Source organism: Camellia sinensis, chromosome 1 (assembly GCF_055761805.1).
Source record: "Camellia sinensis isolate YWXY chromosome 1, ASM5576180v1, whole genome shotgun sequence".
NCBI lineage: Eukaryota > Viridiplantae > Streptophyta > Magnoliopsida > Ericales > Theaceae > Camellia > Camellia sinensis.
The window spans coordinates 42187445-42259533 of NC_138961.1; the positions used below are offsets into that span (position 1 = coordinate 42187445).

The 72089-nt window shown below is 39.9% G+C and overlaps 2 protein-coding genes and 1 long non-coding RNA gene across 4 annotated transcripts; 1 reads left to right on the forward strand and 2 right to left on the reverse strand.

Annotated features, from left to right (window-relative positions):
* Positions 1-8157: 8157 nt before the first annotated feature.
* Positions 8158-27487, reverse strand: LOC114314817 (uncharacterized). Its single transcript, XM_082875020.1, has 6 exons — positions 27445-27487; positions 26581-26946; positions 12939-13021; positions 9937-10413; positions 9265-9811; positions 8158-8411 (listed from the first exon to the last, which is right to left on the reverse strand). The coding sequence occupies exons 1-6, from the start codon at positions 27485-27487 to the stop codon at positions 8158-8160; spliced, it is 1770 nt and encodes a 589-aa protein (XP_082731146.1).
* A 4595-nt stretch (positions 27488-32082) lies between these two features.
* Positions 32083-35620, forward strand: LOC145793611 (uncharacterized). 2 transcript variants are annotated; one of them, XR_014333899.1, is made up of 4 exons: positions 32083-34672; positions 34786-34840; positions 35229-35403; positions 35503-35620. It is a non-coding gene; the product is annotated as an uncharacterized LOC145793611 (long non-coding RNA). The 2 variants fall into 2 exon arrangements; XR_014333898.1 differs by lacking the exon at positions 35503-35620 and having other exon boundaries at positions 32084-34672; positions 35229-35475.
* Positions 35621-36696: 1076 nt separating this feature from the next.
* LOC114285049 (uncharacterized) lies at positions 36697-40367 on the reverse strand. Its single transcript, XM_028228043.2, is given in 2 exon segments — positions 36697-37180; positions 37372-40367. Coding segments are annotated over 2 exon segments (3093 nt in total). The 5' UTR covers positions 40094-40367; the 3' UTR covers positions 36697-36809.
* Positions 40368-72089: the final 31722 nt, after the last annotated feature.

Sequence of the window (72089 nt, forward strand, 5' to 3'; positions counted from 1 at the left end):
TGTGTTTTCTTTGGAATGAATGGAAGTTTCAATTTTGCTCTTGGTGTTGTAATTTTAATGTTTTAGCCAAGGGTGGAGTGGACATGTGCCTAATGGCCTGCTAAGCTCACTCGAGTCTGCCCATGATTTATAGGACTTTGGATTATGATTTAGGCTCATGAGGTCAGGTTGGGAAAAATATTCTGGCCCAATTATGATATAGGCCTGGGTTGGGAAGAGTGTTTCAAGCCAGCCCTATCCTGCCAACAAATTATATATTATACGATATATTTTTAATGCCAAAGTATACAGATATAATGAGAAAAAAAAAAAAAAAAAAAAATTACTAATTGTTCACATCGGACTTATTAAGGCTAAATGAACGGAAGAATTTCATTGTAATTTAACCTAAAGTATAAAAGGTGATTGTCACAATTAAAATTGAAAGGATCAAATCAAAATAAGATTTTGATTAAAAAATCGCTAAACATAATTAACCTGATTTTTTTCATTAGATTTCGAGCAAAGATTTTATTTTAATTTTTAAATCTTTTTTTTTTTTTTTTTTTTTGAGTGTTTATACAATTAACTAAAAAGTTCAAGATGGAGCCTGTGAGAGAAAAGGCACAGTAACCCATAACACACCCAAAAATCAATTAATTAATTAAAAAGAATTTTTTTTTTAAAAAAGACAATAATATTTATACTATAGTGAGAAACATGTAATCCCAAAGAGAAGTCATAGACATTTAACGACCAATTTTTATTATCGTGAGGATAGTCGATAAAAGGTCGTCTTGAAAAATAAAAATTAAGGCTTTTAGTGACAAAATTTTGAAAGTGCCACTAATAAATAGACTTTTAGAGACAAAATAATGTCGTCTCAAAATGGTTTATTTTTTGAGACAAAAAATTTGATCCCAAAAGAATAATAATTCATCACTAATGTTCAATTTTTATTACTAAAAATATAATGACGACACTTTTTGCAATAAAAATATTTGGTCACAAAAAAATAATTTTGTCCCTCAATTTTGGTCTTTAAAACCTTAATTTTTTGTAGTGGGGTTCCAAGAAATTGCCAAAGGAATACATGGAAATCACTCAAAACAATGCTCACTTTTCCTCAGTTTGTCATTAATTTATGAAAAAGTCTAGAAATACATACACCAAATACAAAATCGGACAGAAGCATCTGTGAAAGTTAAATTGCATCATCACCTATGAAGTACGGGTACTTCGAAAAGTTGCCGTACTCGTACTGGGTACTAGTACTCGTATCGATAGAGTTGCATGCGTACCGGATACTCAAAATTCGTACCGGGTACTTTTTATACATTTTTTTGTAGTTGGGTACTCCATGGGTATTTCATGGGAGTACACCAAGTTATAGGACATTAGAGAGTTCTGATTTACTTGAAATTGTAATTCCTTTATTTATTCAATGATGAAATTGATGGAAGTAAAAACTAAAGTTTCAGGTTTTCAAATTTTACTTAGTTTGCTTTTGAAATGAATTTTTATTTTGTAATTTCTCCTATTTAATGGCATTAAAATAGCTTATAGACTTTGCTTTGGTATTGATATTGTTGAACTATGATTTCTCTTTTGGGTTTTGTAATTTCTTCTTTTAGTTTTGGTATTGAATTTTGATTTGTAGATTGAATCTCAAACTATAAATTACAAAAATAAAAAAAAATTATTGACATACTGGTATCCTATATTTTTTTAGGTCTTACCGTATCGATATATTCGTATCGTATCCGTACCCACACTCGTGCTTCATAGATCATCACATATAAGGTCCAAAACTTCAAAACGTAGAGCAACTCAGCCGAAACTTTGTTTTAATAAAACTGCATTATAACTTTTCACAAAAAAAAAAAAAAAACTTCCAAACGTGGTAGATATTTTTGATGCATAACCATCAATGATCTGAAAAATAAAGAAACTGAAGGGAAGAAACTCAGATGAAGTAGACAGAAAAGAAGACAGATTTGAGTAAATTTCCAATTTCATCCCAGAAATAAAATATGACAACATGATTAATTTGTTTATAACTTTTTGGAAAACTTTTGCCTTTTGTTGTATGCTCCAATAATCAAGAGGAAGCCAAGCACAGATTCTTAACGGATGGAAGAAGTCACATAAGTAATTACTGGCGTAATTTATCAAAAATTACTAGATTCAATACGAAACAGATGTGTTTATGAGATGGGTGAACAATTTAAAATTAAATCAAGCATATGTAAAAAGGAATTAAAAAGTAATTAGAATAAAATAAGAACATCCAAGATTCAGGTGCTACTCATGAAGGGTGCATCAATCCTGTGCAGGGAATCAAATAAATTACAATCCCATAACAAAATCATTAAACCGTTCATAGAAAAAGCACTTAATTAAGCCTATTATATTTTCAATCATATCTTGAAACCAGAAACATTTTGTATGCCAACTGATTTCACTTACATATTTAGTTCTCGGAGGGCATAGTTCCAAGAAAAATGTTCCTGATGGAATGCAACTGAGCTACAACAGCACTGATGTTCATCCTCTCTTTTGGCAACTCTGCAGAACAATTGACTCCAATTTGCATTATTGAAATTAAGCAGTCTCGAATTTTTTCACTGTTGAGGATCGGGGGCACACCAGGGAACTCAAACAAGCAATAACACACAAGTTTTAACGTGGTTCGGCAAGTCGCCTACGTCCACGGGCAGCGGATTCACTATATTGAACAAAATGGTGAATTACAACACTCTCTGTAATTCTCTCTCTCTTTGCTCTCAACTCACACCTCTCAGCTCCACATCTGATATCTATATCCTCTCCCTCCCGTCTCTATTTATACACAAAGGAGTAGGTGGGAGAGCCCTCATTCTTTGACTTTTGACATGGTTGGTGGCCTTCCATTGTTGACATGAGGTTGGTGGCCTTCCATTGTTGACATGAGGATCACCCCTTTCACATGGGGTGTCCTCCAGAATCTGTAGCCAATTCAACAAATCTCCACCTTGGCGAGGATTCTCTTATCCAACATAGTGATCGATCAACACTGCCATGTACCCGAAGGTGCTCAGTTCCGAGAGATGTTGACCAAGTCCAAACAATGTTGGAACTTGATCCCAGAAACTACCTTTGTGAGCATATCGGCCGGATTATCTGCAGTACCAATCTTTTGAAGCAGAATATCCCCTTCATTCACTATTTCTCGGATGAAATGGAAACGGACATCAATGTGCTTGGTGCGGGCATGATGAACCTGGTTCTTTGCCAAACAAATGGCACTCTGACTGTCACAAAACACCTCAACGTGCTTCTGAACAATTCCCAAGTCTTCAATCAATCCATGTAGCCAAATAGCTTCCTTAAAGGCTTCCGTTACTGCCATGTACTCTGCCTCTGTAGTAGACAAAGCCACCGTTGACTGAAGCGTTGACCTCCAACTTACCGGCCCTTTAGCAAGCGTAAATAAATACCCTGTTGTTGACCGGCGTTTGTCTAAGTCACCAGCATAATCTGAGTCCACATATCCTTCCAAATTCTGCCCGAGTCGGTTATCTCTCTCGAACTTCAATCCCAGATTGACCGTGCCATGTATGTACCTTAGGATCCATTTCACTGCCTGCCAGTGATCTTTTCCTGGATCATGCATATACCTGCTTACCATACTCACAGCATGCGAGATGTCAGGCCGTGTACAAACCATAGCATACATTAATGCACCAACTGCATTTGCATATGGAACCTGTGCCATATGCTTCCGTTCTTCTTCTGTGCGTGGAGACAACGAGGCACTAAGCTTGAAATGAGGGGCCAATGGTGTACTTACAGCTTTGGTTTTCCCATTGATGCCAAATCTGTCTAACACCTTTTTCAGATACTGGGTTTGTGTCAGACAAACCGTGCCCTTCTTCCTGTCCCTCTTGATCTCCATGCCAAGAACTTTCTTTGCTTCTCCCAAATCCTTCATTTCAAACTCCCTTGCTAACTGTGCCTTGAGTTTGTCAATCTCCACCTTGCTCGTAGATGCAATCAGCATATCATCTACATATAAGAGCAAATAGATGAAGGAACCGTCGGGAAGCTTACGGAAATATACACAATGATCAAATTGACTTCTTGTGTATTCTGTCTCTATCATGAACCGATCAAATCGCTTGTACCACTGTCTCGGGGATTGCTTCAATCCGTACAACGATTTGTTCAGCTTACAGGCCCAATTCTCTTTTCCAGCAATTTTGAAACCATCTGGCTGGGACATGTATATCTCCTCTTCAAGATCTCCATGTAAGAAGGCAGTTTTGACGTCGAGTTGGGCGAGCTCGAGATCAAACTGTGCAACCAAAGCTAACAAGATGCGAATAGACGTGTGCTTCACAACAGGTGAGAATACCTCATTGTAGTCTATTCCTTCCTTCTGAGCATAGCCTTTAGCTACCAATCTAGCTTTGAATCTGATGTTGTCTCTGCCTGGAATGCCTTCCTTCTTGGTGTAAACCCACTTACACCCAATTGCTTTCTTGCCTTTTGGAAGTTGCACCAACTCCCAAGTCTGGTTCTTGTGAAGTGACCCGATCTCTTCATCCATAGCCTCCTTCCATTTGACACTTTCTACATTATGCACGGCTTCTTTGAAAGTGCAAGGAATATTGTCTTCAATGATTGGAAGTGCATAGGCTACCATATCGGTCATCCAACTGGGTTTCTTAGTCACCCTTTTCCCTTTCCTGATTGCAATGGGTTCTGATTGATGCGGAGCCTCTGGATCTTCATTTTCATCTGAACTCTCTTCAGAGCTATCCTCTGAGACTTCTTCAGGATGGTTGATTGGCTGACTAGTCTTTGTTGGAGTCTCAAACTCCACCTGCACTGACTTCTTCAATGCCTCCTTATTCTGTTGAGGATCTGATTGCTTCAGCATTGCAGACTCATCAAAGGTAACGTCTCTTCTGATGAGAACTTTCTTTGATTCAGGGCACCACAGTCTGTATCCCTTGACACCGTCACCGAAGCCCAATAAGATGGCTTTCTTGGCTCTTGGATCCAACTTAGATTCTGTAACATGAAAATATGCTGGACATCCAAAGATACGTAACTGATCATAATCAGTAACTGGGACTCCTGACCATACCTCCATGGGAGTCTTCCCATCTAATACTGTAGTAGGTAGTCTGTTGACAAGATGACGAGCATAGTTCAATGCCTCGCCCCAAAATGCCTTGCTCAATCCAGACTGTGACAGCATACACCGGACTTTCTCCACCAAAGTGCGGTTCATGCGTTCTGCAACTCCATTCTGCTGCGGTGTTCCAGGAACTGTGAAATGTCTCACTATCCCTGCATTCTGGCAAACCTCAAAGAAGGGATCTGATGTATATTCTCCACCATTGTCAGATCTGAGCTTCTTGATCCGTCTGCCTGTCTGGGTCTCAATCATCTTCTTCCACGTAAGAAAGATGTCTAAGACTTCATCTTTGTGTTTCATTGTATAAATCCAAACTCTTCTAGAGAAATCATCAATGAACGACACAAAGTAGTGTTTACCTCCCAACGAAGCAGTCTTGGAAGGACCCCATACATCAGTGTGGACGTAGTCTAGAATCCCTTTGGTACGGTGAATTGCAGTACCAAACTTGATTCTTGTTTGCTTGCCCAATACACAATGCTCGCAGAACTCAAGCTTCCCCGTCTTGGCGCCTTTCAACAGGCCTTGCTTTACCAATCCTTGTAAAGCCTTCTCACCGACATGCCCTAGGCGCATGTGCCAAAGTTTGGAAGTGTCTGATGCATCATCTTCTGAGCTGGAACTGGTGGAGACAGCCACTCTCCCTGTGACTGTAGAGCCATCTAGGAAATATAAATTTCCCTGTCGAGTACCCTTCATTACAACCAATGCTCCTCGAACAACTTTAAGGACTCCACCTTCCATGGTTATTCTGTAACCTTTGGAGTCTAAAACTCCCACTGAGATGAGATTCTTGGTTAGATCTGGTACATACCGTACATCTTCAAGAATTCTGATTGTTCCATCATGGCTCTTCAGTTTAATTGTTCCAATCCCCTTTGTCTGGCAAGCTTGGTCGTTGCCCATCAGCACAACTCCTCCATCGAACTCTCGTAAGCTCGAGAACCACTGCTTGTTAGGACACATATGGAATGAACATCCGGAATCTATTATCCATTCATCCGACTGGCCATATGATGAAACTGTGAAGGCTCCTCCTTCATCATTATCTCCATCTCGTGCAATATTCACCTTCTCTTCTGTCTTGTCTTTATTTGGACAATCTTTTGCCCAATGCCCCTTCTGGCGACAAGCTGCACACTCGTCTTTTGCAAGACGTCTTTTGTCTGAAGGTTTCCCCCTGGATTTTGAGCGAGACTTTCCTCGCCCTGTATTTCTTCTGTTATTTGTTCTGCCTCTGACTGTTAATGCCTCGGATGTTGAGTCCCTGTTTGCAGACTTATCTTTCCTTCTGAACTCATTGTTCACCAAGGCGTTTGCAACATCAATATACTTGATCTTCTCTTTACCGTACAGTAAAGTAGTAGTGAGATGATCATACGAGTCAGGCAAGGAATTTAACAATAACAGTGCTTTATCTTCATCACCAACATGATCATCCAAATTCTTCAAATCCGTAATAATTTTGTTGAAGTTATTTAGGTGTTCGTTCATCGAAATACCTTTAACGTAGTCGAAACGAAACAACCTCTTCCTCAAGTAGAGCCGGTTCTCAATGCTCTTTGTCATGAACTTATCTTCCAGCGCCTTCCAAAGCTTCTTCGCAATATCATATTCTGTAAAGGCATACTTCTCCTCTTTTGCAAGGCAAAGTCGGATGGAACTACAGGCCAGGAGATTCACCCTCTCCCATTCTATCTCGTCCATGTCATCTGGTTTGTCTCCCAGAGTGAAGTGCAGGTTCATTTGGACAAGCATATCCTTAACTTCGCATCTCCACATGCCGAAGTTGCTGCTTCCATCGAACTTCTCTACCTCGAACTTGGCATGGGACACCGGGGTCCAATGCCTAGAAGTGCTTGTACTGGCTGGATTACTTACGGACTCGGATGCTCTAGATTCTGCCATTTTTTAGAAACTTCAATTCAAAAAACTGACCGTACAGATGTGTCCGGAATACTCCAAATAGTTGGGAAGCACTATTGGATCGTCAAAAACGGACTCCGAATGGCTCCGATCTGGAAAAAATACTTTGGACGGGTCAGATCTGCAGAATCTGGTGCGCTGAGATGCACCGGATAATTTCTCCCGTCAACGGCTGGTCAACGGCTCGGTCAACGGCGCAGGCAGCGCGGTCAACGGAGGATCGGCGGCGCGGTCAACGGCTTGACGGCTGGTCAACGCGGCTGGTCAGCGGCTCAGGCTGACTGGGCTGCCACGTGGCTGACACGTGGCTGACACGTGGCTGACACGTGGCCTGACTGTCGGACGCGTGGCGATGACGTGGCGGATGACGTGGCGGATGACGCGGCACTGACGTGGCGCCACGTGGCTCGTCTTCTCCCTGGAGACGCGCGTGTGGCGCGTGGATGCGACTGGGATCACGCGCCGGTTGCCTGAACGGCGCGTGGTGGCGCGTGCTGCGACTGGGGCTGACGCGCTTTGTTCAGATAGCGCGTGAGGGCGCGTGTGGAGGCTTCTGGGCTCTGTTTTTGCTGTTCTGGACTCCTCTCGGGGAGTTCTTCCTCCTGGTATGGTCAAAAGTGGATTTTGAGTACTTCAAAATCTGGACACTTTCGGGAAAATTTGATTTTTTCGCAACCCGAGCTCTGATACCAATTGTTGAGGATCGGGGGCACACCAGGGAACTCAAACAAGCAATAACACACAAGTTTTAACGTGGTTCGGCAAGTCGCCTACGTCCACGGGCAGCGGATTCACTATATTGAACAAAATGGTGAATTACAACACTCTCTGTAATTCTCTCTCTCTTTGCTCTCAACTCACACCTCTCAGCTCCACATCTGATATCTATATCCTCTCCCTCCCGTCTCTATTTATACACAAAGGAGTAGGTGGGAGAGCCCTCATTCTTTGACTTTTGACATGGTTGGTGGCCTTCCATTGTTGACATGAGGTTGGTGGCCTTCCATTGTTGACATGAGGATCACCCCTTTCACATGGGGTGTCCTCCAGAATCTGTAGCCAATTCAACATTCACTCCTGGAGCAGCTTCTCTTGCGCAAGTTCTGAGTGCTAGTCTCTTCTTCTCCTCCTCGAAAGAGCATTGGATCTGCAACATCTGCCACTTGGTGAGGCAAAGCCAGCCTAACAAAGTTATGAAGGTTCAAACTATCTTTGAACATGTCATCAGTGGGTCTCTTTCCCGTGAACATTTCTAACAAGAGAATCCCATAGCTATACACATCTCCCTCTGTTGACTCCTTACTTCCCATAGCATACTCTACAAGAAACAAATCATGCAATGAAATGGTCAAGACACTCAAATCCTTTTCTAAAAATCAGTTGTTTCATCGGAAAAGGCCATCAATGGTTTGAATTTTGAATAAGTTAACATCAACCTAAATTCTTATGAAGTAATCAACAAGTAATATTTTTTCCTTAAAAATCGAAAAACAGTAGTACGCTGTTATTTGTTTGACCAGATAAAGCACGCATCACAAACAAATTTCTCAGTATTAATTTGTCATACCAGTCAAATACCATCTCATGCCAATCCTAGGGGCCAATTTTAATAGAAACCACCAATACACATATTACTCACAGAACAATTAGGTTTTCAATTGTTTCAAATCGAAACAAGGACTAGCGAGAAAATGTCAAATGAAAAGTACGAGAATACTCCTAAGATAACTCTCCTTTTCCTCTCATTTGTTTTGGCATCTGGGAATTGTATAGGCAATAGTAATCTTGTTCTTGTTATCTATTTCTCAAACTAATGCAAAAGAAAACACATTAGAAGTATTAAAAATGGAAGCAATTAATCAATTTGTTTAGGAAAGCAATTCTTCCACATCAAATAGTCATCATTCCGTGGCCTACTTTGATTGTGGTTGTAAGGCAAAATACAAGGAATTCCATTTTTTTCCCTCTACAGGTGTCGCAATTAAGATATCTGTGTGTGCCACTTAAATTCAATATGTGAAATACAAATTTATAATGGAATTCTCCTAAGAATGTAGAGGAAAAAGAGTATGGAAATTTAATCAATGAAAAGTGGGTGAAAGAATGTTTTCCTTGATTTGTGAGGAAGCTGTGGGTGGCTTCTGGTAAGAATCTTGCTTACCCAAAGTCACCTACATGGCCAGTCATGTCATTGTTCAGAAGAACATTGCTTGGCTTCAAATCACAGTGGACTATTGGTGTTGAGCATTGATGGTGAAGATAATCCAACGCACAAGCAACATCAATAGAAATATTTAATCTCTGATGAAGACTTAATTTCTTTGGTTCATTGTGCAATTCCTCTTCTCTGTTAACTGGATGCAACCACTCGTCCAGACTTCCATTTTCCATGAAATCATAAACCAGGGTCTTAAAATCATTACCTTGATAATCAACACCTGAACATGCAGTGAGTACCTTAACAAGGTTCCTATGTTTGATGTTCCTCAAGGCCTTACACTCGGCTATGAAACTTTTGGAAGCCCCACGACGTTGGAGGTTGAGTACCTTCACGGCAACAATTGTTGCACCATATTCAAGAGTTCCCCTATACACCGACCCAAAACTACCAACACCAATCAAATTTTCTAGAGAGAACCCACCAGTAGCATTGTTTGAAAAGACACTCTCAAGAGTGATTTTCTTAGTGAATCTGAAGAAAGATCTTTTTTTGTCTTTCTATACCAACAAATATATAGAATGAACAACAAAAAAGAAAGCCCTAGAAGCCCACTACATATAGAAATTGCCAGTTTTGAAGCGAGAGTTAGTCTCCTCTTTTTGGACCGTATGGAGTTGCACACAGACAATTGCAATTCAGGAATACCTCCACAAAGTTTGCTATTTCCCTCAACTGAAATTGCACTTGCATTTGTGAAGATACCTTTTATTGGTACTGCACCCTCAAAATCATTGTTAGATAAATTCAAAATCTGCAAGAATTTAAAATTCTCAATATATTCTGGAATTCTTCCCGACAAATTGTTGCGAGAAAGATCTAACAATTGAATACCCCTCAAAAAATCCAAAGTAGAAGGAATGGTTCCTTGAAACAAGTTACCCTCCATAGATAGTATTTCCAATAATACACAGCTACCAAGAGTGTCAGGGATTTCACCATATAACATGTTCTCGCCAACATTTAAGTAACCAAGGTTCTTCAAATATCCAACTTCCACTGGAAGAGGCCTTGACAAAGAGTTGTGAGGTAGGCCCAAATTTGATAATGAGGAGACTAATAACTGGTTGGGGTATTGGCCCAAATTAGATAAATTCAAAATCTGCAAGAGTTTAAAAGCCTGAAGATATTCTGGAATTCTTCCCAACAAATTGATGCGAGAGAGATCCAAAATTTGATCACTTCTCAAAGAAGTAGGGATGGCAATTTAAACCCGGCCCGACGGGGACCCGATCCCCCGACCCCGATGAGAATGATTTTTTCCCGAAAAATATCCCCGTGGGGACGGGGATGGTATTCAAAATTAAAACCCCGTGTAGTTTCGGGCCGGGGACGGTGATCAGTGTTCAAGCCCCGGCCCGTCCCCGGCCCCGTCCCCGTCCCCGGCCCCGAATTTTTCCCGAAGCAAAATTAGCATTTTGCCCCTGTATATATATATATATATATATATATAAATCAACACTTTCACTCACACACACATAGGCACGCACGGCTGAACCTCACATCGTCACAGCCTCTCATCTCTCTCGGTCACAGCCTCTCATCGTCACAGCCTCTCATCTCTCTTGGTCTCACACTCTCCATCTCCCACCGCCGATCTCCATCTCCTACCGCCGATCTCCATCCTCCCACAACTCCACCGTCTCTCCCACCGCCGATTTCCCTCTCTCCTACCGCCGATCTCCCTCTCTCCCACCGCCACCATCACTGACCAAGCTTCGCCGATCCGCAACCACCACCGACCAAGCTTCGCCGATCCGCCACCATCACCGACCAAGCTTCGCCGATCCGCCAGTGACACCCTCACCCTAGATCTGGAATATTCTCTCTCTCTCTCTCTCTCTCTCTCTCTCTCTCTCTCTTTCGATTTGTTATATATATATATATATATATATATATTATATTTGAGCATGAATGTAGCAACAGATCTGTTAGATCTGGTTTATTTATTTATTTTATGTTGTTGTTGATGATGATGATGATGAAGAACAAATGTTGTTGTAGCATCTGATGATGATGAAGAATAGATGTTGTTATTTATTTATTTTATGTTGTTGTTGAATCTGATGATGTTGAATCTGATGTTGTTGTAGCATCTGATTTTTTTTTTCTTTTGATCGGGGACTTTTCGGGGTCGGGGAAACCCGATCCCCGTTAAAGGGCGGGGGCAGTTATGAGCTCCCCGTCGGGGTCGGGACCGGGGACGGGGGGAGTTTCCACCATCGGGGATCGGGGACGGGGAGGGTGATCCCCGGCCCCGCCCCGCCCCGTTGCCATTCCTACAAAGAAGTGAAAGTAGAAGGAATGGTTCCTTGAAACAAGTTACCCTCCATACATAGAGTGTTTCCAACATTACACAACTACAAGAGTACTAGGAATTGTTCGACAATCTTCACTGTAATTAAATTAATTAATTTTGTTTGTGTACTTAACAACAAACAAAATACAAAAGAAATAAAGGAAAGGAGAGAAAAATGTTTGATTACAAAAATCAAACTAGAAATAGAATTAAATAAATAAAAAACAGATTTTATTTTGTTACCAAAACAAAATTAAAATCTGATTTAAATAAATAATAATAAAACAGAAAATAAATAAATAACTTACTTGATTAATATCTTGAATATTATTCTGATCAAGTCCAGTGTTTGACACTGTGTCCTTAAGACAGATTCGTCTTCTCCACGGTGCTTTCAGAATATGGACGTCTATCTCCCAGGATGAAATGATCAACAACAAATATATGCAACACTACAATATATTTGTACAACGAACACACTAAGTGTTTTATACTCTTTCTCACAAAAATTAAATGCAGCAAAATGAAGAATAAATTTGCAGAGGTAAAGTACGAAATTTCTCAATGAAACATAAAATGAGGGTTGTCCTATTTATAGATGGATTGGTGGCTGCAGGTTTTGAATTAAACAGGTGCAAACTTGTTTGGACAGGTATGAAACCTGTTTGGTTTTGAATTAAACAGATTTAAATCTGTTGGGTTCAAAATTCAAACAGATAAAAACGGGAAGGGACCTGTTTGGGTGTACAGAAAAATCGGACCAGTTTATTTCCGGAATTAATTTGAATTCTGGATTTTATTTTGCAAAAAATAAAATTAAATTCAAATGTTTTTTACCCAAAAAGATAGGTATTGGGTTGGACAAGCCCAACCCAACCTCACACCACGCACCCGTGCCGAAGCCCAGCACGCCCGACTGGATGTAGCACGCGCGTGGTGGTTTTTGGGTTCAATGGGTCTAGCCTATTTTGCCCATATCCTCCCTCTCTAAAACACTTGGGTACCCCTTGGGGCACACCCCAAGTTGCAATCCCATGCCTTATAAATCCATTCAAAACTTCCCACTAAATCAATGTGGGACAAGCCTTATTCAAACCTTTAAGGATTTTCCACCAAAACTCCATTTCCATGGAGCACACTTTGGCTTCAATTTCCCATTCACTCGGTAATGGTTTTGAGCAACCAAATATACCACGTGAATCACAACGCAACATAGAACGCGTTACTACTTTGACCCGCGAAAATCGACACACAGGGCCTACCTAAAAAATATACCAAACTTAGGAAAAAGTTATGGTTTTACCCAGAATTTTCCAACCATTTCCAACAGGAATTTCACCAGATAACATGTTCTCGGAAATATTCAAGTAAATAAGGGTCATCAAATTTCCAATTTCCACAGAAAGAGAACCTGTCAAAGAGTTTTAAGATAGTTCCAACTCTAAAAATCCCCGAAATATTAATTTGTGATTATATTTCAATTTAAAACAATAAATAACAATCCCAATCAAACAATTAAGACAAATCGGCACAACGATTTAATATGAAAAAAATCATAATTGGAGCACCTCCAATTACGATAAAAAATCATAGGCCAAAGCCACAAAACAATCCACTCAAAAGACAAAAACAGGAATTACACAAGAGTACTCTCAATTACCTAGTGAATCCACGCCCGAATTGAACCAAACGCGATGTGCCTCTTCAACCACCGTCTTCACCTCGGAATTGTCTTACCCAACATTAAATCCACAATGCTGATGTCGAATCCACTACTATGAGCCACTCTAGAATCCATTAAAGCTTAAAACCCAAATTCGATAAAATCCACCGAATAACAACTCTCTCTTTTGTGACTAAAAGAAAACAAACAAACCCCTTGGTAATGTTGGTACAAAGTTCACGGATCCATTGATCACTCTTCAATCATCAAATGGATCCTCTTAAATTGTCAAGGAAACACTCATAAAGCACCCTCCAATATAAAACACTTTGTTTTTTCTTCCTCTCTTAAAATCTGGACACCACAAACCCTAAAACGAGCAAACAGCGCACTTTATAGTGAACTGGGTCGTGAAGACCGCTCGAGCGCACATTTCACCACTCAAGCGGTGCGAGTAAAGGCGGTGCAAAACATGACCACTCAAGTGCAACTTTCACTGCTCAAGTGGTAAAACTTTCTTCTTAGAAGTTTAGGCGCACTACAAAAGTACTGGATGATCCTTTTCTCCACTCGAGCAATCAAACAACCTCGAATGCATTTGCGTTGTCCCCTGGACCCCCGCGAGTTGATCGAGCAGCTCGATCCCCGTACATAGTCAGCGAAGTGGCAAACATGAAAGGATCAAGATCACAAACTTCTCTACATCAGCACAATTTGGGTTGGATTCGCACCTAAACACTCGTAACCTCATTGAAACAAAAGAGCAAATAAAATTACAACTAAAAGAAGTGTTGTCAAATAGGATTGCCAATTACAAAAATCTAACAAGACCAATAACTAGTTGGGGTAATGGCCCATTAAGGTTGTGCTGTGCAAGGCTTAGATGCAACAAATTTATGCAATTGCCTAGACTTGAAGGGATGCTACCATGATGTGAGAACCCGAATATAAAAATTAAGTAAATAATTAAATAATAATAATATTACAATCTCAAATATTTTAGTGGTGAATCCTAAAGTGCAAATTAAATATTTGGAGGGTCTTTTAATTAATTTTTAAACTTAAAATAAATTTATGGTGAAAGTATTTAATTTAGAGACAAGATTTATTATTTTAAAAAAAAAGAAAAAAAAAAGAGGGCAAGTTAGTCAGTATATTTTGTTATAATAATAGTTATATTTTATTTAAATTAATGGGTTAGAAAATATAATAATATAAAGAGATAATAATTTAGAGCCTTTTGTTTAGATATATAATGTAACCCTAGGTTGCCTAATACAACATATAACAGCAGCAATAGCAGCCACGGGAGAGAGAGGTTGAGAGAAAAGAAGAAGAAAAAAAAGGGGTTGCAAACAAGGAAGAACTTTTGGGTGTGTGGTAAGAATTGAGATCCTCCCCTTGCACTCCCTCCTTGCAGGGCCTTCGAGCCCACTTTTAGGCCCAATTTTGATAATCCAAACCATTCATATTTTAAGATTTATTCAGTCTATCATACCTGTAAAAAATCACGTTGATCGGATATCAAAAAGTATGTGTTCGGAAAACTGTTTATTAAATTCTTTAAAAAAATAGTCTTTAGTTCGATTTTTCCGAACACATACTTTCTGATATCCGATCAACTTGATTTTTTACAGATATGATATACTTAATAAATCTTAAAACATGAGCGGTTTGAATTATCAAAATTGGGCCTAAAAGTGGGCCCGAAGGCCTTGCAAGGAGGGAGTGCAAGGAGAGGATCTGTGCTCGTGTGGTAAGTCTCTATCTTTCTTCTTCTCTTTGTTTTTGTTCTTTATCCTTACTCTATTATTATTTAGTTCATTGATGGAGAGGTTGTAGGTTTATGTATTTTGTATATATATATATATATATATTGTTAAGAAATCTGAGGAGCTAAATTCACGTATAAAGAATGGGTGTAATTTTTAGTCCAAAAATTCTGCACAAAATCACGAACTTTAAAAATTAAGAAACTATATCAAATGGATGAATTTTAAATTGAAATTTTTACAGTAGATTAATTACATATTGAATTGCATATCCGAATTTTCTCATAATTTTTGGGAGTCAAAATCTATATTAACTGCTACGTTCAAATCTGTCCAGAAACTGGTTTTAAACAGTAAGTTCGGGAGTGTTGTTCGCTTTGGGTATAAATCCGAAAATTATCAAATTGGGGTCATTAGAACTGGTTACGAGTCTAGTTTCGTTTGTTTTTGGCCTTGCATTGATTGCTCATGTATACTAAGAGAACCATTAATTTCTTTAAAGTGCTGCAGAAAACAACTTATTTAGATAAAATTAATTGTAGATAATTATTTTGATAAGCAAATCAAGTGAAACCATTTGGGTTTGAAACTTAGGATATATTAGTTGATATCTTGAGGGTTTTAGAATTTTTCGAACAACGTGGAGTGGGTTTTTAATTTTCAAAGTTAGCAAATAGATTGGGAAAACTAGTTTAAAATTATGTTTTATCTTAAAGTTACTTTTAATTAAGTTTCGATTTGAACCCATGTCTTGGGTGATTTTAGACCTTGAAGAACATGAACTTAGGTAATATTTAAGAGTAACGGTGAGTTGGGTTGAGCCGTGTTAGTGCGCTTTAGTTTGGGTTTACTTAGTTCCTATTCTTTAGTATTTTTAAATTAGTAGTGACGTGTAGTTTTTATACTTGGTTCAGGGCACTAGTTGGACTTTCATACTCTATTTAAGGATTATATTATTTCGTTTTCAGGTGAGTAGTTTCATGCTACATATTTTTATAAATGTACCCCTACCCTGAACTGTTGGGAAATTAAATTGTTGTTTCAGAACTAAACTGTTTTGATAAATTATTATATTATCAATGGAATCAAATTATTTCCGAAACATGTGTGAACTTGGCATACTGTAAACTATTTGTTTTGGTCTCATGTTTATAATGATGAACTGCCATGTTTTGCGAAACTGATGTGTATTGATTATTGGGACCATCTGTGTATTTTAGTCCAGGGAAATTATTCCACTATGTGTGGTGACTTTGGCCACTAGGGAACAGATCTGGGTTGGGCCGTGATGACTCTAGTGCTCAACGATTGTAAGGAAAAGACCTAGGTTAAGCTAGGCGACCTTCAATCGGATCGTCTTCGAGAAAAGGCCCAGGTTGCCACCCTGAGGATGACTCTTAGTTCGATATTGGATCCAACGGGCTTATAGCCTTGAGAACTGTGTGGCATATTACTTGTTATTTTCTTGGTACCTAGAAAATTATTGGTCTTCATGTTGTAATCTGTTTTAAGTGGAAAATGTCGTTTATTATGTTCTTAAGAGACATGAGTTTTTAACTGTTGAACTGTGAAACCTTGTTTTTGAAACAGATTGTCTTCACCAAACTGTATGTTAATCTAGTTTATGTGATATATATCTTATTTTAGAATTGAACCCTGTTTTCAAAACTGTATTTACTATCCATGTTGCTAGTCACTGAGCTATTAGCTGACTTAATTGTTTACCATTTCTAGGTGTTAGAAGGACTTAAAGTGGACACATGACATAGCGGGGACTCGATTTGTAACAACCCTCACTTCAACTTAGTCATACTTGCATATATTTATGTATGATCTTGTTTTGTTATGTGCATTTGCAAATCCTGTCTTGTTTTGCTTGAGTGTTGTTGCATGCCTTATTCTTGCCTGGTGTGTTGCCGAGGTCATCTTAAGCCTAGACACCTTGGAACCTTTCCACACTTAGAACTATCTTGGAACCACTTCTGTTGGCCTCCATCTTCACCCTGGCATATTGGCCGAGATGTCATCATCTAGGCCGAGGTGTGCGTCACCTAGGCCGAGATGTGCATCATCTAGGCCGAGATGTTATTATCTAGGCGGTCTAGATCCTTGATCCTTGCACTTAGTGATTTTGTTCCTGGAATGGTATGACCTAGGCCGAGGTGTGGCACATCTAGGCCAAGGTGTGGCACAGCTTAGTCAAGTGTTGTCCTTCCAAGCCGATGTCGTTGTCACCCTACTTGCCGAAGCTTTGCCCTTAGCCGAGATCATCACTTGCCGGAGTGCTCTTGCCGTCCAGCTTGTTGAATACACTTTGTCATGGTCTTGTCTTGTCAATCAGTCACCTTTTTGAGTAGAGCCAATCAGCCGATGCCACGTGTCCCAGCAGAGGGTTAAGTCAGTGACTGTCGAGAAAACATATCATTTTTGTATCAAATCTTGTCTTCTAGAGAGAGAGAGAGACTCTAGGAAGAAGAATGAGAAGCTTTTGAGTGAGAGAGTGGACCTCCAAGCTTGACCGTGGGAGTTTGAACCGTTGGATCCTAGTTTTGAGGTTAGAATCTTAAACTACTCTTGTTGTTCTTATTGATCGTCTAGCTGCATTGCATGATCGAACCTGTTCTGCATGCTTTGCATCGATTTAAAGTTGGTTTAGTAAGAGAAGATAGTGTTCATGTGTTCTCGAAGAAAAGTCTTGTTTTGATCCGAAAGTTTGTATCAAGAACCATGTTTTTGTGTTTATTCTCACAAGATCTTTGAGTATGGGTACCCAGGTCCATGTTTTCGAACTCATAGCACGAGATCTCAGACTTTGTAGTAACAAGTTATGATTTTAGCATGCATGTTCTTCATCTTCTCCATCTTCATGTTCTTTAAAGGGAAACCCAGATTTTCCCGACTTCGCTTTTGAATGTGGCCGTCGGGACCACACCTCGGCGAGAAGGTGTGCGACCTCAGCCAAGACCTGGTTGATGCCCAGCATATTTTTCTCCAAGATGAAAAACAATGTTTTGTTTTGATTTAACTTGGTTTTTATGAACGCCGAGATCATTCGGTTGCATGTGAATCTTGTTTGGAAGTATGTTCAATAGACTTTGTCGTGTGTTTGTAGGACTCGGACTTTTGCCTTGACCCCGACGTTTGAAGAACTATGTGAGTGGTATTTTTAATAAAGCTATGTTATCAATGTTTTGATGAGCTTTGCTTTGCTTTGTTTTGAAAAGTATTTGTTAAGCATGAATGATTGTCTCTATTTTGTATATCAAGTATTATCTTGTTTTGATGACATTCTCGGAAAGTCCTTAGTGCCAGGGGATTATATTGCAACTGGACATCTTGTTTTGAGAGTCCTTAGTGCCAGGGGACTATAATGCAACTGCACATCTTGTTTTAAGAGTCCTTTGTGCCAGGGGACTATAATGCAACTGCACCATTGTTCGAGATATCTCCCTTGCTTTGTCTTGTTTTGCCACTGATGGTTTACCGCGTGGGTTTGTTTGTCCGGAATGTCATCATTTGTAATATGTTGATGCTAGTAATCACCCCTTGAAGCTTTGAAGATTTACTAGATGGACGGGTTCCATCCCTTGTTATATAAAGTTTTGATATGTATCGTTTTGAAAAGACTTCGGCTATTATTCATGCAAACCCTTTATTATTTATATCATTCACTGAGTATCCAAGCTCACCCTCTCTATATATATGTAGGTGATGAGCAAGAAGGCGGTGACGCCTAGATGTGATTCGCGAGCTTGTTTTGGATTTTTGTTGTGTCGGCTTGACTTGTATTCATGTCGGCAGTCTTGAAAATTATGCTTCTCGACTTGTAATACTTGTATTTTGCACACGTCAGCTTGAGAAGCCTTTTGATCAAGATGTAATAAGTACTTTACTTCATTTGTACTAAGTTGTAACCCTTGTGAAGATGTTTGCCATTTCATTTGACTTACGCACAGCTCTTATGGACTAATCTGATTTGTATGTATTGCTTCCGCACTTGTGAGCCCTATATATTTATACTCTGTTGTGTGTGGATTTTGAAAATTAGCCTTCGGTAATCTTGGATTACTAGCCATCACGGCACCATCCTACTAGGGGCGGTTTGGGGTCGTGACAGAATGGTATCAGAGCACAAGTTCCTTAGTATACGTTATTCACACACTTTGAGTCCTAAAGAGCATAGAATTTCCCCTTAGAAGGATGTTAGGATTGCATCATATTGTTTGCTGTTTGAATAAGGTGTGCATCGTCTCGGCATGCTTAATTGTTACTTGCCTACGTGTTTATTTGTTCATTTTGTTTTAAAGTCGCATTTTGCATACTCATAGCGTCATGAGGAGAGGTAGACCTCTAGTTGGCCGAGATCAGTCCGAGGACAGATTAGACAGACTGGAAAGGTTAGTTGAAGGTTTGGCCCACAAGTTAAGGCAGACAAGACAGCAGTACGCTAGCGCTACTTCAACTCAGGCCGAGCAGATAAACGGCCGAAATACAGTTCCGCCTCCACCTCCTCCAGTACCACAAGTGCTCCCACAGCCAGCCTTATATGGGGACGACACGATAGCCTTGATCAGAGAGTTCAAGAAAATGAAGCCACCGAGATTCCAAGGGGGTATAGAGCCGATGAAAGCCGAAGCGTGGGTTTTGGAAATGGAGAAGCTATTCGAGATCTTTTCCAGCACCGACACCCAGAAGGTGAAATTGGCAGCCTTTACCCTAGATGACGACGCTCGCAGATGGTGGATGATGGTTCGAGAAGGCAATCCAGACTTGACCTGGACCCGATTTTTGGAGTTGTTTTACACCAAGCATTTTCCCCTAAGTGTTCGAGATCGCAAGACTACCGAATTTCAGACTTTGACGCAAGGCAGAAGAACAGTGGCTGAATATGACCGTGCCTTTACCGAGTTGGCGAGGTATGCACCCCACATGGTCAACGATGAATATATGATGGCTAGGAAGTTTGAAAGTAGGCTGCGTGGACCGATACAAGACCGAGTTAACATGCTCAACATGCCGACTTACGCCGGAGTATTGGACAAAGCCATTCTGGCCGAAGCTAACTTGAACAGATACCAGAGTTCGGGAGAGAGCCAGAGGAAGAGACAGAATTATGACAATCGCCAAGCACAATTTGGTACGAAGAAGAAAGCGAATGTTGGCAGTTCGAGCAACCCAAGGCAGGAAAGTGGTACTAAGCCGACATGTTCTAGTTGTGGGAAGCCACATTTCGGGGTCTGTCGTCGGGCGTCTGGAGCTTGTTATGAGTGTGGTGAAATAGGTCATTATATGAGGGACTGTCCTAAAAACAAAGGCTAATGATAGTAAGAAGGATGAGAATACCTCGGGTTCCGTACAGAAAGGTAACGTGGGGAAAGGACAGATGAGGCAAGGCAGAGTCTTTGCACTAGTACCAGGAGACACTCAGCATGCTGAGACAGTGGTGTCAGGTATACTCCCAATTTGCTCTCAAAATGCATATATATTGATTGATTCGGGTTCCACGCATTCATTCGTTTCTGCTAAGTTTGCCGAGAAGATTAATAGGAAACTAGAACCCCTTGATTATGTGTTATCTGTATGTACTCCATCTGGGAGATCTATGAATGTTGCATCCATCTATCGAGCATGTGTTGTTGTGATTGGGAATGTTGAATTGTTAGCTGATTTAATGCCATTGGACATAACTCATTTTGATGTTATATTGGGGATGGATTGGTTAGTGACAAATCACGCATCCATAAATTGTGTTTCTAAAAGTGTCACGTTAAAACCCCAAACCTAGCCGAGGTCACGTTTCAGGGTAAGGGAGTAGTATCCCCACCTTACTTAATCTCGTCCATGAAAGCCTATAAGTTGATCCAAAAAGGGTGTCAAGGTTATTTGTGTAGTGTACTAAGTAATCTGAATGGAAGTGTTGAGTTAGCCGACGTCCCAGTTGTTAATGAATTCCCCGACGTCTTTCCAAATGATTTGCCTGGTCACTTAGTCGATAGAGAGGTAGAATTTACTGTTGACGTCATGCCGGGAACCCAGCCCATCTCTAAAACACCCTATAGGATGGCCCCCGCCGAGCTTAAGGAATTGAAACTCCAACTTCAAGAGTTGCTAGATAAGGGTTTTATTAGGCCGAGCACTTCACTTTGGGGAGCACCCGTCTTGTTTGTTAAGAAGAAGGATGGTACACTTCGTCTTTGTATTGATTACCGAGAACTGAATAAGGTAACCATTAAGAATAAGTACCTGTTACCGAGGATAGATGATTTGTTTGATCAGTTACAAGGAGCACGAGTCTTTTCCAAAATTGACCTTAGGTCGGGTTATCATCAGCTTAAGGTTAAAGCTGAGGATGTTGAGAAGACCGCTTTTCGGACGAGGTATGGCCACTACGAGTTTTTAGTAATGCCTTTTGGAGTGACCAATGCCCCTGCGGCATTTATGGATTTGATGAACATAGTCTTTAAGCCATATCTAGATGAGTTTGTGGTTGTCTTCATCGATGATATATTGATCTACTCTAAGAGTAAAACTGAACACGAGGATCATTTGAGACTTACCTTACGGATGTTGAGGGATCGGAAATTGTATGCTAAGTTTAACAAGTGTTAGTTTTGGCTTTCCACTATTTCATTTTTGGGCCATGTAATTGATAACGATGGTATTTCGGTCGATCCTAGTAAAATTGAAGCCATTGTGAATTGGCCGAGGCCGACTAATGTGTCCGAGGTTCATAGTTTTCTGGGATTGGCAGGTTATTACAGAAAGTTCGTGAAGGATTTCTCAAGGATTGCAATTCTGTTGACACAACTGACTAAGAAGGGAGCGGCTTACGAATGGACTGAGGATAGGGAAGCGGCTTTCCAGGAGTTGAAGACGAGGTTAGTCACAGCACCAATTCTTGTACTGCCATCAGGTAATGAAAAGTTTCAAGTTTATAGTGATGCTTCGCATAAGGGTTTGGGTTGTGTATTAATGCAAAAAGGTAAGGTCATAGCATATGCATCTCGTTAGTTGAAGCCACACGAAAAGAATTATCCTACCCATGATTTAGAACTAGCGGCCGTGGTATTTGCTTTAAAGATTTGGCGTCACTACTTGTATGGAGCTTCTTGTCAGGTTTTTACAGACCATAAGAGTTTGAAGTACTTGTTCACTCAGAAAGAATTAAATATGAGACAGAGAAGATGGCTTGAGTTGTTGAAAGACTACGACATGCAAATTCAATATCACCCAGGTAAAGCTAACACCGTAGCCGACGCTTTGAGCAGAAATATGGTTGGAACTTTGGCATGTCTAACCACGATCTCAGTGGAGCCGACTATTGTTGAGGAAGTAAAGACAAGACAGATGGAGGATGAATTCTTCAAGAAGGTAGCTGATGAGATTATCACAAAGCCGAGATCAGGGTACACCATAGAAAATCAAGTGCTCAAGTTTGAAGGAAGATTGTGTATGGCCGACATCCCAGAGTTGAAAAGAAAAATTTTGCAGGAAGCTCATGGTTCCAAGTTTGCTGTTCACCCAGGGACACCAAGATGTATCAAGATGTGAAGCAGACGTTTTGGTGGCCGAATATGAAAGGAGAAATAGCCGAGTTCGTGTCCCAGTGTCTGCATTGTCAACAAGTGAAAGCAAAATATCAAAGGCCAGCAGGACTTCTTCAACCTTTGCCGATTCCTGAATGGAAATGGGAACACATCTCCATGGACTTTGTGGTTGGTTTGCCGAAGACGCAAAAGGGTATGGATTCGATTTGGGTCATCGTGGATAGACTAACTAAGTCAGCGCACTTCTTGCCTGTTAAGACCACCTTTAACACCGATAAACTTGCTTTGTTGTATACGAATGAGATTGTCAGACTTCATGGAGTGTCGATGTCAATTGTGTCGGATCGAGATCCGAAGTTTGTTTCCAGATTTTGGCAGAGCCTACAAAGAGCTTTCGGAGCCGAGTTGAGGTTTAGCACAGCTTTTCATCCCCAGACTGATGGGCGAACAGAGAGGACGATTCAGACACTTGAAGATATGCTTAGGCTATGTGTTTTGGACCTCCAAGGAAGTTGGGGAGTGCATTTTCCATTGGTGGAATTTACCTATAACAACAGTTATCAAGCTAGCATTGGCATGGCGCCGTATGAAGCATTGTATGGAAGGAAGTGCAGGTCGCCGATATGTTGGACCAAGGTAGGAGACAAAGCTCTGCTTGGTCCCGAGTTAATTCAAGTAACAACCGAGAAGATTAAGCTCGTTCAGCAAAGAATCAAAACCGCTCAGAGTCGACAGAAGAGTTATGCCGATCAGAGAAGAAGAGAGTTAAAATTTGAAGTCGGGGACCATGCATTCCTGAAGATTTCGCCGATGAAAGGAGTTACAAGATTTGGGAAGAAGGGTAAGTTAGCACCCCGTTACATCGGGCCTTTTGAAGTTCTTGAGAAGGTTAATCTCGCTGCCTACAGACTTGCTTTGCCGCTAGAATTGAGCCAAGTCCATAATGTGTTTCATATTTCGATGTTGAGGAAGTATATTCGAGATCCACTGCATGTGATCGACTATTTTGGGATTGTAGTTAATGAGGATTTAGGCTACTAGGAGAAACCGATACGGATTATCGATAGGCAGGTGAAACAATTGAGAAGTAAGTCGATACCAATGGTGAAAGTTGACTGGAATGAGCATTACGGTGAGGATGCTACATGGGAAATGGAAGAGGAAATGAAAGTCCGACATCCAGAATTGTTTTTGGAACAAGGTAACTCAAGTTTGGGGACCAAACTTCTTTAAGGGGGGTAGGATGTAACAACCCTCACTTCAACTTAGTCATACTTGCATACATTTATGTATGATCTTGTTTTGTTATGTGCATTTGCAAATCCTGTCTTGTTTTGCTTGAGTGTTGCTGCATGCCTTATTCTTGCCTGGTGTGTTACCGAGGTCATCTTAAGCCTAGACACCTTGGAACCTTTCCACACTTAGAACTATCTTGGAACCACTTCTGTTGGCCTCCATCTTCACCCTGGCATATTGGCCGAGATGTCATCATCTAAGCCGAGGTGTGCGTCACCTAGGCCGAGATGTGCATCATCTAGGCCGAGATGTTATTATCTAGGCGGTCTAGATCCTTGATCCTTGCACTTAGTGATTTTGTTCCTGGAATGGTATGACCTAGGCCGAGGTGTGGCACATCTAGGCCAAGGTGTGGCACAGCTTAGTCAAGTGTTGTCCTTCCAAGCCGATGTCGTTGTCACCCTACTTGCCGAAGCTTTGCCCTTAGCCGAGATCATCACTTGCCGGAGTGCTCTTGCCGTCCAGCTTGTTGAATACACTTTGTCATGGTCTTGTCTTGTCAGTCAGTCACCTTTTTGAGTAGAGCCAATCAGCCGATGCCACGTGTCCCAGCAGAGGGTTAAGTCAGTGACTGTCGAGAAAACATATCATTTTTGTATCAAATCTTGTCTTCTAGAGAGAGAGAGACTCTAGAAAGAAGAAGGAGAAGCTTTTGAGTGAAAGAGTGGACCTCCAAGCTTGACCGTGGGAGCTTGAACCGTTAGATCCTAGTTTCGAGGTTAGAATCTTAAACTACTCTTATTGTTCTTATTGATCGTCTAGTTGCATTGCATGATCGAACCTGTTCTGCATGCCTTGCATCGATTTAAAGTTGGTTTAGTAAGAGAAGATAGTGTTCATGTGTTCTCGAAGAAAAGTCTTGTTTTGATCCGAAAGTTTGTATCAAGAGCCATGTTTTTGTGTTTGTTCTCACAAGATCTTTGAGTATGGGTACCCAGGTCCATGTTTTCGAACTCATAGCATGAGATCTCAGACTTTGTAGTAACAAGTTATGATTTTAGCATGCATGTTCTTCATCTTCTCCATCTTCATGTTCTTTAAAGGGAAACCCAGATTTTCGCGACTTCACTTTTGAATGTGGCCGTCGGGACTACACCTCGGCGAGAAGGTGTGGGACCTCGGCCAAGATCTGGTTGATGCCCAGCATATTTTTCCCCGAGATGAAAAACAGTGTTTTGTTTTGATTTAACTTGGTTTTGATGAACGCCGAGATCATTCGGTTGCATGTGAATCTTGTTTGGAAGTACGTTCAATAGACTTTGCCGTGTGTTTGTAGGACTCGGACTTTTGCCTTGACCCCAACGTTTGAAGAACTATGTGAGTGGTATTTTTAATAAAGCTATGTTATCAATGTTTTGATGAGCTTTGCTTTGCTTTGTTTTGAAAAGTATTTGTTAAGCATGAATGATTGTCCCTATTTTGTATATCAAGTATTATCTTGTTTTGATAACATTCTCAGAAAGTCCTTAGTGCCAGGGGACTATAATGCAACTGTACATCTTGTTTTGAGAGTCCTTAGTGTCAGGGGACTATAATGCAACTGCACCATTGTTCGAGATATCTCCCTTGCTTTGTCTTGTTTTGCCACTGTCGGTTTACCACGTGGGTTTGTTTGTCCGGAATGTCATCATTTGTAATATGTTGATGCTAGTAATCACCCCTTGAAGCTTTGAAGATTTACTAGATGGACGGGGTCCATCCCTTGTTATATAAAGTTTTGATATGTATCATTTTGAAAAGACCTCGGCTATTATTCATGCAAACCCTTTATTATTTATATCATTCACTGAGTATCCAAGCTCACCCTCTCTATATATATGTAGGTGATGAGCAAGAAGGCGGTGACGCCTAGATGTGATTCGCGAGCTTGTTTTGGATTTTTGTTATGTCGGCTTGACTTGTATTCATGTCGGCAGTCTTGAAAATTATGCTTCTCGACTTGTAATACTTGTATTTTGCACACGTCGGCTTGAGAAGCCTTTTGATCAAGATGTAATAAGTACTTTACTTCATTTGTACTAAGTTGTAACCCTTGTGAAGATGTTTGCCATTTCATTTGACTTACGCACAGCTCTTATGGACTAATCTGATTTGTATGTATTGCTTCCGCACTTGTGAGCCCCATATATTTATACTCTGTTGTGTGTGGATTTTGAAAATTGGCCTTCGGTAATCTTGGATTACTAGCCATCACGGCACCATCCTACTAGGGGCGGTTTGGGGTCATGACACGATTGCATGGACCTCTAGGACATTCATTTATTTTAGAGTGTTTTGTCAAGTTTGTGCATATTTATTTCTTTTATTTTTATTGGGGTTCATTTAGGATTATTTTGATATGTGGGCTGTTTATATTTCATAAGTTTGGATGGTTTTGATTACGGTTGATTTTGCCGTTTATAATTGTGGTATGTCACTGGATTGAGTTTTGGTTATTTATTATTGGACTATTGTTTAGTTGTTCAATGTGATTATGGATTCATATTTAGGCTTACGTGTGCCTTGGGCTAAGGCCCTGTGGGCCACGGCCGGTCATACCCGGGTTTGGGGTGTGACACATGAAGATTGTTTTGACTCAAATCAAGTAAATTTTGCAAATTTAAATTTCCTAGAGAGGATGGGATTAATCCCGAGAGTTCATTTTCGTTGAAAACCAACCTTTGAAGCTTCAAAATATCACATGGTATATTACCTGTAAATTGATTCTCATACAACCATAAACTTTCCAAGTTGATAAGATTTCCTATCCCAGATGGAATGCTATCTAATATCTGATTTTGATTAAAATACATGTTTTGAAGATTAGTTGACAGGTTGCCAATGGTTTCAATCAGCATTCCTCCAAAATTGTTACAGCGAAGATCAATTTCCACTAAACTAGTGGCATTGATCAAAGAGTACAAAAAGTCCAAGTCATCGCTATGACCGCTCCCAAGATTATTGAATGCAACTACAAACCACCAAAGTTTATGCAGCTTGTCCAATGCTGGCACTCCCGCAATAAGCTCATTCCATCCTATTTCAAGATTGACAAGATTTGAATTATTGGATATTGAAACTGTAATGGATCCCGTAAATTGATTATAGTCGATACTTAACCTTCAAAACTGTGGAGCTACAAAGAGTTTCATGGCAGAGTGTGAAACTTTGAGAAATATTTGACACCGAAACTTGGTCAGGATCATAACTTCTTTTTCTAGTGTTGATTTTCAAGGAAATGAGTTTAAACCTTCAGTTTATGAGTTCATGCCTAATGGGAGTCTAGAGGGATGGCTGCATTCAAGTCCAGAAACTAATAATGGGTAAAATGAGCACCGGAGACTCAACCTTCTAGAAAGAATAAACATTGCCATAGATGTGGCTTGTGCACTTGATTATCTTCATCACCAATGCCATACACTAATCATTCATTGTGAGTTGAAGCCGAGTAATATCCTTCTTGATCATGAAATGGTTGCCTTTGTTGGAGATTTTGGCCTAGCTAGATTTTTCCCAGAGCTTACCATTCCTAATCAAAGCAGTTTGATTGGAATAAGGGGATCCATTGGATATGTACCTCCAGGTAACAACTTCTCTTTTCCGTTCTTTTGCTTTGACATATGCCTATTCTAGGATTAAAATTTAAAGTTTCAAACAAAATATAAGTTAGCTATCATTGAAGGAATGTTAAATGGGTATTGATCCATCCATCTCTCAAGTTGGAGAATTTGGCACGGTTACCTTAAGGCCTGGTCCATAGTCAACTGTTAGTCATAACAGTAATGGCTATGTTTTCCATTGCTAAAACTGGGAATATGTATAATGTACTGCTTTCATATTATTATTATGACATTATCATATGCCAGATTTGATTGTTCCTTTTTTTTCTTTTATATTATGTTTGTTTTTAGGCAAAACAAATCGTTAGGGGTTTTCAATGTGAATTGTTTTAATGGCAGAGTGTAGACACCCCATTTTGACCGGCCCTAAGACTCGGGCGCTTTCTTTTGATTACCCGATGATGACAATTAGAATGTGTTTCTCACAAAATTCTCAGTAAGAAAGATGGAATTTAAGTTTTAATCCCAACCTTCACCCATTTTTTTGGCCAAACTATTTTAGACCTTAAAACCCTCTTTTCAAAATATGTTTTTTTAAATGTTTCTACGATGTCCCGAGGCTTCCATTTCGATTAAAATATTGCACTTTTCAGTAAACCGAGTAAGGACAAAGTGGAAATAAATGGAAAGGAGGTGAAATTTTTGAAAAATATTTAAAAATATCTTCTTTATAGGTTTGGAGTTGAAGGAAATAGGAGGGGATGAAAGAAAGCTGGTTTAGGAAAAGGATGAGTATCAAATCATTAAGAAGGAAATGAGCAGTCTTCACTAAATTAGGCATTTCTGTTTGTACACTTAGAATTTAAATGTGAGGCTACACCATTAGAAAGTAGACTTCTGGGGCTTCAATTTAGACCCAAGAACCACCTTAGACCAAGTCCAAATAAGGGAGATATGCCCATTTGAAGTTGAGCTTAAGAGCAGATTTTGTTGATCCAGCCCGAGACAGCCTTCACTAAATTAGGCATATCTCTTTGTACACTTGGAATTTAAATGTGAGGCCTCCACTATTGGAAAGTAGACTTTTGGGGCTTCAATTTGGACCAAAGAACTGCCTAAAACCAAGTCCATATGGGGGAGATATGCCCATTTGAAGTTGGGCTTAAAAGCAGATTTTGTTGATTCGACCCAAAACAACAATAGCCCATTTTTCTTGGTTTTGGTTCGGTTGGGACAACCCATTTACCCATTTTTTGAGCCATTCAAGTGCATCCACTCATCCTCCATTATACCTAATCATCCTCCTGTTGAATTCACCCCATGTGAAGGGGAAATTGTCTTGTGAACACACCTTGGTTGGTCAACAAGGAAGTAGGCTACCAACCATGTCAAAGAAGGAGGCTGCCGAAGTCAAGCATGGAGGCTACCCAATGGCACTCCCACCTACTCCAAGGTGTATAAAATGGAATGGTGATGGTGAGTTGTAGACAGGGCAAATGGCAAAACACATTGCTGAGAGAAAGGCACAAAACAGAGAGAGCTAGTGAGAGCTATTTTTCTGTTTGTCAGAGAGTGTGAGTGAGTGTGTTATATAGAGAGACAGTGAGTTGAGAGTGTGTAATCTCCTCCATTTGTTGATATATAACAACATCGCTCCCGTGGACGTAGGCCGGTTTGCCGAACCACGTTAAAACTCTTGTGTTTTTGCTTGTGAGTGTCCCCTGGTGTGCCCACGATCCGCAACAATTGGTATCAAAGCCCGGGTGGAGAAAAATCGAGTTTTTTCCGAAAGTGTCCAGATTTCGAAGTGGTCGAAATCCACTTTTGAGCATACCAGGAGGAAGGTCAGGAGGAGAGGAGTCCAGAACAGCAAAAACAGAGCCCAGAAGCCCCTCCACGCGCCCTCACGCGCTCCTAGAAGTTGGCGCGTGAGTCACAGTCTCGACACGCGCCCACACGCGCCGTTAAGGCACCCGGCGCGTGGTCCCACTCTCATCCACGCGCCACACGCGCTGACGGAGGAAGAAGACGAGTGGGGGAAGGCGCGTGTAATACACGCGCGTACCACGTCAGCCGACACGTCAGCCACGTGTCAGCCACGTGTCAGCCCAGTCAGCCTGAGCCGCTGACCAAGCCGGGTTGACCAGCCGTCAAGCCGCCGTTGACCGCGCCGCCTGCGCCGTTGACCGAGCCGTTGACCTGCCAATCCGGAGGAATTATCTGGTGCTTCTCAGGCGCACCAGATTCAGCAAATCTGAACCGTTGAAACTGTTTTGGCTAGATCTAGGCCATTCGGAGTCCGTTTTTGGCGATCCAATAGTGAGTCCCAACTATTTGGAGTATTCCGGACACATCCGTACGGTTAGTTTTTGAATCGGAGGCATTCAAACTCTTTTGGCTAGATCTAGGCCATTCGGAGTCCGTTTTTGGCGACCCAATAGTGCGTTCCAACTATTTGAAATATTCCGGACCCATCCGTACGGTCAGATTCTTACATCGACATTTCTTTAAAAAGGGAAGAAATTTACAATGGCAGGAAAAGGCGCAAGTTTCATGATTGAGCCTTTTAATGGTAGTAATGACTTTACCCTGTGGCAGCAAAGGGTGAAAAACATTTTAACACGAGAAGGTCTGGTGAAAGCTCTTCTCAAAAAGTCCAACAAACCGGAAGACATAAAGGATGACAAGTGGGAGGAGTTGAGGGAATTGGCAAACAGTACAATTCAGTTGTATCTCGGGAACAACACACTCCGGGAAGTCATCAGTGAAGTAGATCCGGCGGAGCTATGGGCAAAGTTAGAGATGAGGTACAAGTCAAAATCTTTGACAAACCGGTTATCTCTAAAGAGGCAGCTATATACACTTAGAATGCCAGAAGGTGCGAACCTCACAGAACATCTGGACGAGTTCAATAGGATCACAATGGAATTGGACACCATTGGAGACAAGACCCAGGAGGAAGATAGGGCTATGATCTTGCTGGTCTCTCTACCTGCATCATATGAGCATCTCAGGACAACTCTATTGTACGGGAAGGATGCTCTTGGACTTGATGAGGTGATTGCTACGCTCATTTCTCATGAGTCGATGAAGAAACAGGAAGGTAGCAGTAGCAAACACCCAGAAGGAAATGCCATGGTTGCCTCAGAAAATGAGCAAGGCAGAGGTAGGTCCAATGATAGACGGGGTAGATCCAAATCAAGAGGACGTTCGCAATCAAGGTCAGGCTTCAGGAGAAAGTGTTATTACTGTGATCAGGAGGATCACCTCATAAAAGACTGTGCAAAGCTCAAGGAGGACAAAGCACAAAAGGAACAGGCGAGCTCATCAAATGTCGCTGCTGCAGTAAATGCTAAGGATGAGTATGCATTTACAGTTTCGTCGAGTATGACGAAACCTGACTGGATCTTAGATTCCGGAAGCACATATCATATATGCATGGATAAGAAACTTTTTTCTACCTACCAAGCCAAGGATGGAGGTATTGTTCGAGTGGCTAACAACACTGTGAGTAAGATTGTTGGCATGGGAACAGTACGGCTGAGAATGGAAGATGGAAAAATTTTCACGTTGGATGGAGTCCGACACGTGCCAAGACTGAAGAAGAATCTAATTTCCTTAAGTATGCTAGACATGAAAGGTTATAGCTTCACATCTAGCAAAGGAAATCTCAAAGTCATCCATGGAGATACGGTGATGCTACATGGACGACTGGAGGGGAATCTGTACAGGCTTGTGGAGAAGGTTGTGACAGACGGAGCTACTGTCACTTACCGGGCAAGACGTACAAGACATGCACAGAAGAGACATAGGGCCCAGCAGACATGGCAACCAAAGTGTACAAGAACGCATGGAGGCAGTTCGGAGGTGCACAAGACGGAGCCATTGCGGCCAATTCTAAAGACAGCTCAGAGCAAAGAGACCAAGACAGCAAAGCATGTCCCAGGAAAGAAAGTTTCTTTTGCTCCTGAATTAGAGACATATTGGGATCTCTCCAAGACTGGATGGAAGGGAGAGATGCCATCTCAAAGAGTTGCAAAGTAAAGCTTTGCATGGCACCCCAGTGAGGGGGTGCCGGGCACTCCAGGCAAGGGGGTGCAAGCATCTCAGTGAAGAGATGCAGACTTTGTTGAATTTGGGCGTGACAAGATTAGCAGCGGTGTGTGCAGTGGATCACCTCACATGGGTTGAGGGGGTGATTTGTTGAATTCACCCCATGTGAAGGGGAAATTGTCTTGTGAACACACCTTGGTTGGTCAACAAGGAAGTAGGCTACCAACCATGTCAAAGAAGGAGGCTGCCGAAGTCAAGCATGGAGGCTACCCAATGGCACTCCCACCTACTCCAAGGTGTATAAAATGGAATGGTGATGGTGAGTTGTAGACAGGGCAAATGGCAAAACACATTGCTGAGAGAAAGGCACAAAACAGAGAGAGCTAGTGAGAGCTATTTTTCTGTTTGTCAGAGAGTGTGAGTGAGTGTGTTATATAGAGAGACAGTGAGTTGAGAGTGTGTAATCTCCTCCATTTGTTGATATATAACAACATCGCTCCCGTGGACGTAGGCCGGTTTGCCGAACCACGTTAAAACTCTTGTGTTTTTGCTTGTGAGTGTCCCCTGGTGTGCCCACGATCCGCAACACCTCCATAGTCAAAAAGATATTTTGTTTGCATCCATAAAGGAGTATCCCATGCAACCACCTTGAAAATTTGCCCTCCTATCACATTCTTGTCTCCCACCTTGTCTCCCACCTTCTTTTTGACCTTTACTCTCCCTCATTGCCTATATAGAATGATCATATTGTAAGAGAGGAGGAGGACCACGAAATTGAAGAGAAAGAAGTGAGAAAAGAGTGAAAAAAGAGAGAAAATTTGAGTTTTTGAGCCAAAAATATTCCTATCTTCCATATACACCCCATACCTTCCATAGCTACTGAAATTCTTCATTTCCATACACCAAAACCACTCCAAAAATTCTGATATAGCCAAAGATCAATCGCCTCGATCATAAGGAAGAATGTTTAGTGATTGAAAGTGAGAAAACTAGAGAGTTAGCCACTTTCCATACCACAAACTCCATAAACTCCATAATTTTGAATTGAGGATTTGAGAACACACTTCCTACACTTGAGGGTGATCAAGAGGAAGTTTGGAAATCAAGAAGTTCAATCTTTCTTTGGAAGGTGAATTTTTAATCTTTCATTTTCTTATATTTTATATCTTATATTTATATTCTTGCTTCTTATTTCATTGTGTTTTGTTATAATCCAAGTGGTTTGTTTATCTCATATCTATTTTCTTACTTTATATTTCATAGTGTGTTGTTATAATCCTAGTGGTTTGTTTAGCTCATAATTATTTATTTATTTATTTTTATTCGCATACTTTAGTCTCATATTAGTTTTGTTGTAATTTTGCATGTTCTATCTTATATTTGTTTTATTGTTTTAGGTTTATGTTGTGAGTTTGCACTTTTCTTTATTTTATTTTATATTTATTTTCGATTTTTTTAATCTAACCGGTAGTGGTTAGTTAAGCCACCTACATATTTTCTGTTTGTTCCTTTTCTTGGTTTCGCAACAAGACAGGTTTTGCTTGGCCTAGTTCGCCGGCCGGCCTATTTGGCCGGTCGGTTAGCTTCTTCCGAACAAGATGGCGTAATCTCCCAATATTGACCAATTTTCGCCGGTGGTTCTAAAGAACATGAAGCTTTTATTTTATTTATTTATTTTATTTTGAGTGTATTGTGAGGTTTTTATTTTGTTGTAATATTCTCCTCCTCCCTCTCTAATTTGGTTTGTAATTATTCTTTAAAATATTGTAATAATTCCCCGCCCCGCTTCTTTCTATCCCGTTCTTTTACTTGCTTTCTTTATTTGTACATAAACATCATATTTATTTTTCATCATAGTTATGCTTCGCATCCATGTTTCATGCATCTTGATTCGGCTAAGTTTGCATTTGTGAATTTAATCAATTCCTATGTGATTATGTGCGCTACCTCATGTTCTTGAGATGATTCACATATCATATTTTAGAAGCCGAATCTTTAGTTGCATCTCATGAGTGAATTGCATTAGGGTTTTGTATATAAGATCATGCATATTTTACTAACTTTGTTTTGCAGCTTGTTCGTGGGACATCAAACATGTGAGTTTTTATGCTTTAGCATCCCGTGTGTGTGTGTTTTTCTTACTATGTCTAGCATTCTACCATGAGGCTAGTTGCTTATGTGATATAACTCTATGAATGCCAGTGGATGGAGGTTGTGTTGCTTAATTTGGAATGATGTTGATTTTTCATGCTTGTAAACTCAATTTATTTGGGTTGTACATCGTCAAAACTCTTTCAAAATGCATGATATCAAATTGTTCCAAAATGAATGGCATAGTCTATACTTGTATGCTTCACATAGTAAATTTTAGGATTTATTAACTAATCAGAACATGAACATATAAATAAAATAAAATTCATATCATGGTTAGTAAAGGCCGATCTTTGATCGGGTGGGCGGGGGTGCTCATTATTGACCTTCCCCTCTCATACCTAAGGTTCCGAGCCAAGCATCCTTGGTTACGACGAACAGTGGCCTTGGCACGAGTCATGGGTTTCCTAATTTTCCCAAAATAAATATTAGGTGGCGACTCTGAGATCTGATGACGCAGTCCATTTTTGACAAAATTGCAATAAAATGAATTTTCAATAAAAGTTGCCAAATCCGGACTCTCATCTAGGTTTCACACTGCACTCATGAGAATAGATCAAAGAGATCTTGGGGGTCCGAACTGTTTAACGCGCGCGGGTACCCCCCGGGCATGTTACACAGAGTATGGTCTTAGAAGTGAGATGTCAACTTATGGAGATGTCTACAGTTATGGGATCCTATTATTGGAGATAGTAACAGGGAAGAGACCCACTGATAGCATGTTTGAGGAAGGCCTTAATCTTCATAGCTTTGCTAGGATGGCCTTGCCTGACCATGTGATGGAGATTGCAGACCCGGTACTCCAAGAGAATGACAAAGAAGAGGAAGGAGCAACAGCAGCAGATACTGCTGTTGCTGCCAGTACTTGGGAATCAATTCAAGTGAACAATGGTGACAGAATGGTGAATGTCTAATTTCCATGCTCCATACTGGAGTGGCATGCTCTAAAGAGTTTCCACAAGGTCGAATGAGCATTAGTAATATCCTCCATGAACTTCATTTGGTCAAGAACAAACTCCTTCAAGATGAACTTTAAACAAGGTACGAAATTGAAAAGGTCTTGCTCAATATTTTTAACTTCTTTCTTCTGTAGAATTACGCCTATAGTTCTATCGCATTGGCTTTGATCTTCCATGATTTGTCCTTGTTAACAGGAAGCCGCAAAGATAATTGGACAATGGTGGGAGCAAGCACGGCATGTTTTCTATTGTGAGATTTCAAATTAGTTTGTCCTTTCCCAGTCACATAGAATTCATGACTATTGACGAAAATAGTATGACAATGACAGTTTTCAAAATCTAATCCATTTTGATTGACTTTTTGCTTTAAGTTAATAAAATCAACACTTGTCATGTCATTTTGTAGTAAATTGATTACATTTTTTTTCATTGTATAGTGTTACTCTAAAAATATTGGCTACCATGCCCTTTTTTGGGTATTCTAAGAGATTCAATTTGATTAATGGTGATTTAAATAATTAATAATGCTTTTAGGTGTTTGAACTGCATGAATTATGTTAACCGCCAAACCAATCTAGAATGAGTTTATATTTATGCCCTTAACATCTCATTTTTGCTCTTTGGTAACTAAATTTCAGGACAATATGAAGCTTTATGCTTGTCAAAGCTGTGTGAAATGGTAAACACTTGGTCAAAAAGGAAGAGGATTATGCCTGTACTTTTAACTTCAAACTGGGAACCTATATGTCACAAAGTGTATACATAATTTGATTATCAGATTATTTCCAATTTAGTCCATGTGAGAATGATAATGTAATATACTTGTGTGATTCAAGTTTATTTACCTTTTAATTGTTAGCCAATAATATGAGTTTGTTTGTTTCACAATGTGTATATATAATGTAAATGCAGGTGTATTCAAACTGGTGTCAAGGAGTCAGGGCCGGCCTTGAGTTTTAAGGGGTCCTAGGCAAACTGTTGAGAGAGGCCCTTCTATTTGTTTCTTGCTTTCAATAAATTTAGCAAGCACTCTCGATTGAGATTGAATAATTTTTTTTACTTTTTGCTTCTTTTTTCTTTTTTCCAATCCGAAAATATACTGCCTAAGAGGAATAGCTATATAATAAAAAAAATCCACACAAATTCACAATGACTAATATCTGCAAATAATATGTTTTCATAAATTTGAGCAGAACAAATATTAGAGATTTCCATTGAAGCACCAAACCAATGGAAAAATAGCAATAAGTATAGAATTAAAATTGATTTATTGTATACCCATATAAGCTCATGGACAAAAACAACACTAATTAGGGCGACAACCATAATTGGGGCTAATTGAGGGCAACAACTACAACAGTGAAAAGCCATTATTAACAGTGCTAAGTAACTTAAACAATTATAGCCCTAACTGATAATTAGGGCCAAACAATTATATCCTGCAATAAATTAAGGATCACAAATTATGGCAAAGCAATTAGAGAAAACAACTGTAGTCTTTCATTATTAGAATTTGATAAACAAACAAAGAGAATGAAGACAAAGAACTCACAGATTGATTTCGCCGGACCAATACATGGTTAGGGATTTGTGTTGATGGGTAAATCAAAATAGAATTGTAGTTTTAGATAAAAAGGGTAATTTATAGAATTGATCCCTCTATTTTGAGCGAAATTTTATTTTGGTCCTACTAATTTTAATTTAAATAATTTGATCTCTATACTTTGAATTTTGTTATAATGTAATCCCTCCATCATGTATTATTAGCATTTTGAACCGGGAAAAAAAATCACGTGCAAAGAACGTATGTAAATTTTGAATTTGTGATGTACATTTAAATTTGATGTAATGAGAATCACACCCAAAATAAATCCGATCACCACATTTCAAATTCTAACACTTTCTTTGAATAAGTAACATTCCTTTTCACTGTGTTTGGTTGAGGGATTTGGGGAGGGATTTGGAAAGGGAAATGGAAAAAGTGTGTGAAACTAGGTGAAATGTAGGTGTATTTTATTTACATTTCACCTAACTTTTCCCTTTCCCTTTCCAAATCTCTCCTCAAATCCTCCAACCAAACACAGCGTAAATGTACCAAACGTAGAGTTGGCTCAACCAATGTGGAAGTAAGGCTGTTATTAAACATGTAATCTCTTCCAGAAAGGAGATTATTAAGACAAAAGCATGACATTCCAATTGATTCCCTCATAAATTCATCTCTAGGCAGAACCTAGAAGAGTGTCTTTGATGGAATGCAATTTAGCTGCAACATCATTAATGTTTGTTCTTTCTCTAGGCAGTTCTGAAGAACAATTGACTCCAATTTCAAGTATCAAACTCAACCACTCCTCAGTCTTTTCACTCATTATGAAGCTCTCTTCTTCTTCTTCTTCTCCTTCGGTCTGAAAAAGTATTGGGTCTAAAATCTCCAATACACTGCCAGGCAAACCCTCTTTCACAAAGCTGTGGAGGCTTAAACCATCTTTAAACATTTCATCGGTGGGTCTCTTCCTAGTAAACATTTCTAACAAGAGGATGCCAAAACTGTAGATATCACCGTATGCCGAGACCTCACTTCCCATACCATATTCTGCAAGCAAAATGCATTTGTAAGGGGAAAAAAAAATATTGGATATAAAAGACAGAAATGTTCCATAAAAAGCCAGAGAACTGTGCACAAAAAAAATAATAATAATAATGTGTGGCCCAAATCACCCTGTGCAATTTTCTATACACCTTTTGGTGCATGAAACAATTATGAATGAATGAAATCATATTCACCTGGAGCAGTATAACCTATTGTTCCCCTTACGCCAACAGAGCTTGTTTCATTTGCAGACAAGTCATGGGTGGCATGGTCTGCAAGGAATTTTGCTAACCCAATATCACCAACATGCCCTGTCATATCTTTGTCCAGAAGAATGTTACTTGGCTTAAGATCACAGTGGACTATTGGGGTTTGGCCCTGGTTGTGAAGATAATTCAGGGCACAAGCAACATCAATGATAATATTTAGTCTCTGAAGAAGGTTTAGCTTCTTAAACTCTTCATTTGACAAATCTTCATTGCAATTTGGATGTAACCACTATTCAAGGCTCCCATTGACCATGAACTCATAAACCAGGGCCTTGAAGTCATGACCCTGATAATTGATCGTCGAACATGCCGTTAGCACCTTGACAAGATTCTGATGTCTAATGTTTCTTAATGCCTCACATTCAGATACAAAACTCTTCGAAGCTCCATGTCGTAAAAGGTTAATTACCTTCACAGCGACAATTCTTCCATCAATAACTCCTCTGTACACAGATCCAAAACTACCAACACCAATTAAATTGAATGATGAGAAGCCATCAGTGGCTTTAACAAGAGTTTGGTAAGACACCCTCAGGAGTAAATTTTTTGATGAATCTGAAGGAGTATCTTTTCTTCTCTTTCTAAACGAACAAAGATATAGAACACACCCCACGAGAGCTAGTCCTACAAAACCAAAGGGTATAGAGAGTGCTAAAGCTAAGACACTATTTGATCTCCTCTTTTCATCCACTTTCAAGTTGCATTTAGGTAGCTTCAATTCAGCTACACCCCCACAGAGCTTACTGTTTCCCACCACTGATATTGCACTTGCATTACTGAATACACCTTGTGTTGGTACTACACCTTCAAAATTATTAAAAGACAAATTCAAATTTTGCAACAAGGTGGAGCTCTCCAAGTACATAGGAATTTCACCAGACAAGTTATTGCTTGCGAGACCCAACTCTACAAGGCCTCTCAAGGAACTCAAAGAAGAAGGAATGGTTCCGTTGAAAAAGTTGTTCCCCAAATGCAGTGTTTCCAGGCTTGTGCAGCTGCCTAGAGTGCTCGGAATTTCACCGGATAACAAGTTGTACGAGACATCCAAGTAACCAAGGTTGATCAAATTTGCAACTTCCGTGGGAAGAAAACCACTCAATTGGTTTTGGGATAGGTCTAGCGATATAGATAAGGATGAGATAGAAACAACTTCTTTTGGTATGGCACCAGTAAGATTGTTTTGAGAAAGAAGCAACATTTGCAATTTACTACAATTCCCTAGGCTCGGAGGAATGCTTCCATGAAAATTATTGACTCCTAAAAAAAGTTTACTTAACAAACTTAGATTTCTTAGGGAGGATGGAATGTTACCAGACAATGAATTGTAACCGAGCTTCAATTCATGTAAATTTTGAAGCTTTCCAATCCCACTTGGAATGCTACCGGTGAGTTGGTTAAACTGCATGTCCAAACTCTGCAAGCCAGCAAGATTTACAATTCCGGTTGGAATGCTTCCAAATATCTGATTGTTGTCTAGATACAAAACTTGAAGATTACTCGAGAGATTACTGATGGACTCTGGCAACTTGCAGCCAAAATAGTTCATGTTCACGCCCAGAAACTGTAAATTGGTGGCATTGATCAAAGAAGAGATAAAGTTCAAGTCTTCAGCTTCCCCAGATCCAAGTTGATTGTCTGTAAGGATTAGCCAACTGAGCTTTTGGAGCCCCGCTAAATTAGGAACCTTTCCAGTAAAGTTGTTTTCAACCATTTCTAGGCGGTGGAGTTTAGATGCATTCGATATTGAAACCGGAATTGATCCTGTAAAATGGTTAATACCAATGTTGAAGTGTTCAAGATTGGGAGGAGTGATGCCCAAGTCCCAGGGAAGACTTCCCTGAATTTGGTTCATAATGACATCAATCATTATGAGAGAAGAGTGGTTGAAGAGCGAAGGAGGGATGGTGCCAGACAAGTTGTTTGCGCCGAGTGCAAGCAGCTAAAGATTCTTCAATCGACTGAAACCATCAGGAATGTTGCCATCAAAGTGGTTGTAGGATAAAGACAATCCGCGAAGAGATGACAAATTCGCAAAAGGAGAGATACTCCCTGTAAGATTGTTCTTGTGTATTTTTACTATCACGAGCTTTGACAAGGATCCGAGCTCCACAGGAACTTCTCCTACCAGCCCATTGTCAGAAACATTGAGGAAAATAAGGTTAGCGCAACGAGATATATTTACAGGAATTCGGCCACCAATTGAGTTGTTGTTCAGTTGCAAAATCTGCAGCCTTGACAAACGCCCAATTTCCGGGGGAATTTCATTGCCAAAGCTATTGTTCTGAAGCAGTAATTCCCTCAGAAAGCTTAAATTCCCAAGGTGTGGTGATATCGATCCCACCAGTTACCGGGACTGTAAGTCCAAGGCGGTGACCCTCTGTTGCCTGCGGCCACACATAACGCCTTGCCATTGGCAGAAGTGGATAGAGTCATTCCAGGAGCTCAAAACATGCTGTGGATCCTCAACTATTTTGGCCTTAATTGCTAGCAATGAAAGTTGGTCCGACTCGTTCCCCATTAGCCAGGAGCTGGATGTGGTAGCAGTAAAGCCGGAGTTGAGAATGCTCAAACAACATAAGAGTACTAGATGAATATGCAAATTGTGTACTAGCCATGACATGCTCAAGCTTAAGCTTGGAAGCCTCATTGAGCAAAGAAATGTATGGCTGTGTTTTGGTGAAATTTTTTTTTTTTTTTTTGCCAAGTATATTGCATGGCCGGCTCATGAGCATGCCGGCAAAATGGTCAGTTTGACCCGGTAGATTTGGAACAGGCTTTTTAATTTTTTTTGACTTTTGTGAGAAAAAAAAAAATAATTATGGATTAGATGTGATATTTTGTCTTATTTGACTAAAATAGTCTATTTTGTCTTGTATAGTTATTTTAGTCCAAATTACCTTCCCGAACGAGCTAAATGTTTTTAGACTTTGAATTTTTCTTCTTCTAAGTTTTAAGCCAAAGACTGAGAAGTCTTGTGGCCCTGTGAATGTGACGCCCTAGTCTTCAATAATTTTCCTCGAAGGAGCTCCAATTAAAGCGCTCTGAAGCCTAAGATGTAAAACACCCAGCTCAGTCGGACTGGGGCATTTTTTTTAAACTATCCTCTGTTTATTTGATTTTCACATGTTTTTGCTGTTTGGTATAACAGAAAACATTTATTGAAATTATAATGACAAACAAGAATGAAATTTTTTTAAGGAGATTTTATGTTGAAAACGAACTCAACCAAATTTCTGTGGGTGAAGTAAATGTCTAAACTGAATGGGTTTTTAATCCCTTGAATCATGGAGTGTTCTCAATCACTCATTAGTTCATTGCTTCTTCTTTTTTTTTTTCTTTTTTTAAAAAAAAAAATTACACTATTAGTCTTTATAGTTTAAATGAGATGTCACTTTAATCTCTGTAGTTTTAATTTGAACAATTTGATTCTACATTTTCAATTTGTTGCAATGCGGTCCCTCTGACACTTACCATTAGAATTTAGATCAGAAAACCAATTGTTATTACTTTCTCACTAAAAAGAAAAACAATCTTAACCAAATGAATACAAAAAATAAATTCTAGTTTCACTTTTTTCTTTTTCTTTTTTTGACATCAGATTCTATTACTTTCACTTTCCACCATATTTTTCACTCCACGTACTTATGCTTTGCATCAATAAAACTATTTGTTTTTTTGACTAATTTTATTTTATTTTTTCCTAGTCAAACAGATCTTTAAATTGAAAAGGCAAGGAACAATAGGGAAAATGAAAACCCTCTAAGATAATGCTTCATATGCGTAGAGATCAATATGGGTTCAATTTTAATTTTTCATGTTGAAAAATTATTGGGGAAATTACAAAAAAGAAAAGAAAAAACTCGAAGGTTTAATCCTTATAACAATATAAATATTGAATTTTTAATTTTTTTAATTTAAACTCTACATTTTTTTATTTGTTTTCAACCTTAATAATTTGGCTATTTTCATTAAAAAAAAATCGATAAAAAATAATTATTTTAGTCATTAAACTCAATAAAAAAATAAAATTTTAGACATTTTATGTATTTCTACATTGAATTTAATAACTAAAATATTATTTTTTCGTCGGTTTTACTTAACAAAAATAAGAGATTGGTTTAATTGATCAAATTAAAAATTATAGATTTATTTTGTTAAAACATTCTGTTAGTATATTGTATATTCATATTGTATATTAGTAGTGTTAGTCATCATTGTAGTCCATTATTATGTTTATGCTTTCATAATTGTTGTTCCCCCTCTCTCTCTTTATGCTTTCGGTGCAACGGCACCCAATGTCCCTCTTCCTCTCTATAAAAGAGAGGTGTAAATCTCCTTGTAATTACACAGATATATAACAACTGAACAATTCAGTCTTTCTCTCTCTATTCTCTATCACTCTCTCAAATTATTGTTTCATGGTATCAGAGCCCAGTGTTGCATTTCTGGCAATTTTCAATTTTGGTGTTTAGTCCCGTACACAGTGGCATACATCAAACCGCTCGGAATTTCCTCACGATTCCAACGGCACCAAGCCCGTCCTCAGAACACGCTCCACGCGCCCTCACGCGCCACCTTTGTCTTCGGCGCGTCACCACCTCCGTCACCACTCTCACACGCGCCCGCACGCGCCATCTGTTGCACCTTGCTTCCGCCACGCGCCTCCACGCGCCCACACAACCGCGGCTGACGTCAGCCCTACCACTCCCGTACGCCGCGCCTGCTACTGTGCGCCTTTCGTGCGCCGCTTCACTAAAGTGCACCCGCGTGCGCCAAAACGGCTACCGTGCGCCGCGCCTGCGCCTGTCCGCTATCGTGCGCTGCCGCTTCCTGCTAACGTGCTCCTTCTTGCAGCCTGCTAACGTGCGCCGCTGACATCATTGCTGACATCATCTCTGTCCAGCATACCTTTCCTGGCTATTTTCGACCTTCCGGACTCACTGGTACACTCTGTTTTACCTAATTTTGCTCCTACAGGTCTATTCCTCTTGCTTTAAATCCTACTCAACTCGTATTATGGATCGTCCTGATGCCTCCCATCCCATTTCCGTTATTTTGAATGGTTCCAACTATGTTCTGTGGGCCCAAGCCATGTCTTCCTTCCTCAAAGGCAAGAAGCTCTGGCGAATTGTCACCGGGGATGTGACTAAACCAGTTAAAGACAGTGTCACTACTGAAACTACTGCTCATACTGCTACATATGAAGACCAACTTGAGGAATGGGACAGTAAAAATTACCAAATCATTACCTGGTTTCGTAATACATCTATTACCTCTATCAGTCTTCAGTTTGGTCGCTTTCAGCTTGACTCTGTAAATACTCCTGCAAAAGACATATGGAATTTTTTGAAAGAACGATACCAGACTACTGGTCTTGCCCATCAATATCAACTTCAGAACCAACTTCATCGCATGCGCCAAGAATCCACTCAGTCCATTAATGACTTCCTTTCTCAAATGTACTCTGTTTGGGATCAGCTTGCTCTTTCGGAACCAACTTGGCATAACCACGAAGATGCTGTTTTATTTACTATCTATCGCAACCAGCAAAGATTGGTGCACTTTCTCATGGCTCTTACTTCCTCCTTTGAGCCCGTACGTGCCTCTCTGCTTCATCGTCATCCATTGCCCACTCTTGAACAAGCAATTTCTGAGTTGCTCTCAGAGGAGACTCGTCTTGGTACACTTCAAACTCATCATGTGGACTCTGTTCTTGCCACTCCTCCGTCCCGGCCATCATTTACCCAGCGGCCCACTGCTTGCCTCTATTGTCAGAATCGGGGCCTTTCTTCAACCCATCTCCTGGTCAACTGCCCCGTCAGATCCTGCCGCTACTGCAACAAACTTGGTCCTGGTCATCTACAACAGGATTGTTATCGCAATCCTTCCCGATCATCCTCCAACAGCCACTCCTCTCGCGGTGGCTCTTCTCGGGGAAACTTTCATCGTTCCGGGAATCAGTCTCATCACACTGCTGCTGCTGCTTCCGGGAATCAGTCTCATCACACTGATGCTTCTGCCTCTGCGGAGTTCTCTGAGTCACCTGCTCCGTCTACATCTCGCTTTTCTCCGACAGATGTAGAGGCCATGCTCAAACAACTTCTCTCCTCATCTGGTACACCTCCTCCTACTGCTTTGTCTGTAATCCCAGGTAACTCTTCTTGGTATTTTGACTCTGCCTGTTGTAATCATATGACCTCCAGTTCTACTATCTTTTCTTCCTCCTCCTCATCTCCTCCTTTTCCCTCCATTCATACTGCTGATGGTTCCCTCATGTCTGTCCGTCATGTTGGTACTGTTTCCACCTCTTCTTTATCTCTACCTCAAGTTTATCATATCCCTGCTCTCACTTTAAATCTTATTTCCATTGGTCAATTATGTGAACTTGGTCTAACTGTCACATTTTCTGCTACTGATTGTTTGGTACAGGACCCTCAGACGGGACAGACTATTGGGATCGGCCGTAAGCATGGACGTCTCTATGAACTCATTCACCTTCATGTTCCTACCTCTCCTCAGATCGCTGCTCCTACCTCAACTTCCTCATTATCTCCCTTTCATCTTTGGCATTGTCGCTTAGGGCATATTTCTGTTAATCGCTTAAAGTCTTTGGTTTCTAGTGGACAGTTGGGTCATGTAATTCCCGATCATTTCGATTGTATACCCTGTCAACTTGCTAAACAACCTGCTTTATCATTTAATAAAAGTACTTCTGTTTCCCTTGCACCTTTTGATCTTATACATTCGGATATTTGGGGACCCTCCCCTACTCCTACTATGGGGGGATCTCGTTATTTTGTTGTCTTTATTGATGATTTTTCCCGATTTACTTGGCTTTTTCTCATGAAACATCGGTCTGAACTTAAACACATTTATTATCGCTTTGCCCAAATGGTCCACACCCAATTCTCTAAAGTCATCAAAATTTTTCGCTCTGACAATGCCATGGAATATCGGGATTCAGATTTCCTTTCCTTTCTTCAGCATCATGGTACACTGCCTCATCGTTCTTGTGCTGGCACGTCCCAGCAAAATGGCCGCGCTGAACGGAAACATAGGCATATCCTTGACACTACTCGTGCTCTCCTTCTGTCTTCTTCCTGTCCTGAAAACTTTTGGGGGGAAGCTGCCCTCACTGCTGTTTACACTATCAACTGTGCTCCTACCCCTGTCATCCTTAATCAAACTCCCTTTGAACGTCTGCATGGCACTCCTCCTCCTTACGCCAATCTCCGGGTTTTTGGCTCTGCCTGCTTTGTTCTTCTTCAACCTCATGAACACACCAAACTTGAACCTCGTTCTCGTCTTTGTTGCTTTCTTGGATATGGAATTGAACATAAAGGCTTTCGCTGTTGGGATCCTATCTCTAAACGTCTTCGTATCTCTCGCCATGTCGTTTTCTGGGAACACCAAATGTTTTCCTCGCTCTCCTCATTTCACCTACCCACACTTTCCACTTCTGTACTGTTTACTAATCCTTCCATCGATCTTTTCTCTGCTGATTTTGATACAGGGTCTTCATTCATCGAGACGCCCTTGCTGACTCCTGATTCTGTCCAGCCTGCTCCCTCTGAAGGTCTACCTCTTATTGCCACACCTCCTTCTCCACCGGTTCTTCCTCCCACCGATCCTCCTACGGGTCGACCACGCCGGGTAACTCAACCTCCTCTCCATCTTCGTGATTATATTGTTGGATCTGCTGCCTTCTCTACTTATGAACCTACCTCCTATCGTGAGGCTTGTACTAATCCTCTTTGGCAGCAAGCTATGACTGATGAACTCCAGGCCTTGGACAAAGCTCATACTTGGGATCTTGTTGATCTTCCTCCTGGCAAGACTGCAATTGGCTGCAAATGGGTTTACAAAATCAAAACACATTCTGATGGCTCTATTGAACGCTACAAAGCTCGTCTTGTTGCCAAGGGTTTCAACCAGGAATATGGTATTGATTATGAGGAGACATTTGCTCCTGTTGCTCGACTTACCTCTGTTCGCAGTTTACTTGCCGTTGCTGCTGCTCGCCACTGGGGGCTCTTTCAGATGGATGTCAAAAATGCTTTCCTCAATGGTCATCTTCTTGAGGAGGTCTACATGCAACCTCCACCTGGGTCCACTTTTCAACCTCATCAGGTCTGCAAACTACAGCGTGCTCTCTATGGCCTCAAGCAGGCGCCTCGTGCTTGGTTTGCTACGTTCAGTTCTACCATTCATGACTTCGGGTTCACCTCTAGCTCCTATGACTCAGCTCTTTTTATACGATCTACTTCTCATGGTACCACTCTTCTTCTTCTATATGTGGATGATATGATTATCACTGGTAATGATGAAGCTGGTATTCTCCACCTCAAACAGTTTCTCCACCGACAGTTTGAAATGAAGGACCTTGGTACTCTTAACTACTTCTTAGGCCTTGAAGTCTCTCATGACTCTACTGGTTCCTATTTGTCCCAGGCCAAATATACATCCGATCTTCTGGCTCGTGCTGGTCTTAATGATTGCAAAACTACCTCTACTCCAGTTGATCCTCAGATTCGTCTCACTCCTCTCGATGGGACTCTTCTCTCTGATGCTACTCTTTATCGCCAGCTCGTCGGCAGTCTTGTCTACCTCACAGTCACTCGTCCTGACATTGCCTATGCTGTTCACATTGTCAGTCAGTACATGTCGGCTCCCCGCACTCCCCACTATACTGCTCTACTCCGCATCCTTCGCTACCTCAAAGGCACTCTGTTTCATGGCCTTCACTTCTCTGTTTCCTCCTCTCTTGAACTGCGTGCCTTTTCCGATGCTGATTGGGCTGGGGATCCTACGGATCGACGCTCTACCACAGGTTTCTGCTTCTTCTTAGGGGATTCTCTTCTTGCTTGGCGTAGCAAAAAACAATCCCTCACTGCCCGCTCTAGTACCGAAGCTGAATACCGAGCTCTTGCTGATACTACTCAGGAACTTCTCTGGCTTCGCTGGCTCCTTACTGATATGGGTGTTTCTTCCTCTGGTCCTACCCCTCTCTATTGTGACAATCAGAGTGCCATTCAGATTGCTCACAATGATGTTTTTCATGATCGCACCAAACATATTGAGATTGATTGTCACTTCATTCGCCAGCATGTTACCTGTGGTACTGTTCATCTTCTTCCTATTGCTTCAGTCGATCAACCCGCTGATATCTTCACTAAAGCTCATCCTCCTGGCCGCTTTCATGATCTTGTTTCCAAACTCAACTTGGTTGATGCTTTCCCTCCTTGAGTTTGCGGGGGGATGTTAGTATATTGTATATTCATATTGTATATTAGTAGTGTTAGTCATCATTGTAGTCCATTATTATGTTTATGCTTTCATAATTGTTGTTCCCCCTCTCTCTCTTTATGCTTTCGGTGCAACGGCACCCAATGTCCCTCTTCCTCTCTATAAAAGAGAGGTGTAAATCTCCTTGTAATTACACAGATATATAACAACTGAACAATTCAGTCTTTCTCTCTCTATTCTCTATCACTCTCTCAAATTATTGTTTCACATTCAAACCTTAATTAATTAATTTTTTTTGTAATTGTTTCAAAATTACTTCATAGTGCATACATAGTACTACATGGTGTCACACTTACATATCATTCTCGACAATTGAAAAACTGCATAATTATTGATTTTAAACAGTAAATAATACTTTAAAAATAAGTAATAATTAGCATATATTTGATGGTGATGTGGGTGAGCAGGTGTTGGGAGACATTAATGGTGGGATTGGTAGCATACACAGCTTGGGTTTACCCTTTTGAGGTTGCATTTCTCAATTCCAAAAAGAGATTTATTCATCGCCGACAACATTGTTGATCTCTTCTCCGCCGTTGATATTGTCTTAACCTTCTTTATTGCCTACATTGATCCTATCACTCAACTACTGGCCTTGAGGTTAGTTTTCTGGTTTTACTTCCCATTATTATTACTTGCAATTATTACATCCACATGAATGTGATAAAAATAGAATAATAAATAAAATGAATTGTGTGGGTTGGAGTAATTTTATGTATAAACAAAATTTTAATCAATTTTTCTGTTCATCATTTTACAAAATATAAAGGTGGTGATTTGGGACTAGTGCACTTCATCCATTATGGTTCAAATATAAATCAGAAAGCTCCTATGTAATTTTAGATTAAAGTGTCATTGTTAATTTTTCCATTCAAATTAATGAAAGGAGCATCACACACATAATTTTTTAGAATTGGTTTGATTTTTTGAAAAAATAAAGTAAAATTAATACAACAAGAAGATAATTTTGCCTTTGTTTTCTCAAAACCTAAAATCATATTAATATATTAATTAAACTAAAAAAATTAAAATATAATTAAGAATTTATATAAAATATAAAATAAATAATACTTAAGAATTGATCTAAAATATAATTAGATTAACATGTTAAAAATTATAGTAAATAATTAATAATTTAGGATTAATTGTGATCTAAAATATAATTAAATTAAAATTAGATTAAAATGTTAAGAATTACAATAAACAATTCCCCCCCCAAAAAAAAAGAAAAAGAAAAAGAAAAAAAAAAGTCTAAATCAAAGGAGGTATGTATAAAACATAGCAAAGAGTTTCATTTCAAACACTTGTTTGGCATTGACTTTTTTATGTTGAGACTTTTTTAGCCTCGTTTGGTTTGGTTTTTTAGTTTTTTTTTTTATTTTTGTAAGAGAAAAAGTGTAATGATTGTAGTTTGGATGTGATATTTTGTCTTATTAACTTATATAACTAATTTTATCTTTTTGTACTTTTTTTAGCCAAAAATCATTAGTCAAACAACCCCTAAATAAATTCATAATTGATATCAGTCCCGCTACAGAGCCCGAATTTTCCATGGATCGACTACCCCGAATTTCAAAACGACACCATTTTGATTTTTTTTTTTTTTCCTTTTCTTCTTCCTCCCACTGCCTTCTTCCTTCCCCTCTCTTCTTCCTTCCCCCTCTGCTCTGCTCTACTCTTCGAAACAAATGAATCAAAAACAAAAACAAAAAATCAAAAAAAAAAATCAACAAACCCAGCAAAAAAAAATCAACAAACCCAGCAACAGACATGAAAAATCTTAATCAACAAACCCACATGAAAATCAAAATCAAAAACTCAAAAAAATCTGACAAATTACCAAATCTACACAAATCAAAAAAATCCACAGCAGAAGAGGAAGAAAGAAGGAGAAAAAAATTGAAAGAAAAAGAGAGAGGAACAGAGGAAGAAAGGAAGAAGCCACAGTTGCCTGCTGTCGGTCTCTCCGTCGTCCTCCCTCTTATCTCTTCCTCCCTCTTCTCTCTCTCTTCTCCTTTCTCTGACGCCATCACACTATTGTTCTCCTCCCTCTTCTCTTCCCTCTTCTCCCTTCTCTCTTCTCTTAGTTCTCAGCACTCTTCTTCCCTGTTTAAAGAGAGGGAAAAAAAAAATGCAAAACGATGTCATTTTGAATTTTGAACCAATTCGAGCCTCAAACTATTCGGGCTACCAATTTTTTTTGTAATTGATATTTAAAATCTGTGATGATATATACCATCATAAAAGATAGATGTCATGATTTTAACAAAAGAAACAATTTCAGTTGGGCCTTAATTATCAAATTAATGAGTTGATTGTGTACTCTCTAGAGTTTTTCATGAAATATTTAGTGGTGTTTTGGGGAGATAAAAAAAAAGGTTGTTTTTTTGGTTTTTTTGGGTAGTTTTTTTGACTTTTTTTATTTAAAAATAGAGAGAAAATGTAACCTAAAAATGTGAAAAAGCTAAAAAGTTAGCTTTTTTTGTGCTTGCCAAGATGCCCCTTTCATCCTCAAAACCAAAAATCAAACCCAAAGAGATTCAAATCAAAACCAAAAGTCAAACTCAAAAAGATTCAAATCAAAACTCTATTTGTGGCAGAGAGAGAAAGAGAGAGATATCCATGAACTTAAGAAAGGGTGGCCGACAATGATGATCAATGAATGCTTCACCACCCACCTTACCTAAATTTCATTAATAAGTAGCTCATCAGTCTTCCTCACCTCTATCACTGTGGTATTTGACCATAAGTGTCCATTCCATACATTCTCTCCTAACACATAAGCACACACAAGAGAAAGAGAGAAAAGAGTCTCTTCTGTATGTATACAGATCTATTCCCCCTATCTGTTTTCCTTCTTCTCTTTCTCCTTCTCTCCATCTTTTTTTTCTCCTCCTTCTCTTCCTCGTCCTTCTCTCCATCTTTTCTTCTTCTCTCTCTCGCCTCTTCTCCCTTTCTTCTGTCAGTTTTAGAGAAAAAATCGATCTATCGGTTTCAGATCTATTCCCCCTCTCTGTAAACGGGAAAGAAATTTTTTTAAAAAAAATACCCAAAACGACGTCGTTTTGGGTATTCGAGCAATTCGAGCCAAGTGTTTTTCGAGTTACGAAGTATTTTCCATTTTTATTCAATTAGTAGGGACAACAAAAGATTATAATTGATTTAAGTATTGTTTGGATCACTCGCCCAACTTCAAAGTAACCTTTTTTCTAAATTTTAAGAAAAATATTTTCAAAATGAATAATTTTTTAGCATGAAAGGTATATGGTATACTATTTATTTATTTATTTTTGTGACTTAAATTACACACTTTTATGAGAACTTATGACATATTTTATAAGTTAACTTATGCGAATTTGTATTAAATTACGCGACTTTGTGAGGTGACTTATATATATTTGTGAGATCTTAAGTCAAGTTGTAATTTCTGAATTTTTTATGGATTAACTTATCTGAATTTGTATTTAAGGTACACATTTTTTAAAAATAACTCACATATTTTTATGAAAATTCACACAAATTTACATACTTCTTGTATGTGGTGTGCATCCCTTAAAGGAGTTGCACACCCAAACACTTCCCATCCAAAATGAGTAATAGACGCCACTTCTGAGGACCACAGACATCTCTCTCACAACAAAGTCGGTGCATGTGTTTTTCCATCTTTATATGGTAGAAAATGATATCTTACTATTTTTTAATTTACTACTTGATACAGTTTTCAATTTTTTTTCCTAATTTAGAAAATTTAAAATAAAAATATAAAAAAAAAAACTTAAATGGCAGTGATTAAATTTTTTTTTAAAAAATATTAGTAGAATAAATTTATATGAATTGAAGATATTCTTATTTAAACTATTATAATTTCAAAAGTTTGATGGTTGGACCTAGTTGGCCTTGGGTCCATCCCAGGTTGTGTGACAAGAGGACCACAAATTTGAGCAGTCAAATCCCTGAGCCAGAGGGAATTCGCTTGACCACTATTTGATTTGAAAAATACAGAGAGAGACCTTTTGGCCTATGTTATTTATTTATTTTTATTTTGGGCTTATTTTAGTATGACATGTCTGTTCCTAATCAAAATAAGTGGTGATGTTTACCATTGGACCACAAGGATGAGTAGTAAATGAATTGGATTTTGTTTTTTTTTTTTTTTTTTTTTTTTCTAGTATGTTATTGGAGATTACTCATTTTAACTAACTTTTCAAAAATATGTAAGTTGGTTTCGGTGTAATAGTCGTCATAAATAGCAGTACTCTAATATTAATTCATATACTATAAATTTATTTTCACAATAAGTGGCCTTTATTTCTAGATTAGAAAAAATTTCATTGACCAATATTTGACAATTGTGTTGAGAGAGACTCTGCCATTCTGTTTTCTCCAATGCCTTGCCATGATAATCTTGTTGGAAAAATATGATTTTTTATAGGCTTATTTTGGGTTAATTTTGAGCTCAAATTTGAGAGGGGTCTACACGTCTTTTGAGATGGGTCCAAAGAGGTGACGTGTTCCTTACCGCATGGCAAGTCATACAGTGCAAACGGTTTGTCAAAACCATTTATGAATGAGTGGAAAGTTGACGACGTTTTCGGATTCGTGGAATGGACTATTAAAGAAGTAAATGTTGGTTTTCTTGAAATGAGTATCCCACATTGGAAACTTAAGAGAACTAATATGTATATATAAGTTGTAGGCAACATTTGGGTTGGGCCCCAAGTTTGTAGAAGGGAGGAATTATGAACAAATTGAACTTTGGCTCAAACCACCCCACATTCGCGCATGTGCCGCCGCCCGTCCGACTGACTGTGCCGGTTATGGGTCGGGTCTGTTCTAATATTAATTTTTTTTCTTCAAAATTCTTGCGAGAAATTAATTTACAATTTGCACCAAATTTGAATTCAAATTTTCTTTCCATAATTGTGCCTCTTCCAGTCCGAAATTCCCAACAGATAAACTATCTTTAACAGGTTTAAAACTACCAGAAATTGCCCAGCAGTTACAGGTTTAAAAATGCTACAGATCTGTTCAAATTTGAACTGTATCTGTTCATTCAAATTTCATACCTGTTCGGTTCAAATCTGCACCTGTTTAGACAGATCTGTTGGTCACTATTTTGCCTATAAATACCAGCATATTCCAATAGTTTGGGGAATCCGAAAATATCTAGAAAAATTATTTCTTCCCGATTTTGCTCTTTGGTTGCATTATTTTTCACATTATTGTTTAGGGAAAAATTCAGAGATTATAGAACACAAGTTTGGTTCGCCGTACAAATTATTTAGAGTGCTACTACAATTTGTGAAGATCATTATACCCTTGGAGATAGACACCTTTTATCCGTAAGCACCGTAGCGAGGCAAATCTATCTTAAGGACAAAGTGTCACACACTCGACGTGATCTTTTAAATATTTATTCAGTTCAGTAAAATAAATTTTGTAAGTAATTTATTTTTTATTTGTTTGATTTGTTTCAACTTATTTATTTTACACAGAAGATTGAAAGAAGTACGGAACCACTTGAATTAATTCATAATGACATTTGTGATTTTAAAACAATTCAAACTAGAGGTGAGAAAAAATATTTTATCACTTTCATAGATGACTATACTAGATATGGTTATGTTTATTTAATTCGAACCAAGGATAAAACTTTGGAATCTTTCATTCAATATAAGAATGAAGTTAAAAATCAACTTGATAAGAAAATTAAAAAACTTAGAAGTGATAGAGGTGGTGAATATGAATCACCTTTTGGTGAGTTTTGTAAAGAACATGAAATAATTCATCAAACCACAGCTCCTTACTCACTTTAGCAAAATGGTATTGCTGAAAGGAAAAATAGGACTTTAAAAGAAATGATGAATGCCATGTTAATAAGTTCTGGATTACCTCAGTACTTGTGAGGGGAAACAATACTTTATGCTAATTATATACTTAATAAAGTATCTCCAAAAAAAGTGAATCAAACACCTTATGAAATGTGACATGGGAGAGTACCATTATACAAATACTTAAAAGTATGGGGGTGTTGGCTAAAGTGGTTATTCTTAGTCCTAAAAAGACTAAGATAGGTCCTAAAACTATTGATTGCATTTTCATTGGTTATGCCATGAATAGTAGTGTATATCGATTTTTGATTCATAAGTCAGAACATTCCGAAATGCATTTAAATACTATTATTGAATCTCAGAATGCGTCTTTCTTTGTATTTCCAAATAAAACTGGACAAGAGACTAGTACTAACAAAAGATCTCATGATGCTATTACTAGTCAGGATTAAGAACATGATCAAGAACAAGAGCAAGAGATAGATTAAAATAAAGAAGATGAACCTAAGCGTAGTAAACGTACTAGAACCTCAAAATCTTTTGATTCAGATTTTCTAACATTTTTGTTAGAAAATGAGCATTTAACTTTTAAAGAAGCTATGTCCAGTCTTGAGGCTTATTTATGGAAAGAAGCTGTAAATAGAGAAGTTGAATCCATCTTACAAAATCACACTTGGGAATTAGTGGACTTACCACCAGGTTGTAAACCTCTTGGGTACAAGTGAATTTTCAAAAGAAAAATGAAAGCGGATGGATCAATTGACAAATACAAGGCAAGACTTGTGGTCAAAGAATATAGACAAAAAGAAGGTCTTGACTACTTTGACACATACTCACCAGTTACTAGAATAACATCCATTAGAATGCTAATTGTCATTGCATCTTTGTACAATCTAGAAATTCATCAAATGGATGTGAAAGCCACTTTCTTAAATGGTGAGTTAGATGAAGAAATTTACAAGGAACAACTAGAAGAATTTTCTGTTGAAAAAAAAAAGGTATATAAATAGGTTCAATCATTACATAGTTTAAAACAAGCGCCAAAACAATGGCATGAGAAATTTGATAAAACAATGATGTCAAATGGATTCAAAATTAATGAATATGACAAATGTGTTTATATTAAAAACACTAGCAACAGTTATGTTATAGTATGTCTTTATGTGGATGATATGCTCATTATAAGTAGTAATAATGACATGATTAAAACTACCAAGAAAATGTTTAATAAACATTTTTGACATGAAGGACATAGGGATTGCTGATGTAATACTTGGTATGAAAATTACCAAAACATCAGAAGGTTATGCTTTGTCACAATCTCATTACATTGAGAAAATACTTGACAAATTCAGCAAAGATGATGATCATCTTGCTAGAACACATGTGGATGTTAATTTGTTTCTTTCTAAGAATGTACAGGAAAGTATTTCTCAATTAGAGTATGCCCAAATTATTGGAAGCTTAATGTACTTGATAAACTGCACTCGACCGGATATAGTTTATGCAGTAAGCAAATTAAGTAGATATACGAGTAATCCGGGAGTAGAACACTGGAAAACAATTATAAGGGTTCTAAGATTTTTTTGATTTACTCGTAACATTGGGCTTAATTATAACAGATATCCAGCAGTACTTGAAGGATACTGTGATGCAAATTTGATATCAGATACTAGAGACTCAAAATCCACCAGTGGATATTTCTTTACTCTTGGTGGGGCGGTTATATCTTGGAAATCTTCCAAAGAGACTTGCATTGCTAGGTCTACTATAGAATCAGAGTTCATAGCTTTAGATAAAGCTGGGGAATAAGTAGAATGGCTTCTTCACTCCCTTGAAGATATTTCAATGTGGCCAAAATCGGTGCCTGCTATTTGCATACATTGTGATAGTCAATTAGCAATAAGTAGAGCACAAAGTTATATGTATAACGGCAAGTTATGACACATTCGTCGTCAACATAACACCGTAAGACAACTACTCTCTAATGGAATTATTTCCATTGAATATGTGAAGTCTAAAGACAACATAGCGGATCCACTAACCAAAGAGAGCTAGTTAAGAATTCATCGAAGAGAATGGGACTTAAGCCTATTAAATAAGAGTTACCACAACGGCAACCCAACCTAGCTGACTAGAGATCCCAAGATCCAGGTTCAAAGGGACAACCGAGTTGTGTATGACTCATAAGGAACACTAGGGAGTCAAAACTCCTACCCATTTCTATGATGAAATAGTGATGTCTACAGCGTTTTAGGTTAAGTAATACTTTTAATGATTCTTATATCTAGGTATACCTAGTGAAGTATGGCCGGATACTCTTCATAAGAATCTCCTATATGAGTGTGAACTGGGCTGGTTCTATGTGATTTGTGAAGGGCTACAATTCTCTAGAGCACTCATGAAAAACCAGGTTGTTCAGGGCCAAAATTAACACAATAGTGAGAACTAAATTATGTTTGGTAATATACTGTGTGAGTTCTATTGTCTTGGTTTACACAAATGGTTGAACAGTTGAAGACATCATGTCCACTGGTTAGCTAATAAATCCGATAGTGTCTCACAAGGGAAGGTTCAATGTCAAAAGCTACCTATCCTTTGCAGAATATTCCCAATTTCTATACTCTATGTAATTAGATCATGTTGTTGCATTTTCTCTCCGTCAAATTCCATTCATGTGGGAGATTGTTAGAAAATATGGTTTTTTATAGGCTTATTTTGGGCCAACTTTGAGCCCAAATTTGAGTGGAGTTCACATGTGTTTTGAGGTGGGTTCAAAGAGATGACGTGTTCCTTGCCGAATGGCAAGTCATACGATGCAAACAGTTCATCAAAACTATTTATGAGTGAATGGAAAGTTGACGTCGTTTTCGGGTTCGTGGAATGGACTATTAAAGAAGTAAATGTGGGTTTCCTTGAAATGGGTATCCCACATTAAAAACTTAAGAGAACTTATGTGTGTATATAAGTTCTAGGTGGCAACACTTGGGTTGGCCCCCAAGAGGCATCCCAAGTTTCTAGAATGAAGGAGTTATGGACATATTGAACTTTGGCTCAAACCACGGCGCGCTGCCGCCGCCGCCGTTCGTCCGACCGGCCGGCCGAGCCGAGCCATGCCGAGTGCGAGTGTGGGTTGTGGCTCAGGTTGGTTCTAATATTAATTTTTTTGGACAAAAGTTGTTTGAATTTTTTTTTCCCAAAATTCTTGCGGGAAATTAATTCATAATTTGCACTAAATTTGAATTGAAATTTTCTGTCCATAATTGTGCATTTTCCAGTCCGAAATTCCCAACAAATAAATTGTCTTTAATAGGTTTAAAACTGCTACAGATCTGTTCAAATTTGAACTGTATCTGTTCATTCAAATTTCATACATGTTCGGTTCAAATCTACAGCTGTTCGGACAGATCTGTTGGTCACCATTTTGCCTATAAATACCAGCATATTCCAACAGTTTGGGGCATTCGAAAATATCCAAAAAAAATTCTTTTCTTCCCAGTTTTGGTCTTTGGATGCATTGTTCAAATTTGTAAGAGAAAAACTGTAATGATTATGGTTTGGATGTGATATTTTGTCTTATTAACTTATATAACTAATTTTATCTTTATGTACTTTTTTTGGCCAAAAATCATTAGTCAAACAACCCCTAAATAAATTCATAATTGATATTTAAAATCTGTGATGATATATACCATCATAAAAGACAGATGTCATGATTTTAACAAAAGAAACAATTTCAGTTGGGCCTTAATTATCAAATTAAATGAGTTGATTGTGTACTCTCTAGAGTTTTTCATGAAATATTTAGTGGTGTTTTGGGGAGATAATAAAAAGTTGGTTTTTTTGGGTAGTTTTTTGACTTTTTTGATTTAAAAGTAGAGAGATAATGTGACCTAAAAAAGTGAAAAAGCTAAAAAGTTAGCTTTTTTTGTGCTTGCGAAGACGCCCCTTTCATCATCAAAACCAAAAATCAAACCCACAAATTAAAACCAAAAATCAAACCCAAAGAGATTCAAATCAAAACCAAAAATCAAACCCAGAGAGATTCAAATCAAAACTCTGTGTGTGGCAAAGAGAGAGAGAGAGAAAGAGAGATATCCATGAACTTAAGAAAGGGTGGCCGGCAATGATGACCATTGAACGCTTCACCACCCACCTTACCTAAACTTCATTAATAAGTAGCTCATCAATCTCCCTCACCTCTATCACTGTGGTATTTGACCATAAGTGTCCATTCCATACACTCCCTCCTAACACACAGACACACACAAGAGAAAGAGAGAAAAAAGTCTCATCTGTGTGTATACAGATCTATTCCCCTTATCTGTTTTCGTTCTTCTCTTTCTTCTTCTCTCCATCTTTTTTTTCTCCTCCTTCTCTTCCTCCTGCTTCTCTCTATCTTTTCTTCTTCTCTCTCTCGCCTCTTCTCTCTTTCTTCTGTCGGTTTCAGAGAAAAAATTGATCTGTTAGTTTCAGATCTATTCCCCCTCTTTGTAAACGAGAAAGAAAAAATTTAAAAAAATACCCAAAACGATGTCGTTTTGGGTATTCGAGCAATTCGAGCCAAGTGTTTTTTGAGCTACGAAGTATTTGCCATTTTTATTCAATTAGTAGGGACAGCGAAAGATTATAATTGATTTAAGTATTGTTTGGATCACTTGCCCAACTTCAAAGTAACCTTTTTCCTAAATTTTAAGAAAAATATTTTCAAAATGAATAATTTTTTAGCATGAAAGGTATATGGTATACTATTTATTTATTTATTTTTGTGACTTAAATTACACTCTTTTATGAGAACTTATGACATATTTTATAAGTTAACTTATGCAAATTTGTATTAAATTACGCGACTTTGTGAGGTGACTTATATATATTTGTGAGAACTTAAGTTAAGTTGTAATTTCTCAATTTTTTATGGATTAACTTATCTGAATTTGTATTTAAGGTACACATTTTTTTAAAAATAGTTCACATATTTTTATGAAAATTCACACAAATTTACATACTTCTTGTATGTAGTGTGCATCCTTAAAGGATTTACACACCCAAACACTTCCCATCCAAAACAAGTAATGCGGGGACATATTTTTTGAGTGAAAACACGTGGCCAAGGTGGCACTGAAGTGCCAGCTGAGGTGCCACGTGTCCTGGTCATGACGCCGAGGTAATCTCAGCTAGGCCGTGGTTATCTGCGGAAATACCAGAATCTGGGATAAGTGAATGAGGGACAAGAGTCCTAGAATGGGAGAGTACTTCAGTTTGGATAAAGATAAGACTCTTAGAGGGTTTATCCTAATCTAACTGGGAGTCCAAGATTAGCATTAATCCAGAGTCTATTGAAGCTAGGCTTCTACTGGGATTCGGACAGTGTTGGCTATAAAAGTAATGCACTCTCATGGGTATAAGGTACGTTTTTTGTGTTATGAATAATGAGTTTAGCACTTTTGCTATCTTTGAGAGATAACTTACTTGATCGTCGGAGTGCCCCCGGGTGGACGAACCACCGCCGGAATTTCATCTTTTCTATGACAGGTCATTCGGGCGCAATCTATTCTGTCGGTGTTCTCCAGCTAAGTACCTGTTTGGCAGTGTGGTCAGAAATCAACACATACAATTTGGCGCCGTCTGTGGGAAAGAACGGAGGATAGATGGCCAACGACGGACAGAAAGAGAAGAACGGGGACGACATCTCCACTGGAAATGGCAAACATATCGACCTTGACGTCGAGGAAGATAACTGCAACAAAGAAACTCGTGATAGGAATCATGGAGAAAAGGACGTCGGCCAGGAAGGAGACGTACCAAAAAAGACAGATCGAGGCGGGTATTACAACGAGGACGACCTCCAAGTATGGAAAGATAGATACCTGCGGAGGGACGACGAGATGAAGAGAATGGCGAACAAATTGGCGGACATACAATCGATCATCAATTTCATGATGCAGAACAACGTCATGCAGCCACCATTCCCCTTGCAAGATACGCCGATTCTAGCGGCCAAGAAAGAAGCCCAGAAATAGGGATAGAAAGCAGTTCCTATAGTCCCTCAGCAAAACAGAACCAAGGGACATTCTCACCGGCCTTCACGAGAGGTCGGGCATGGAGAATCAATGAGAGGAGAATCCTAGAAAACACGTCGAACTAAAGAAGCCTGCACCAAAGAACATCGGGATGTTCAAAGGAAGGAACTCTGTTTCGATACGACCAATGGAAGGAGGTCCAAAAAGACTCATAATGACACTGGAAGTAGTGTACCAAAAAGGCTGAAATCCGGAGATAGCTGAGCTCTTGGACGGACCGAGGAGGATCTGAGGGATTACCTACAGAGGAAACGACAAGATGCCGAGGTGACTTTTCCAGTCAAGCCGAGAATGCCGTTCTCGGTAGAATTAGACAAATTCGAAGCCCCGAAGAGATTTCACATGCCGAGGTTCCAGATATACGACAGTAAGTCAGACCCTAACTTTCACGTTGGCTTGTACCTGAACTCAATGGCACTATACACCGGGAACGAGCCGTTGCTCTGCAAGGTATTCCCCTCGTCCTTTGGGGAAATTGCATTGGACTAGTTTCACAAGTTGCCAAAAGGAACTGTGAAAAGCTGGGAGGGCCTGGCCGAGATGTTCGTGGCCAGGTTTGTGACAAACAAACTACAGCCGTTGAGGGTGGACTCCCTAATGGCTCTGAGAATCAGTGAGGATGAAAGCCTTAGGGCCTATGCCAAAAGGTAATATAAGGTGTTCAATCGAATACCAGGGTGCAACCAAGAGGTGGCGGTCGTGTCTTTTAAGAACGGCCTGAACAATGATTGTCTACTTTGAAAATTATTGGCAAAGGCACTGCCAAAAAGTATGGAGGAACTTATGGCCAGAATAGAGAATTATGCGAGGGCCGAGGAAGACACGCTGGGACAAAGGCGTCAAAACAAGAGAAGATAAACAGCTCGCCGAAGCGAGGCCAAGGTAACAATGGATACAACAAGCAAGAGACAGAATTGAGGGCTGCACATGCTGTCACAACCGTATTTCGAATTCCAGTTTACAAAGTCCTCGAAAAAATCGAGAATCAACCCTATTACAGAGCACCAGCAAGGGTTCTTAGCGAATTTATAGGAAGAAGCCTTGGCAAGCACTATGCTTACCACAACGAAGATGGGCATCTGACTCAGGAATACAAAGCCCTAAAAGCACATTTGGAAGACCTAGTAAGACAGGGTCATTTAAGGGACCTGGTAGATGAGGCTAGGACTAGGGAAGAGCAAGCAAGACTGCCTTAGGCACCGGCAGTACCACAACCGCAAGCAGGCGGACCTCGAGTGATCAACATGATTCACTCGAAGGTCAATGAGAACGAGATGCGTGGAGAAACCCAAAAGGTGAAGCACTTGCAGCATGTGTATCAGGTCCGACAGAAAAGACCTAAGGCAGACCAGTGCCAAGGACCAGTAGTGTCCTTTACGAAAGATGACCTAGAGATGGTGCAGCATCCATACAACGATGCCTTAGTAATATCCCTCCAGATTGGAGAGTGCCAAGTAAAGCGCATCTTAATTGATCAGGGCAGCTCTTGCGACATTATGTATGTCAGGTGTTACAAGGAGTTTGGCATTCACCAAGATGATCTAGAGTAGTCTAATGGTCCAATGGTTGGGTTTAATAGAACACCAACGTGGCCCTTGGGAGCAGTAAGTTTGGAAGTGCAGGCTGGCACCAAAAAGATAAAAACCGAGTTCACAATAATTAACACCCCCTCCCCTTATAATGCTATACTGGGAAGGCCATAGCTGCATGCAATGAGGGTTGTTTCCTCAATATTGCACCAGCTGTTGCGGTTTGCCACTGAACAGGGAATTGAGGAAGTCAGAGGGGATCAGGTATAGGCAAAGAATTGCTCCATGGCAGTAATGAAATCTACCTGCGACATACGAGAAGCGGAATCAGCAGAAATTGAAGAAGATGACATAGAAGTCCTGGAGGACGTCGGCAAAGAGCCAACCAAAAAGAGTGAGGAAGCCCTGAAGAAAATCCTTGTTCAGCAAGGGGATGAAGAACGCTTCTTCTTTCTCAGCTCTAGCCAAACCTGTCATCTAGGGAGTAAGAAGGCCTACGTTGACGTATATTGAGGCAGTAGAAGAGGAAGTGGATAAACTTCTGAAGGCAAGAGCCATTCGAGAGGTAAACTACCCAACATGGCTATCAAACACGGTTGTTGTGAAGAAAAAGAATGAGAAGTGGAGGGTCTGTGTGGACTTCAACATCCTGAACAAGGCTTGTCCCAAAGACAGTTTCCCACTCCCCAAAATTGACTAATTGGTGGATGCCACTTCTGGACATAGAAGGATGAGCTTTCTGGATGCTTACAGTGGGTACCATCAGATAGCCATGTACCCCTCAGATGAGGAGAAGATTGCATTTATCACCTGAAAATGGTTGTATTGCTACGGAGTGATGCCTTTTCAGGCTGAAAAATGCAGGAGCAACTTACCAGAGATTGGTGACCAAGATGTTCAGATACCTAATAAGCAGAACAGTGAAGGTATATATAGATGACATGGTCGTGAAGACCAAAGAACCTGAGGATCATCTAAAAGACTTAAAGGCAGTTTTTAACATCCTTAGAACATATCGGCTCCGACTCAATGCATCGAAATGTGCATTTGGAGTTGGGTCTGGTAAGTTCTTAGGATACTTGGTGACCAGAAGGGGCATTGAGGCAAGCTCGGATCAGATCAAGGCCATCTTAGAACTAAAGAGCCCAACATCAGCAAAGCAAGTGCAGATGTTGACTGGGAGGGCTACAGCCTTAAATAGATTCATAAGTAGAAGTTCTGACAAATGTAAACCTTTTTTCAGTTTAGTGAAGAAAGCCACAAACTTCTTATGGACAGAAGAGTGCGAAGTCGCCCTGGCTGACTTGAAGAAGTATTTGACCACAGCTCCAGTTCTCTCAAATCTAGTACCTGGAGAGGAGCTGTTCTTATACTTGGCAGTTTCAGAACACGCAGTGAGTACAATAGTAATCAAAGAAGAAAAGGAAGAGCAAAGGGTAGTTTACTACGTGAGTAAAACCCTAGTAGATGCAGAGACTAGATACCTACCCTTGGAAAAGCTAACACTGACTTTAATAATGGCTTCTAAGAAGCTGAATCATTACTTTCAAGCCCACAAAATTGTGGTGTTAACTGAGCATCCTTTGAAGTCTCTGTTGTAATAGGGAGACCTGACAGGCAGAATAGCCAGATGGGCAGTGGTGTTGGGCCAATATGACTTGGAATTCAGACCCAGAACAGTAATCAAAGGCCAAGTTTTGGCCGACTTCGTGGCCAAGTTCACAGCAGGTGCCATCATACATCGGGCTCCGTTGAGCCGAGGTATACGATGTCCAAGTGAACAAAGAGAAACCCAGATGGGGACAGCAGAACAAAGGAAAGAAGAGAAACTCAGGCCCTACAGTATTTACATTGGTGACTCATTCTGCCTGTTTGTTGATGGAAGTTCAAACTGACAAGGAGCGGGGGTAGGAGTAGTGCTAGTATCTCCAGATGGGCAGATACTAGAACAATCTATCTGTTTGGGGTTTAAAGCCTCAAACAATGAAGCAGAGTATGAAACATTGATCGTAGGACTAAAGTTGGCAGTAGCAATGGAAGCTGACGAGGTAATAGTCTTATGTGACTCCCAGCTTATCATCAACTAGGCAACAGGCGAATACGCAACCCGAAATGAAAGGATGTCGGCATATGTAAAGGAGGTGGGTAGACTGGTAGCCTTATTCCAGAATTACCGACTACAGCAAGTTAGCCGAGATGACAACAACCATGCTGATGCTCTGGCCAACCTGGCTAGTGCAATGAAACCCAGAGAGGCAAGGACAATAATGGTTGACTACTTGTCAGGTCCAAGTATAGAACCACTGAACACAGAGCATGAAGGAATGTGTGTGGAGATGGGTCCAAGTTGGATGGATGCTATAATAGTGTTCCTTAGAGATGGGAAACTTCCAAATGATCACAAAGAGGCACACAAGATCAAACTGAAGTCGGCAAGGTTCAGTCTAACAGTAGAGGCACATCTCTATAGAAGATCTTTTACTGGACCCCTTTTGAGGTGTGTGCATCCTTCACAAGTTGAAGACTTTCTGTATGAAATACACGAAGGAGTATGTGGAAGCCACAATGGGGGCAGGTCACTTGCTCATAGGGCCATTACTCAGGGGTACTAGTGGCCCTACATACAGAAAGATGCTGAAGCTTATATCAAGAAGTGTGAGAAGTGACAGAGGTTTGCACCTTCGATACATCAGCCGGCAGCGGACTTGAACCCAGTGTCCAACCCTTGGCCGTTTGCCCAATGGGGCATGGATCTTATTAGACAACTGCCTTAAGTAACTGGACAAAGGAAGTTCCTACTAGTGGCAACAGATTACTTCACCAAGTCGGTAGAAGCTAAACCCCCTGCAAACATTCGGGACGTTGATGTAAAGAACTTCATATGGAAAAACATCATCACCAGGTTTGGGATCCCAAGAGCAATAATAGCTGATAATGGTACATTGTTTGACAGTAAGCTAATCAAGAGCTTCTGTGCAAAGTACAAAATCAAGAACTATTATTCTATCCCAAGCTTTCCTCAGAGTCATGGTCAAGCAGAAACTTCCAATAAGGTTATCTTGGATGGGATCAAGAAGAGGCTGGAAGCAGCAAAGGGAAAGTGGATAGAAGAGTTGCCCAATATATTCTGGGCATATCAGACTACGCCGAGAAGGTCAACTGGGGAGTCCCCATTTGCCATGGTTTATGGCACAAAAGTAGTTATTCTACTGGAGGTCGGCATCCCAGGGAGCAGAACCCAGGGAGTAGAAAATGAGACCAATGAGGCATTCTTGGCCCGAGATCTGGATCTGCTAGAAGAAAGAAGGAAGAAAGAAGGAAGAAAGCAGCAATTCAGCTAGGGGCATACCAGCACCAGCTTGCTAGGGCTTACAATAAGAAGGTCAACCCACGAGAGTTCCAAGTTAGGGACCTCGTCTTAAGAAAGGTCGTCGGCAACAAAAAGGATCCCAGAGAGGGCAAGCTTGGCCCAAATTAGGAGGGACCTTATAGAATCATCTTGGTCCTGGGCAATGGTGCATATCGGCTTGAAGACAGTGAAGGCAAAGAATTGCTGAGACCTTGGAATACTTGCAATCTGAAGTTTTTTTATCATTAGATTTTTTGTTTTTTAAAGTTTTCTGTTATTAGCCGAAGTAATTAATAAAATTTTAGCTCGATTTTTTGATTTCAAACTTGTGTAACACGATTAACCGGTCCCTTGGTGATGTTTCTGATTGAAACATAACGAATAAATTAGACTTATTATATGGCAAAGTTGAATTATACTTGCATATAATAGAGTTGAACTAAGTTGGCGATCTTTCTGATTGAAACATGACGAATAACTTAGACTTATTATATGGCAGAGTTGAATTATAATTGCATATAATAGAGTTGAACTAAGTTGACGATGTTTCTGATTGAAACATGATGAATAACTTAGACTTATTATATGGCAGAGTTGAATTATACTTGCATATAATAGAGTTGAACTAAGTTAGAGATGTTTTTGATTGAAACATGACGAATAACTTAGACTTATTATATGGCAAAGTTGAATTATACTTGTATATAATAGAGTTGAACTAAGTTGAATTAACCTAGATTTGCTATATCGGCAGAATTAAAACTTTGAATGATACTGAGTACATGTCAGTTAGATTAATAGGGAAACCAAGGTTATTAACCTCGGCCAGTCTTTGTTTGAATCTACCCTCGGCGACAAGATCATAGGTACATGCTTAATGAGAACCCAAGTGGAACTTAAATTCACATTAGGGGTTAGAGAGTTGGAGAATGATGCTTAGGAGTTGGAATTTACAAACTAAGATTGGTTTAACACTTGTTGAAATTTTAAGAAAAATTTACAAGTTGAAGTTAAGCCGAGGTTGTGTTAAAGAAAGATTGGTTTAACACTTGTTGAAATTATGAAAAATTTACAAGTTGAAGTTAAGCCGAGGTTATATTAAAGGAAGATTGGTTAACACTTGTTGAAATTTTTAAGAAAAGTTTACAAGTTAAAATCAAGCCAAGGTCGTATTGAATAAAGTACCTACGTACTTATCGAGATTACCATTTTGCCAAGACTTGGAAGATATTTGAAGATAGAAGTCTTGCTAAGTAAAAGTAAAGTGGCAGGTTTTATATAGCACTTGTGAAAATATTTTTTACAATGTTTTCAAGTGATAAGCCAAGGCCGAGATAAACAAGATTGAAAGTTTTGTCCGAGGTATGTTAATCCGAGGAGACTATAACAAGAAAGGCATAAACTAGAGACATGCAAAATATTCTAAGTATGGAAGCAGTAAAGCATACAAACATATAAACATTTGAAAGAAGAAGTTGAACTTGCATTCAGATAAGGAAAGAAGGCACTACGGCCTGACATTAAAGAATAATTGTTCAGATTACAAAAAGGCACATCAGCCAAATGAGAGCTAAACATTGTTCAAAAAAGGAAAAAGTACTAAGTACAGAAGAAAAGCTTGAAGATTATACTATTCGGCATCATCAGTTGGATCGGTTTGGGGCTCGGAAGACATCTGAGAACTCTTCTCGATAGCCTTCTCAGCCGTGAGCTCGGCATCGATCTCTTGAAGAGTCTAATCGATGCTCTTCTCGGCAATAGGCGCGTCAAATGTTTTCTTCTCAGGGGTGGCATCTTTTGAGACCTCGTCCTCCTCATCCTGAGTCAAGTCCAAGACTTGCTCATTCAGAGTTGGAGACTTGGCCCCAGCAGCTTCTTCGGTCTTCTCGGCCTCAGCCTGATCCTCGGACTCAGCTTTGTCCTCGGACTAGCTTGAAGAAGGAGGGAATGGCAGGACGAGGCTGCCAGCATTCTTGAGAAGAAAATCCTTGGAGATAGCCAACTCTTTCAGAGAAGCCATCCAACCAAGGGTATAACCCTTGTTGCATGCCTGTCTGACTTGTTTCTTGTAGTCTTCTTTGACGTCGGCTGCCCCCTCGGCATGCGCCTTCTCATCCGCTGCTTTGATCTCGGCGTCCTTTGTGGCCAAGGCAGCAATGAGCTCGGCTTGGGCTTCGGCAGTCTTTGCTTCGACCTCTTTCTTCTCGGCTTCAAGGACCTTAGCAATGGCCTCAGCAGCTCCTACCCTCTCCTCGGCCTCGTTTTGAGCTTTTTTGGCTGTCTTGGCCTGATCTATCAAAGTCTTCATCTTGGCCTCGGCCTTATTAACGGTCTTCAATAAGCCAGCAGCCTTCTTGGTCTTGTTGACCAACTCCTTCTTCATGTCGAAAGGCTGCATCGCGAAGGAGTAGGCGTGTTGGATCGCCTAGGAGAAATGGACAAAACAAAAGTTAGTAAAAAACTTTAAGTGTGGAAAAACAGAGAATGAAAAGTACTAAGTGTTGGGGGCTTACTTGTACGAAATGTTACAACATCAGAGCGAAGTTTTCATATTCGATGACCTCAGCGTTGTGTTCGAGGTCTTTTGGAAGGAGCAAGGAAGTAGAGAGGGCAACGCCAATTTCAATGTTAGTCGCACTGTCGTTGGCTCTAACTAGCATGTCCTCAATTGTAATTGGAGGGGCCCAGGGGGCATCGGATTTCAGGGACCCCGAGGTGGTCGCAGACTCTGACCTCGGCTTCTTTGATCGTGTTGATTCAGATGGAGCAGCCTCTGTGGGCCTCTTTTCGACAGCGGATGTACTTTTTTTCGCCTTGGCCATCTTTGAGATCGGCAAGGTATTCTCAGAATCGATTTGAGTCACCGTTACCTTAGGTTGGGCTTTCTTCAGTCTTTTTGGCTTTGGCTTTGGCTGAGACTGGGATGGTGAAGATTGTACGGTGGCAATGTTGGGGATGTCTGCTACAACCTTTTTACGACCCATCTCGTCGGCAGCTACAATTTGACGTCGGCGTTTGCGTTGAGAAGGTGGGATCAGTTGTGGAGCCGAGGTTGATGGTTTCTCCATAGGACCGGATGTTGATCCCCTTGCTGGGAAAGAAGGACTTGCGAAAGTCCCTTGATGGTTGTGGAAGAGTTGCAAGAAAAAACAGACGTCAGAACATATAGAAGGAACAAAGTGTTAAAAGACTTGAAAGCAAGTAAAGTGACTCTTAGCTCTTACCATTTCCCTCTTTGAACACTGTTCGACTTAGGGGATAGAGAATGGAGGTCATCATCTGGTGGGAACTCCCAGTTGCCTAAGACGATGATATAATCGTCTCTAACTCCCTTGTTGGAGTCTGGGAGGTCGGCGATAAGTTTGTATTCTGTGGACCTCGACTTAAGGTAGTAAATATAGCCTTTTTTCTGACTTGAGGCCACACATGGTGTAACAGTACTGGATGTTGGCTAGAGTTACCCTAGCATTTTTTCGGGTAGCTAAGGCAATGATACCATTGATAACTCTATAAGAGTTAATGGCTAATTGCATTGGGTTCAGTTTATAGTAGTGAAGGACTTCTTGGAAAAGGATGTCAAGAGGGAGTCTAAGACCACACTCTATGAAGGCTACGATTGGAAAGGGCATGGAGTCGTCTTTCGGCATGATGAAGTCTTCCTCCCCAGTCAACCTGAGATGAACGTTGGCAGGGATGGCAAACACCTGCCTGAAATATTCTAGCTTAATTGGGGTGTCTACCCTCCACCTCCACATACCCATGACGTCGGCTAAGTAGGAAAGGTATTGGATTTCAGAAAAAAGTGGTTTGTTAAGGTTTAAGGAACCTCGGCTTGAACTCAAAACAGAAGCTAAGGCAAGGGATTTCAAGATCTAGAAGGAATTCGTTTCAATTTTTCCTAAGGATAAGGGTCCTAGAACAAATCCTAAACCTAAAGCTATTGAAACAGAAATAAGGAGCAAGAATCTGGAAAAGAAGACACAGAAAACAGAAACAAGAACATGATTCAGACTCAAGAAGACAAACAAGGAATCAAAGAACATTAAATGAAATTTGTGCAGGTGTACAAGGCCAAAAATAGTGGCAAAATAAACAAGTGTGTGCGATTTGTACATAAAAGTCATGAATCAAGAATAGATTGGACAGAGACGAAGTTGCAAGCAAGGCAAAATTTACAAACACAAATGAAGATTCAAGAACATGAATACAATCACAGTAGTAATGTACAAGCATAACAGTATGAAGTGAAACAAAAAATTGAAACAAATGAGGAACAGTGACTTACCGAAGAAAATGAGGCCGATATGAAGTACGCCGGACTCAAACGGTGGTAGTAAGTGGTGAAGAACAACAAGTGCTTCACTGGAGGAGGTGAACGGAGTGGTTGTAGAAAGCTTGAAGAAGGCAATAATGAAGGTAAGGGATTTTTTAGAGAGAGAAAAAGTTGAGAGCTTGGAAACAAGGATGCAAAAGTGAAAAGACGGAGAAAGGGAGAAGTTTTGTTAAAACGCGAAAAGGCAGCAAGACTACAATGAATACGCCTTGGACGACGTGCTTGTCAGGCAGCGCACGCAGAAGCGACGCGACCTGATGGCACGTGTCAGGTACGATTCAATTGGGAAGAGACACGTGGAAAAAACAGTTGAGTTACTATGTGTGACAGCTCATACGCGTGTAGAAACTCTTGGAGTTCTTGATTTAATGAAGCAAAGACCTCGGCTAGGGAGACGATCTCGGCTAAATAACTTGAACAAACTTGGTTATTGGTTCTAAAGCATTGATGGAAACGGATTACAGGTTTTGGTCATGTAAAACCGATGCATGATGACCTCGGTAATAAAAGATAGAGCAGGCTTAGCCGACGTGCTATATGGTTAAGTGATATAGGTTCCATCATCTCAGGATGCCGAGGTAATAGAACCTAGGGGGCAGTTGTGGGACATATTTTTGAGTGACAACACGTGGCCAAGGTGGCACCGAAGTGCCAGCCGATGTGCCACGTGTCCTAGTCATGACGCTGAGGATATCTCAGCTAGGCTAAGGTTATCTGCGGAAATACCGGAATCTGAGATGAGCGAATGAGGGACAAGAGTCCTAGAATGGGAGAGAACTTCAGTTTGGATAAAGATAAAACTCTTAGAGAGTTTATCCTAATCTAACTGGGAGTCTAAGATTAGCATTAATCCAGAGTCCATTGAAGCTAGGCTTCTACTGGGATTAGGACAGTGTTGGCTATAAAAGTAAGGCACCCTCATGGGTCTAAAGCACGGTTTTTGTGTTCTGAATAGTGAGTTAAGCACTTTTGCCATCTTTGAGAGATAACTGACTTGATCATCGGAGTGCCCTCAAGTGGACGAACCACCGCCGGAATTTCATCTTTTCTGTGACAGGTCGTTCGGGCGCAATCTATTCTGCCGGTGTTCTCCAGCTGAGTACCTGTTTGGCAATGTGGTTAGAAATCAACACACACAAGTAATAAACGCCACTTCTGAGGACCACAAACATCTCTCTCACAACAAAGTCGGTGCATGAGTTTTTCCATCTTTATATGGTAGAAAGTGATATCTTAGTATTTTTTCATTTACTACTTGATCCACCTAACAAACGTTAGCTCTGTATGCTTGAGTTTTCAATTTTTTGTTTCTAATTTAGAAAATTTAAAATTTAAAATAAAAAATAAAAAATAAAAACTTAAATGGAAGTGATTAAATTTTTAATAAAAATATTAGTAGAATAAACTTATATGAATTGAAGTTATTCTTATTTAAACTATTATAATTTCAGAAGTTTGATGGTTGGACCTAGTTGGCCTGGGGTCCATCCCAGGTTGTGTGACAAGAGGACCACAAATTTGAGCAGTCAAATCCCTGAGCCAGAGGGAATTCGCTTGACCACTATTTGATTTGAAAAAATACAAAGAGAGACCTTTTGGCCTATGTTATTTATTTATTTTTATTTTGGGCTTATTTTAGTATGACATGTCTGTTCCTAATCAAAATAAATGGTGATGTTTACCATTGGACCACAAGGATGAGTAGTAAATGAATTGGATTTTGTTTTTTTTTTTGTTTTTTTTTTTCTAATAAGTTATTGAAGATTACTCATTTTAACTAACTTTTCCAAAATATGTAAGTTGGCTTCGGTGTAATAGTCGTCATAAATAGCAGTACTCTAATATTAATTCATATATTATAAATTTATTTTCACAATAAGTGGCCTTTATTTCTAGATTAGAAAAAATTTCATTGACCAATATTTGACAATTGTGTTGAGAGAGAGAGACTCTGCCATTCTTTTTTCTCCAATGCCTTGCCATGATAATCTTGTTGGAAAAATATGATTTTTTATAGGCTTATTTTGGACCAATTTTGAGCTCAAATTTGAGTGGGATCTACACGTCTTTTGAGGTGGATCCAAGAGGTGACATGTTCCTTACCGCAAGGCAAGTCAAACAATGCAAACGGTTCGTCAAAACCATTTATGAATGAGTGAGAAGTTGACGCCGTTTTCGAATTCGTGAAATGGACTATTAAAAAAGTAAATGTGTGTTTCCTTGAAATGAGTATCCCACATTGGAAACTTGAGAGAACTAATGTGTATATATAAGTTTTAAGTGGCAACATTTGGGTTGGGCCCCAAGTTTGTAGATGGGAGGAGTTATAGACAAATTGAACTTTGGCTCAAACACCCCACACTCGCGCGTGTGCCGCTGCCCGTCCGACCAACTGTGCCGGTTGTAGGTCGGGTCTGTTTTAATATTAATTTTTTGGGAGCTTTTTTTATAAATCCATTTTCTAAGAGCTTTATTCCATCCAACCCATATTCTTTTTGACTATTCCATTAGGTCCAATTTGAGATAAGAAGACCAAACTACCCTTTTCATCTATTTATGTTCCATTTAGTTCACATTATTTTCTTATGTTTCAATAAGTCCTATGGGTGACATAATTACCAAAATACCCTTAATGTGAATGTTCACACCGTCAATATAAATGTTTATATCGTCAATGTGTAGGGGCCCGGCTCATGTCGATCCTCGTGGGTGCCCGAAAAAATTCGAGTCAGGCTGGGGCGGCCAACAAGCCAAAAAAATAGGCCCAACCCGGCCCGTTGATAATATGAATATTCACATTGACAAGTTAACATTCACATTGATAGGAGTGTAAAATTGACCTGCGGCCCGTGGGCGGCCGGAAACCAACCCGTCGCCCGGGGCAGGCCCGGGCCGGCCCGTTTACAAGATGAATATTCACATTGACATATTAACATTAACATTAACATTAACATTAACATTAACATTAACATTAACATTAACATTGACAAGAGTGTAAAATTGGCCCATGACCCGTGGGCAGCCCGAAGCCCGGGCCCGGCCCGGCCTGTTGACAATGTGAATATTCACATTGACATGTTAACATTCACATTGATAGGAGTGTAAAATTAGCCCGCGGCCTGTGGCCGGCCCGAAACCCGCCTGCGGCTCGTGGGCTGCCCTGGGCGGGCCCGGCCCGACCCGTTGATAATGCAAATATTCACATTGACATGTTAACATTCACATTGATAAGAGTATAAAATTAGCCCGCGCCCTGTGGCTGCCTGAATCTAGCCCACGGCCCGTGGGCGGGCCCGACCCGGCCTGTTGACAATGTGAATATTCACATTGACATATTAACATTCACATTGATAAAAGTGTAAAATTGACTCGCGTCCCATGGGCGGCCCGGGGCGAGCCCGGTCCGGCCCGTTGACAATGTGAATATTCACATTGACATATTAACATTCACATTGATAGGAGTGTAAAATTGGCCCGTGGCCCGTGGGCGGCCCGAAGCCCACCCGCTGCCCAGGGCGGGCCTGGCCCGGCTCGTTGACAATGTGAATATTCACATTGACATATTAACATTAACATTGATAAGAGTGTAAAATTAGCCCGTGACCCGTGGGCAGCCCGAAGCCCGGCCCCGGGCTGACGCGGGCCCCGCCGTTGACAACGTGAATATTCACATTGACATGTTAACATTCACATTGATAAGAGTGTAACATTAGCCCGTGCCCCGTGGCTGCCCGAATCACGCCCACGGCCTGTGGGCTGCCCGAGGCGGGGCCCGGCCCGGCCTGTTGACAATGTGAATATTCACATTGACATGTTAACATTCACATTGATAAGAGTGTAAAATTGACTCGCGTCCCATGGGCGGCCCGAAGCCCGTGGGCTGCCCGAGTTTGGGTTCGGGCCTACCTCGGGCCGCGGGCGAGCTTCGGACAGCAGACAAGTTTTACACTCCTATCAATGTTAATGTTAACATGTCAATGTGAATATTCACATTGTCACGAGTCGGGCCAAGCTCGCCTCGGGCTGCGATCGGACTTCGAGTCGCCCACAGGCTGCGAGCCAATTTTACACTTCTATCAATGTGAATGTTAACATGCCAATGTGAATATTCACATTGCCAACGGGCCGGGCCCGCCCTGGCCCGAGGTCGGGCTTCGGGCTGCCCACGGGTCACGGGCCAATTGTACACTCTTATCAATGTGAATGTTAACATGT

Excerpts from the sequence above, each read along its gene's own strand:
- LOC114314817 (XM_082875020.1), bottom strand. The coding sequence starts at position 27,487 with ATGTCAAAGCAAAAGAACGGAAAAGAGAAGTTGTTACCTGGAG. Across the intron at positions 26,947-27,444 it reads AGAGAAGTTGTTACCTGGAG|TTTCAATATCCAATAATTCA; the intron begins GTACATATCCAA and ends GATCCATTACAG. Across the intron at positions 9,812-9,936 it reads TTCCTGAATTGCAATTGTCT|AAAGACAAAAAAAGATCTTT; the intron begins GTGTGCAACTCC and ends TTGTTGGTATAG.